At 33.9% G+C, this 72,089-nt stretch overlaps 1 long non-coding RNA gene across 1 annotated transcript; it reads right to left on the minus strand.

Annotated features, from left to right (window-relative positions):
- Positions 1-32,342: 32,342 nt before the first annotated feature.
- On the minus strand, positions 32,343-46,956 carry LOC116668492. The gene is made up of 3 exons (XR_004325705.1): positions 46,862-46,956; positions 40,727-40,730; positions 32,343-32,353 (listed from the first exon to the last, which is right to left on the minus strand). It is a non-coding gene; the product is annotated as an uncharacterized LOC116668492 (long non-coding RNA).
- Positions 46,957-72,089: the final 25,133 nt, after the last annotated feature.

A 72,089-nucleotide genomic window follows, 5' to 3' on the forward strand; every position in this document is an offset into this window, starting at 1 on the left:
TTTCACAAGACATAGGCCTCCTCATATGTCTGCTCAACCTGACAGCTTATTTCTGCCAGAGAGTAACAGGAGGAAGAGAGGAAAGGGAGAGATGGAGGAAAGACAGGAGAGAGACAAAGAGGGAGAGACAGAGAGAACAATATTCTGCCCTATGGTATTTGTACATTGACAAACCCCAGTCATATGGGAGGAGTCCATACAAATGTGTGAGACCGACCAATGGGGAACACTGGTGGCCATCCTGGAAGCTGGCAACCCCAGCCTTGTGTGGCTATCAATAATTCATATTCCTCCTACAAGCAAAACACACCCACCTTCTCCTTAGGCCTCCCTAAAGTCTTATCTATTACAAAATCAGCTCAAATCCAGATCCTGCTTCTAAATCAGGTCCAGGGGGAATGAAACTCCTTGAATCTGATTCCTTAAGTATAGTCGTTCAAGTATAGTCCTTCTTGACTTGTAAAACTAAAATGACAAGTTATCTGCCCCCGAAACACCCAGCTGATAACAGTGAAGTTAGCACAGACAACATCTTCAAAAAGGGGAGAAAATAGAAGGAAAAAGTAGACACTGGTTCAAAACAATTCTAAAATTCAGCCAGGCAAGAGCTGTACATTCTACGCTTAGGTCTCAAGGCCAGCAAATAATTGATGGAGGGTCTCGGTTCCACTCTGAGTTGTGCTTCTTTTTTCATGAAAGGTAGCACATGTTGCTTCTCAGTCTGCTTACTGTTACTAGGATTTTGTGAGTCAAAGGTTCTCTTTTCATTTTATACTTTCTCTGACCTTTTCAGTCAAAGTTGGTAATGTTTCTGAATACAGAATTCCTTTTAAAAGTTGTGACTCTTACTGAGTTTCCTACCATTAGATAAAAGCCACATTTGTAATCTCTTGGAGATAAGCCTTCTCCACCTTGCATTTCATCTGGGAAGGTTGAGGGGCAATGACCTTCAGGTTTTTAAAAGTTGTAATGTTTGACGGAAAGGATATCTGAGGCACATGTTTTATCTATTTGGAGAGTCTTTTGTCTGAAGTAACCTTTGATCTTTCTGAGGTCTCAACAGAAGATTTTCAGTTATACCTTCAGTTTTATCTTTGGTCTATTTCATTTTTTAGCAGTCATGTATTTGATCTTTCCTTAGAACACTAGCATCCTTTGCCATCTGAAAAACTTGAGAGCTTTCAAAGCCATCAAGTGTTAATATTTTAACAACCTTCCCTTTGTTTTCTCTCACTTCTCTCACTTATTACTATAAGCAATAAGAGGAAACCATGCAGTACTTTCCACACTATGATTGGAATTTTCCTCATTGAGAAACAATTCTCCATGGGTCTATGGTGCTTCTGCATAGCAGAACGTCTGCATAGCAAACAGACTTGGAAGACAGAGATTGTATCTCCAGGATTTGTTGCCTGGGATGATAAAGATTGTGTCTCCTTCTGTGGCAGTTATTTTGTAGGTTTATGTATTAGCCTTTTATTGCTGCTGTAACAAACTTGATTGCTTAAATCACAAGTGTGTGTGTGTATACACACACACACACACACACACATACACACACACACACACATACATACATTTCTCCTTGGCTCACAGCTCCATCCATCTTCAGAGTCATAAATGGCTAGTCCAGTCTGTCTCATGTTGTATCACGCCTACATTGACTCTTCTGCCCTAGGAGAAGCTGGACATGGTCAGAAGAGCCGGCTCACTGCTGCTTAGTCCCATGCCTGAGTGTCCAATAGGCCTCTGGGGAAGAGTGGCCCATAGGCCCAAGAGACCCACAGACTGACACAGGATGTCAGTTTCTTATGTCAGTGGCCCAAGGGCGGAGGCCTCTTGGGAAATGATTTCTGGGGATGGTCAAGGATGGGTTTCTGGCCAAAGAGGTTTGTAGTGGAGGGATCCTGAGGGGCCTTGGCCATGATGATTAAAGCTGCCATCCTGAAAAAGAAAACAAACAAACAAACAAACAAACCTTGTGATTACATTGAGCCCACCTAGACAATCTGGAAAATTCTGGGATGTCTCCCCATCTCAAGATTCTCAACTTAGTCGCCGCTGCAAACTTGCTTTCACATATTCACAAATTCTGAGGATTAAGACACGGCACCTTTGTAGGGCCATTATCCTGCCAACCGTAGGGTATATTTTGGACCCCAAAGATTTAATTCCATCTCACACACAAAATGAAATCATACCATAGCAACATCTCCAGAAGTTTCAACCAATTATGGCCTTGACTCAAGTCCAAATCATGTCTCATCGGCTCAACACTCCCAAATCTCAGCATTTAAATCAGGTTTGAGTAAAGCTTTGGTTGTAATTCATCTTAGGGCAAAATTCCACTCTGTCTGTAGGTCTGTGGAACAAGAATACAAGTTATATGCCTCCAAAATGCAATGGCGGGGCAGATGGTAGTTACTGATATTCCTACTCAAAATAGGAGAAAACAGAAGCAAAAAAGGAGTTGACAGTTCACACGGTTTTGAAACCCAGCTGGGCACACAGCATTAGCTTTCAAAGCACTAGCTTTCTTTGGCTCTCAGCTCTACTCCCTGAGTCAGGGCTCCTGTACCCTCACAGTTAACCTTTATCTTTTAGGAGTGTAGCTCATGTCTGCAGCTTAGTAATTTTACCTGTCTGTTTTCTGCTACAGAATTTTGAGAGCTCAACAGCCGTCTTTCAATCATTTCATCCTCTCTCTGTCCCTTTTGGTCAAGCTAGCAGATTGTCTGTTGGTAAAAAATTTTTAGGACCCTTGTGAGTTCCCCATGTATGTCATGGGGATTTGCTCTATCAGACAAGAGGCTTTACAACAGATCTCTCCTGAATAATACATACTTACTCCTGGCTTCTTTCCAGATGCCTGAGGTGATGCATGAGTTGAAACACCTTCAAAGAATCTTTTTGGGAGTGAACACTATGTATGACCTTTTGTTCCTTCCTCGGCACTAGCGACTTTTTCCAGTCATACCCATGGCATTCTTTCTAGAGCATATTGTCCTGACGGTGAACCTCCTAATTTAGCATCTTTTGCAGTCTGGATAGGCTGATTTTGTTTTCAAATAATTAAATTCTGTTTCCTTTTACTTCATAGTTCTTCCCTCAGTGTATTCCTTTCCTCCTGCATTTTACTCTGGGCAGCAAGAAGCAACCATGTCACATCTTCAGCATTTTGCTTGGAAATTTTCCTCAGTTAAATTTCCAAGTTTATCACATACAAAATTTTCTTTGCACAGAGCTGCAAGACACAATTCAGCCAAACTTCCTGCCACTGAATAAGAAGGATATCTCTCCTCCAGTTTCCAATAACATGTTTTTCATTTCTGTTTGAGTCCTCACCAGAAATACCTTTAATGTCCATATACATCTGTCACCAGTCAGCTTACAATGAGTTAGGGATTCTCTAAGGTGATATGTTTTCTCTACCATGCTCATCACTTTCTTCTAAGCCTTCACCAGTGGAGTCTTAAATATCCATATTTCTACTAAAAGTCTGTTCAAGGCAATCTAAGTTGTTTCTAGAATGCTCCTCAATTTTTTTCCAGTTTCTGACCAACCCCCAATTTCAAAATCATTTATTGTTTTTTAGGTAATTGTTAGAGCAACACACTACTTCCAGGCATTATCTGTAATAATTTCCTTAGGCTGCTGTAATAAATTCCCATAAATGTGGTAGTTTAAGACCACATAAAAATAATAGCTTATAGTTCTAGAGATCAGAAGTCTGAAATGAGTCTTACTGGGCTGAAATCAAGATGTTGGCAAGGCTGCACTTGTTCTGGAGGCTCCCAGGGAGAATCTGTTTTCTTGCCATTCTTGGCTCCATGGACCACTTCCATCTTCAAAGCCAGCAATGATTGGTCCAAGCTTTTTCATGCTGCATTACTCTGACACTGACTTTTCTATTTCCCTCTTTCGCTTATGAGGACATTTCTAATTATTTTGGGCCCATCAGGGTATTCTCCCAATCTCAAGATTCTTATTGTAGCCTCCACCTGCAGAGGGACTTTGATATATACCATGTTATATTCACAGGCTCTGGAATTCTTGGAGGAAGAATTCTGCCTACCATAGTTTTCATACAGTTCCCTCCTAAGATGGGGAGTCTCTAAAGTTTGTGGTTCCTCATTGATGACACAAATTCAACATCACCCAAAGCTGCTTTGCATCACCTTTGGGACATGGGAAGGAAAATTAACTGGAGCAAATCTGGATCTTGTGGCATATGCAGTGATTTGAGGCATGTACAGTTCTTTGTCTCTGAGGACTCTGATGTCCTCTGTTAGCATCAGTGGGATTGTGGCAGGCCAATTTGCTAGCTTTCAAACAGGATAAAAATCTCAAACTTTTCTCAGTATTTGACTACCTTAGCCTCATTAAATCTAACTTTATATCTAACTCTAAAGACTACATTGTTGACTATAGTGTTGCTAAACATTCTGTTACTATATTACAATAAACCCCTTTCTCTAATTTTTAATAACATTTCCTTCTCTTCTGGTAAGTTCTCTCTGGTAGATCTATCAAAGACCATAAAATTCTATTAAATGCTTCAAAAAACGCTTTAGACTTTTACTATCATTCTTAAGTTTTACTGTCTGGTTTCAAAGCCATTCCCACATTTCAAGTTTGTTTCTTTAGGATGCAGATTCTGATACCAAAATATGCACGGTGTTATTTTGCTTTGTAACAAATTGTCTTAAAATACAGCAGCTTGACACGATAAGCACTTACTTCTTATGCAGTGTCTGAGGGTCGAGATTCTGGGAGGGGCTTTGCTGAAAATGCCTGTCTCTGGATCTCCCACAGGATGGCAGCCGTACTGTTGGTTGGTGATTCAAGGCTCTGAGACTCAAGACTCCAAGTCCTGTGAACATATCTCCAAGCTCCTTCACTGTGGTTATTGTCGGGCTTCATCCTTCTTGGCTCTTGGCGAGGGGTTTTGTTTCCTCATCATGTAGTTTTCTCCATAAGGCTGCTCACAACATAAAAGCTTGTTTCCCAAGAGTGATTGATGAGAGCAGGAGCAATTATAATTTAATCTTAGGAGTGACAAACCATTAATTCTGTCATAATGCTGCTTGACATACAGACCAACCCAGTATCACATGGAGGAAACTACACCAGGGGATCAAGATTAGTTGCTGAGATCATTGAGGGCTTTGCTGGTGGCTTGGTACCACAAATTCTATTGTTTGATACTTATTGTACCAAAATTAGTCCTAACTAGTCATATATCAAAATTTTTGATAATTTTGATAATATTAATGCAAAACTTCTATATACAGTAAATACTTTTGTTATGTATCTGAAATAAGAAATCATTGTTTTATGCCTAGATTAGGTAATTTTTTAAAATTTTGCAATCATGAAGAAAATAATGTTTTCTAGAATACTTATTTTCTGTATAAGTGTATTTGTATATGGAATTATCTGAAAATAAATACATTCATAATATTAAGTGGAAAACAGATGCCTGAGTAGCATAATTCATGGCACCCCAGAGTATTCAGAATTTGTCATTGTCTGGATGAGCATGAACACAGCTTCATCTCCATGACTTGGCCCCTTTGTCATCTCTCTGATCCCATCTACTGTCATCTCCCCTCCACCATAGAAATACTCCGTTCTGGCCACTCAGGGCTTCTATTCTGGTGAGTACAGTCATGCCTCATTTTATTGTGTTTCACTTTACTGCCCTTTGCAGATGCTGCCATTTTTGTAAATTGAATGTTTGTGGGAATCCTGCACAGAGCAAGTGTATCAGTGCTATTTTTCCAACAGCATTATTTTTAATTAAAGTATATACATTGGTTTTATCAGACATTATGCTATTGCACACTTACTAGACTGCAGCATAGCATAAACATGTCTTTAACATGCATTGGTAAACCAAAAAATTCATGTGACTCACTTTATTGTGATATTAGCTTTCTTGAGTGGTCTGGAACCAAACCCCTAGTATCTCCAAGGTATACCTGTTCCTCTACCTGTAATGCTCTTCCATAGATACTCCCATGGCTCATTCTTTCACCTCTTTCAAAGCTTTGATCAAATATCACCTTCTCAGTGAGAACTTCTCTTGTTGGAATTTGAATTAACCCATGCTGTGCAACCAATTTCCAATTCCAGATTCAATTTTTAAAATGCATTTACAAGCTTCCATAACGCTATGCAGTTTATGCTTTGCTTTTATTGTCTTCCCCTAATACCAAAATGTAGTTTCTGTGAGGCAGAGATTTTTGACTGTCTTCTTCATTCATGGTTCCTTCACAACCTTAAGAGATGTCCAGGCATAATCTGAAACCAGGCAGAGGACAGGGAGACAGAAGAAAGTGGTGGATCATTACAGATTGGCAAGTGGTAGGTTTAAGGAGCAAAGGAACTTATTTAAGAGGCTTGTGGTGGGCATAATAAGGTATGTCCACCATATCTTAAAAGTTTATTTAGAAGAATTACTGGTTTCAGTCAGAACCCAGTCCAGATAGCCTCAACACCACAATTCTGTTTCAGAGTGGTATCCTTGGAGCAGTTTCTGAAAAGTGGGTAAAACAAGCAGAATGCACATTACAAGGACCAAGGAGGTGGGGGAGCCTCCAGTTGCCCCAGTTGCGCAGGTCCAGCTTGAGGGACATCTCAGCGGTCATGTCTTTTTGATGGACTCTTCCAACACTCAGGAATCTCTGGCAGTTAGAATACTGACTAGAACCTTGTAGGAACTCAAAGACTATGTGCTGAACAAAGGAATTGTGGAGCTTTGTGAAATAGCAGGCGAACAAGTTCATCTGCAGTTTGAATACAACATATTAGATGCTTCCTTTGCTTTAATGAATAAATTGTTGTTTTGAAATATAAGAAAATGGACTTACTTAGAGACTAAGATCATCACTGCACGTTTATTTGGAAATACTTCTTATCTTCTTGGCTATTGTCACATTGGGAGCTATTAAGGAATGTAGGACTGTTTTTGATTAACATTGTTGCTCCAATATTCTTATGATCAGTTAATGTCAGTTAATAACTGTTGCTGAAGTACACAAAACATTATTGATTACTTCAATTAAGAAAAAGTTATTTCATAAATTTTTTAGCACAACTTTAAAGCAATAGACAGAAGTTATCTTCTGCAGTGACTTGAAAGGCTGAATAATCCAGCTGATTTTTAGTTTTCCTATAGAGCTTGAATTGTTATTAAGGTTATATGATAATAAACTTTATTTTTTCTATTGAGCATCATGCCAATATATGATTTTTTTTCAGTTAATGGGATTGCTATTATACTTTATAATAACATTTGCCAATTTGATATCTCTTTTACTCAAAGGAAGATCAAAGGGCTTTTTGCTCTCTGATCTCTAGTTCTTCAAACATCCTTGAATGACATTTCTTATTACTTTCTGAAAATACCCAAGATAAGGCAGAATGTCTGCAATATAACATAGGATAACTTCATACCAAAAAGACAGAATAGCAAAAAGTATTAATTTTATGTTAGCCAGAGCTGTTGGCAGCACTTTCATTACCACTTTAAAAGAAAATCTCAATTGATACAATATTTTGGAAGTTACTTACTCTTCTTCCTTCAGATTCTGCTTAATATTAATGCAATTAACAATCCACTGAGTTTCAAGTATCTTACATCTTTCTGTGTCTTATAACTTCTTCCTTCTCTCTTTTATCTTTTGTAAAGGCTTTCAAGTTGAGGGAGAACTATGATGATATTGTGAGTGAGAACTTCAGATCATTAACCCTGTTCAATCAGATCAGTGTTGACCATTTCCACTTTAATCACTATTTTTCCATATTAGCATTTCTTTGACGAAATAACAACTGCTTTGGATGGAAAAATATTTTAAAAATCATGGTTATAAACTATATTATTGTGTGGTTCTTTTGCCCCCAAAAGACGTAATAACCAAGTGCACTGGATGAAGTGTCCTCCCAAAATTCATGTCGACCCAGAATCTCATGTGACCATATTTGGAAACATGATCTTTTCAGATGCAATTAATTAAGTGAAGATGAGGTTCTACTGAATTAGAGTGGGCCATACTTCCAATAACTTATAAGGAAGCCAGGTGATAATGCAGACAGATATAGAGGGAGAACACCACATGACAGCAGAAGCAGAGATTGGAGCGAAGCACCTAAAAGCCAAAGAATGCCAAGAAGTGGGACCAGTAACCACCAGAAGCTGGGAAGAGGCCAGGGAAATTCTTCCCTGACTTTCGGAGTGAGCATGGCTCTGTCTGCACCTTGATTTCAGGTTTCTACCTTTCACAACTGTGAGAGAATAAATCTCTGTTGGTTTAAGTCCCTCAGTTTGTGGTGCTGTGTTACAGCAGCCCTAGGAAACTAATACACTAATATTAAATCTATGAGATGTCTCTCTAGAAAGACTTATTTCACAATATTTTGAAAATCTTTGTATTTTCCATATGTTATAAATGTCTGACCTATACATTATCTTGAGCACCTTTTATGTGAATGTCACTGTAAGCTGCAATTATTCAGAAGTCAACCACTCACATTAACCATACACATTAAAATTGGTAACAATTTTTTCTTGATTTACCATGAATATGCATTCTAAGGCTCAAATTATGTGTTTCTTTTTCAAAAGAAAAATCTAGTCATCAGATTATAAGAAATGAGGCAATGTGATACGTCTTAAAAGAACATACACAATTGGCATATGATTCCATCACATGGAGGAAACAACAGTGAAGATGCTCTGGAGACCATAGAGATATGCCTGATGCTCCCTGTCCTAACTTACCTTCCTCTTTAAACTGGATAAATCTTTTATTTTAAAGGCCCTCAGGACACACATATTAAAAACATGGATACTAGGTTTGAGGTTTCCTAAGTTATTATCCAGTTCTAAAATTCTGATTTCAGTTTTCTTCTCTCATATTTGGACATTTTAATTAATAATTATCAAATATTAAGCAGCAATGGAAAGTGTTTCTTGAAAGGTAGTAAGGACTGAATTGTGTTCCTAAATTCATATGTTGGAGCCCTCACACCTAGTACGTCCGAAAGTGACTGTATTTAAAGACAACGTCTTTAAATACGTAAATAAGTTGAAAAGCTCTTGTTACGGTGAGCCCAGATCCAATCTGGCTGGTGTCTTTATAAGGATTTGGACCTGTACAGAATCACCAGAAGAAAGACCTGTTTGAGACACAGAGAGACCTAGGCTATTTACAAGCCAAAAGCTAGGCCTCCGGAGACACCAGCTCCACCAACACCTCGACACCTTGACAGCTCTGTCTCAGACGTCTAGCCTCCAGAACTGTGAAACTATTTAGAATAGCACTGAAATATGGAAATTAAGGAACAGTAACAAACCAATAGAAGACATTACATTAAAGTGGAGATATATTAATGAAAGAGTGAAGATATATATGATGTTCATTGATTGGAAATGATATTGTTGCTATTAATTACTTATTAATAATGTCTGGATATCACAAAGCCTGAATTAAAACCCAGCAGATAATTTTTGTTTAATTGATGAGATGATTTAAGATTTACATAGAAATTAAAAGTATCTGATTTAGTTATAGAAATTTTGAAAAATAATAAAGTTGGAGAAATTATACTATGTATTTGAGATATTCTTAAGCTCAGAGATTCTTTCCTCAGCCGTGTTCAGTTTACTAATAAGCCCATCATCAAAGGAACTCTTCATTTCTGTTACAATTTTTGATCTCTAGCCATGCTTTTTGGTTGTTTCTAAGAACGTCCATGTCTTTGTTAATGTTTAATTTTTTTTTTCCGGGGGGGCAGGGAAGGTAACTAAGTTTATTTATGCATTTTAATTAATTTTTTAAATTTTGTTAATTCCAACATCCCTGCCTCATATAGCTGAGTCTTGTTCTCTCTCCTCCAGATTCTGGTTTTTTGTCCTTTAATATGTCTTGCAATTTTTTCTTGACAGCCAAGCATCATGTATAGTCATTCTTCGTTTTTTATTCTTTACTTTACAGTGAAGTGCTTTATAAATATTGCCTTTTCTACAAATTGAAGTTTTGGGGCAGGCCTGCATTGAACAAGTCTACCCCCTGCCATTTTTCCAACAGCATTTGCTTACTGTGTGTCTGTCACAATTTGGTATTTTTTCAACATTTCAAACTTTTAAATTATTATTTTGTTTGTTATGATGGGCTGTGATCAGCGATCTTTGACGTTACCACTATGACTCTCTAAAGGCTCAGGTTGATGGTCAAAATTTTAACAATAAAGTATATTTCTAGCAATCAAGTTCGTACTTACTTTAGGTGTTATGTTATTGCACACTTAATAGACTATAGTATAGTGTAATCCCAACTTTGTATGCACTGGGAAACCAAAAAATTTGTGTGACTCACTTTATTGCAATATTTGCTTTATTCTGGTGGTCTAGGGCTGAACCTGCAAAATCTCCATGGCATGTCTGTGCTGGGTAAAAGGAATTGCTGCAAATAGTAATGTGGTGGTGAGGTTTGAGGGCAGGGGAGTGCTCTACAGCCCTATGATTAGGTCTCAGATTTTTTAGGTTGTCTGTGCCTCTGGGCTAAATACCACAAGTGTTTCCCAGTTTCTTTCCTCTTCCTTAGGTGGGACGGAATGGCTCAAGCAGCTGGTCTTGGGTATTTCCCTTCCCTTAGGTCAATTAGGCTCTGATAATACCCCCAGGAGTCTAGGCTCTGATTAACTAGTTCCCTCTGAGGGCGAGCCTTGTTAAGAAGAACAGAGAGCCCTGGGGTATTTCAAGATGGTTTCTTTTCCCTTCCTCCTTCAGGAAGGTAGACGGGATTTTTCTCTAATAATTATTCTGGGAACCTGGTTGAACTCCTGGAAGTAAATCTCAGAATATCGCGAGGCCTCCCACAACTCAGTCCCCCTGGAGATTGTAACTCTCAGACTTGTCTCCACTGGCTCTCCAGGGATTCATTAGTTCCAGCCCAGGTTTTCCTGCCACAGCACTGGTTCCCTCAGCAGTTCCACTCCCGAGTCCTGCTCTGGTAAGTCGTGACTCCCTGTATTCTCCTGTCCTCTCTTCAATCCTGGGGGCAGAGGGTTGTCCTATGTCCTCCCCTTTCTTATGGATCCAAGAAAATCAATGTTTTTTTTTATGTCTATTCAGCTTTTTCACTTGTTAAGTCAGTGTGGCACCTTCTGAACTTTTTACCTGGGGACCAGAAACTGGAGGTCTATACCACCAATTTGAAGACTTAGACTAAAGCTATAATAAAAAGTGTGATTTTTGACCTAAGAATTGACATATAGGTCAGTGAAATGGAAGAGAGCATTAAAAAATACAGACATAAATATAATCAATTTTTTTGACAAATGAGATGAGGTAATCCAATGGGAAAATAATAACTTTTTCAGAAAATGATTCTGAAACAATAATATATATATTCAGTGGAATAATATATCTGTACAAAAAGTCTTACACCATAAACAAAAATTAACTCAAAAAGTATCTTAGATACACTTTATTTAAAAAAAAAATGCTAGGGGAAAGAAATTAAAGACGCTATTCTTCCCTGATAAATTCTCAAAGTGTACATTGAGAGGTCACATCAATTTACGTGAGGAAATTAATCAAGAATAGCTAATACTGAGGCATATTTCAGTATAGGTGTTTGACTTTGTTTCTGTTTGTTTTGCTGCTGCTGTAGCAAATTACCACAGACTTGGTGACTTACAACAAATAAGTTGTTATCCTATAGTTTTGAGGGTCAACAGTCTAAAATGAGTTAACAAGAATGTGTTCCTTCTGGAGGCTCTACAGGAAACTCTAAAGGAGAATTGGTTTCCTTATCTTTCCCAGCTTCTAAGAATCTGCCCTTATTTCTTGTCTTGGGGCCCCACATTTTCCAATTTGTGCTTCCATTATAATAGCTGCTTCTCTGACTTGAACCCTCCTGCCACCCTCTTATAAGGACCTTGTGATCACATTGGCCCCCACCTAGATAATCCAGGATAATCTCCACGTATCAGAAGCCTTAACTCAATCACACCTCCTGCTAAGTCCCATTTGCCCTGTTAACATTTTCACAGGTTCTGGGGATTAGGAAATGGACATCTTTGGGGGGCACTATACTGTCCACCACTGATTTTAAGAAAAAGAAATAAAATTGTCGTCCAGACAAGAAAAACAAGGGAAATATACCCAGATTATCCTCATACTTTCCAAGAGCAATACTAATGCCAAAGGGAAAGGGAAAATATATATTTAAGAAATATCATGAAAGAAAATATGAGCCAAGTATTCATTTTCTAATTAAACTGACTTCAAATATACAGGCCTTAGGAAAAACTGTGATCAACATACAATTGCCTTTGAGGGTTCATAGAATAAGTTTCAGACAATTAGAATGACTAAACAGACATCAAGATAAACAATTGTGTATAAGAGTAAAATATATATTCACATGTAAAACTGACAAAAAATGTTTGATATAAGGTGTAGAAAGACTAATTATTATTTAAGAGGGCTACATACCTAGCAATGTACTTACAACTGTAAAAATGGGTAGAGAATGGGGCAAACACATGCAAAAATAATTTAAATATTCATATTACTGGTCATAGCATTGGTATCCAAATTTAAGAATATGTGTATGAAATGGGATAAAGCAACTGTGTAATTATGTAGTATTTTAATTCTTTCTTAATGTCCTTGAGGAATTTTTTTTCATGTGCTAAAAGAATATTCATATATAAGATAGGAGAGATTAAGTAAAGAATCTCCAGCTCCTGAATTGGATTCGAAGTATCAGAAATCAATGTATATTTTACCATATATTGCACTGTCAACTGAAAATGGCTAAAAATAATAACAAAATAGTGGGAATAAGTATCTCTAGTGCCTAGATTGCAGCCTTAAAATGACACTTCTTTAAGTATTATTTATTCCAAGTCCAGGGCAGAAAATGTCCAATGTGTCTTTGGAACATATTGTCATTCTCGGTAACTAGGAGGCAATCACTGCCTTTTAGGATCATGTCAGGAGGACTCAGGAACTACAGTTTCCACTGCCAAAAAGAAGTAATTTGAGGATAATTAAGGAAAATTGCTATTATAGATTGAAACGCATCACCTTTGTTCAATTTCATAGCTTCTACATTACACAAAAATAAGTAGTAACCTTTGGAAAATACTAGGGACTCCATTCATTATTTTGAAAATTAGTATTAAAGAACAACAACAAGAAAAAAGACAGAAGCATTTCCGTATAAGAACTAAACTACTTAGTAAAATGGCAGGACACAAATATTCTTTTTTTTATGGCAGATAGCTGAAATGATAGAATTGTAATATTACTGTTTTCAATTCCTATTGGAAAAAAAAACTTCCAATGATAAAAGCCTTCTGCTAAAGAACCCATCTGTGAAATAAATTTGCTAAAAACAGTGAACCTGATTTTGATTAAGCTTTTTAAGTCAATTTTCAATCCATAGAGAATCATATTAAAGTTTGTAATGCAGATAAAAATCTACAGAATCTAGAATGTAAAGAACTCTGTGTAGAAAAAACATAATGTTTTTTCAATAAGTTAATTGCCAAGAAATCTAGACAGTATCTTTAGATATAAAGAATAAATGGAAAAAAAAAAAAAACAGAGTTAAACCATAGTCATAAGGGGTACACACTTGGATGGTAAAACTGTTTTTAAAAGGAAGTATTTACTCTCAAATTAGATCTGTGACTGATCATAGTGGGAATAGGCCTGTGATTGGGAAGAGCACATGTAAGGTTTCCAGGAGGCACTCAAGGCTCTCTCTCCTATCCTAGGTTTTTATAGTATTATTATTTATTATTTTTTATAGTTCATCAAACTACACATTTGTGTTATGGATTTGTTGTGTAGCAATGACACTAGTAAAAAGTTTAAAATAAGAAAAAAGTTCAGCATGTAAAATCAACTAAATTGTTCTTTATTTTATTAAGTCATTTCATGTACCATCTATTGCTTACTATTGAGGGTGAGAAAACAGAAACGTACATGTTCTGCTGGTAATGGTGAAATTAAAATTTATTTTCTTTGAATCAACTTAGAAATATGTATCAAAATATTAAAATGATCATGTCTTGACCCATTCATATTACTTGAACTATTTGTTAATAATTAGAAATTTATACAGTTTAAAAAATTCTTAACCATACACTGTTGATTATAAATTGTTACAGATACAGCATAACTATATTATGTATTCAGATTAAAAAATATAATTAGAGACAATATAGTTACTTAGAACTTGAAAATTGATTGCATATTTTATTATTTATTTATTTATTGATCCAGAGACTGGATATATTTATATATTTATTTTAAAATTTTTAAATATATTTTTATTGAAGTATAGTCAGTTTACAATGTTGTGTCAATTCCTGGTGTACAAGACAATACTTCAGTCATATAGGAACATACGTATATTCATTTTCATATTCTTTTTCACCATAGGTTACTGCAAGATATTGAATATAGTTCCCTGTGCTATACAGTATAAACTTGTTGTTATCTATTTAATGTATATTAGTCAGTATTTTTAAATTGATTCATATTATTCAACAAAATCTTTAAATGTGAGTTTAAAAAATGAAATGAAATGTTAAAAATACTGTTTTCAATGAAATATTCCAAAAAATGCCACGTGTAGGTATGATTTTTCATTTTGTAACTGTTGCATGTCTGAAAGTATGCATACTGAAAATCAATTATTTAAGAGAGTCGATCAAAATATACACAAGCTGACCACGAATAAAAGTTAATAGGAGATTTTGAAAGACTTCTTACTTACCATTTCTATATATTCTAAACTACTTACTATGGAACTACGTAATCACCTATCCAACCACTTCTTGCCCAGTTCTGATCTATCATATTCCCTTACTTCTTTCATTTCTTTTCTTTAGCTCTTACCATTACTATCGTAGTGATGCTCAATTTGCTTATTTCTCTCTCTTACAGTCTCTTTTCAAGTTCTATAAGAGCAGAGACGTTTTATTTTATCCACTGATAAATCTGCAAGACCTCTGAAACTCCCTGCCACACAGTAGATCCTAACAAATGTTTGTTGAAGTGATAAATACATGATTGAGCCTGAATTATTTTTGTAGCAAGACAATAGTAAGTATTATTTCTAAATGTTTATCCAAATCCCAGAGTGACGGAAAACTTAGAGACATTACAAATACACTTATGCTGACATTAAACATTACTAAGTTGGTGATAGAAATGATTGTGTTTTGCTCTTCTCTCAACTTTTTAAGTCTTCACTTTTTTCTTAGTTCAACTTAGAAAAGTTAGAGTGAAGTTTGTTCCTATGTATTGTCCTTTCCTAACCGAGTTTAATTTCTCACATAAACTTCACTTTCTGGCTGCATGATTTCAAATATTATCCTCATATGGAAAAATTGCCACTGACATAGGCTTTGCATGTATTTTCACCTGGAGCTGAATTGTATCAGAAAAGCTCTCGTTTCCCATTTACAGCAGCATTGTAATAGGCTAAATACCAGTTGTCTAAAATGCTTTCTGGTTGTGTCATTTCACTATATACATTTAAGTTGAAGTCATAACAGTTTTTAACAGAAAAAATAAGAAATGTGCATTTTGTATTATCTGACAAGGACGTGGCTTTGTGTGTTCAGTGTAAGTTCGTGAACTGTATATTCTAAAAGGGGTTTATTTTATAATGATTAAGTTTTCCTTTCAAACATATCATTGCTGTTTGAATAATGTAACTACTAATAGAGGAAATCACAGTTATTTCAGTAACGAAAACTCAGCTATTGTCCAAGTGCAGAGAAGCACAGTCCATTAACCTTTCTGTCCTTGGAAATCGGACTGACTTACTGTGCAATTTCAATTAGCTTGTCAAATAAATGCACTGCCACTTCAATTCTTTCCTTTAGTTCAGTCTTAGGAAATGGGGTGCCAAAAACTGAAAAAGCATTAAAATTTTCTTCTCTGGGATTAATATCAGGTGATACATATTGAAGTAATATTTAAAACTGAGTATAGATTTTCATGAATGCAACATGAATGCTAATAGGCATGGCCTCTGGTTTGATGTTTTATTCCATTTTTCTTTTAATTATAGAGATCCTGCAGCCTGCTTACAGTTGAATGGGCATAAGGTTGCCTAATGTTGCCTGTATATATGAAATAAAAACTGACTGGCTTTTGTTTCATGTTGCTAAATCACATGTATTGTTGGCCATGTGTATATAGCACACTGCTCAACGTTAGGGATATATTTGACAGAGTTAGGAAGAAAAAACAAGACTGGGTTAATAAATATCTCTCAAAATATGTAACTTGCTTAAGCCATAAACCACTTCCCCCCAAAATTGTTCATATGTTTTATTCCAATACCCAGATATGACAGTGAAGAATAGTTATTCCAATTGAAAATGTGTGGGAATGAGCAATACTGTTTAAAATTGGTTTCAACCAATACTGTTTAATATTTATTAAAATATTAATAAAATATTTATTAATAAATAAAGAATGTGCAGGACCAGATTTTAAGATGCAACTACCACTTCTACATTTTTTATTTTCTCTAAATGCACATGTCTTTTCAAATTCAAAGATTTAGGCCCCTTCATCTGATAGAATTAAGTGGTTTATTTTCCAGCGTTCATTATATGTCAATAATTTAAGTTAACTTTCCACCTTGAATCTTTCCAACATTACACTCTACTCATATATTTTTACATAGTCCAATACTTTTATATACTTTTCAACTTTTATTTTTTTAACATTTTTTATTGATTTATAATCATTTTACAATGTTGTGTCAAATTCCAGTGTAGAGCACAATTTTTCAGTTATACATGAACATACATATATTCATTGTCACATTTTTTCCTCTGGGAGCTACCATAAGATCTTGTATATATTTCCCTGTGCTATACAGTATAATCTTGTTTATCTAGTCTACATATACTTTTCAACTTTTAGTTTGATCTGATCTTATATAATGCCTTTCTGGTTTACTTCCTATTCTGCAGAACAAAAAAGTATTCAGATTGACATTGAAATCAACCTGCAACACGTTAGGAAAAATAGTAGGATATAGGATTGTTATCAATACAGGTAAATTAATTTATGCTTATAAGGTTATATCTATATTTTGATATTTTTAATGTTTCTGCTCACACTTCTATTGGTTACAAGTATAAATTGGGGCACTGGTGTGGTTAGATATATCTTTGCCTAAAGAATGTGACTATGATAGAAATAGATGTTTTTTATTATAGACTTCTAAGTTATCTTGAGAAAATCTGGACAACCAACAAATAAACCAAAAACTCAACTTTCCTTTGACTTCACTTCTGAAGATACTGTTAGAAAAAAAAAAAAGGCAAATTATGTTTTTAACTTACTAATTTATGTTTGAACAAATACGTGTCATAAACTGTGTTATCCACAAACCAGAACCTCAGACAGTGGCTCATAAGCTATTCTTTTAAAAAGGAGTATAATTTCCAAGCCAGTAGTGAGGGACAAGGAGAATGAAGTAGGGAAAGTGAGAGAGTCATTATCATTCTAGAATCCTGGGCAGTAATATAAATTGTACAACCCCTGGAGACAAACCAAAAAAACAAATAAACAGAATGTGTAAATTGTCCATGGGTGAGGGAAGGAGGAAGATTTTATATTTTGGCTAAAAGCTCCCATTAATCAAAGTTTTGCATTAATTTCCCAACATTTTCAAATTGTGTATGTGGGCACTGAGTAGGGTCCTGTTATGATATCAAAGATAAGCTTTGAGAAAAAAGAAAAAGAAAGATTCACAAGGTACTTGCATATAATGGGAGTCTATCAGGTTGTGCTCCCATGAAACCAGCTGGAGCAAATGCACTGTGGTAGCCAGGATAAGAGAAAGGTGAGGTCAAGTATCCTGTGGTAGTGAGGGACTGTCTGATACAGCAAGTTACTACAGCACAGATTCATAATATTCAGTCACTGTCAGTGTACTATTATGGTTTTCCATTAAAAAGGACTAAAAAATATAATTTCTATAATTAAGGTTACGGATAGTTCTTTTGTTCATGCAAGACCTAGGCTATGTTTGAAAATGCCAAAAACTAAGAAATAATTTTATATATATAAAATTTGGCTTTACTTTGATTATCGAACATGGAGACACAAAAAGATCAGTACTTCTCTGTGTGTTATTTAAATTGTAGTTTTAGTCCTTATTTTCTGACTTTTTTGCTGAACAGGTAAGGACAAGAAACATTTTAACTAAATATCAGAATAAAATGCACTTTTAGAGTTAGATGAAAACATCCGATCACGTCACTGGAAGAGGGGTGGTGGTGGTGTTCAAAAGAAGAAAGGAAGAAAACTGACTTCCTTGTCGATATATTGGCAAACTGTAGAAAAGTTGTCTATGTTCATTTGGAAAATGCATCAGAGTGCATATTTCTTTGGAAAAACAGGGATCAGATGTAAGTGCCTTCACTACCAGACTAGTTTTGCTAGAACACAATGACTTTGTCTGGAAGTATCACACTAGGATGTGTTTTACATTGTCAAGTAAAGATGTCAAGCATAATATGAGAGATCTTAGTGAAACATGTTTGAAAACTACCAAGCCTTCAACTGAAAGAAAGCCTGCGCTCTTGGCGAACAAATACAGCATATTCTGTGCATAGCAATGCAACTGCCTTTCCCACGTCAGAAAAGGATCTCTTTCTCACTGTTTTCTTACCACGACTTCTGTATTGTATTATATCGTCAACAAGCACTCTGCAAACAATACTAAAAGAGAAAAAGAAAGCTTTGTCTTTTCTCATGAAAGGTATTCATCATGTTTTAGTAAAGTTAGGACTTGACTCATTTGCAATCATTTAGAAGCTTGAAGATTTTTTAAAGATGTAGAATGGAATAGTAAGTAGTTTTATTCCTTTACACAGAAGTAGGGGAGTTTCCTAAAGACACACAGAAGTATTTGATTAAAAAGGAATTCTCATTCATTAAAAAAAAAAGTTCTAGTAGATTTGTGAGTGCAGTGATAGTTGTACATTTAATAATATAATTCAGTAAACATTTTAGAGATTCACAGTTACTGCTATGTATGATACTAGAGAATGCTTTCGTGAAACTATAGCTCTAAAAATAAGACTTGATCAAAGGAGCAGTTTTTTCAATTTTGAGAGAAATGCGTCTTTAGACATAGAAAGCATTTTTTTTTTCTTTTTTACATTAAGCAGAAATCCCAAGAGGCTGGAAATTCTGCTTCATTATTTAATTAAATACTTTTGTAAAAAGAGCATCACACTTAAAATACGAATTTGTAATACTTTTTCTTACACTTATTGATAATAACATATAGTTGAAGATTATTTATTTAAAGGCCAAGAAAATATGTAACAATTCAAAAACAAGTTTTGAAATAACCAAGTGTTACAAAACAGTTATTTTCTCATGTGGTGAAACAAACTCACACTTTGTATTACAAAGGGTTTCTAAGACTTCTAAAATTTTTGTGTCTGAGGAAGTATTTATTTCTCCTTCCCTTTTTTCAATAGACTTTTTTCAGTTATATATATATTTTTAGATTATTTCCATTATTACAAGATATTGAATATATTTCCCTGTGTTGTACAGTAAATCCTTGATGCTTACCTATTTTATGTACAGTAGTTTGTATCTGTTAATCCTATACTCCTAAATTATCCTTCCCCTCCTCCCTTTTCCCTTTGGTTCCCATAAATTTGCTTTCTGTGTCTGTGAATCTGTTTCTGTTTTGTATATAGATTCATTTGTATTATTTTTTATATTCCACATATAAGTGATATCATAAAATATTTGAACATTTTTTTGGAAGGGAGCAGTTTTAGGTTCAAAGAAAAACTAGGCTGAAAATACAGAGATTTCCCATATAACCCCTGCCCATACACATGTATAGCCTTCATCATCATCAACAACCCCCTCCCCAGCAGCACATGTGTTACAATAATGAACCTACATTGACACATCATTATCACCCAAAGTCTGTAGTGTACATTAGGGTTCACTCTTTATGCTGTACATTCCATGGGTTTGGACAAATTTATAACAACATATATCCATTATTGCAGTATCATATAGAATAGTTTCACTGGCTTATAAATCAGTGTTCCATTTATTTACCTGTCCCTTCCTCCCCATGCCAGCAACCACTAAGTTTTTCCATGGTTTTGCCTTTTCTAGAATGTTGTATATATGGAATTATACAGCATTAATCTTTTCAGATTGGCTTCTTTCACTTACTAACAATGCATTTAATTTTACTCCATGTCTTTTGATGAATTGATAGATCATTTTTTAGTGCTGAATAATATTGTATTGTCTGAATATACAGTTTAGTTATCCATTCATCTACTGAAAGATATCTTGGTTGTTCCAAACTTGGACAATTATAAATAAGCTGCTATAAACCTCTGCATGCAAGTTTTTGTGTAGACATAAATTTTCACCTATGTGGGTAAATACCAAAGGAGCATGATTTCTACATTATGTGGTAAGACTATGTTTAATTTTGTAAGAAACCAGTCTTCCAAAGTGGCTGTACCATTTAGCACTTCCACCAACAATGAGTAAGAGTTCTTATTGTTCCACATCCTCACCAGCATTTGGTGTTGTCGGTGTTCCGAAATTTGACCATTCTAAAAGGTATGTAGTGGTATCTCATTTTGTTTTAATGTGCATTTCCCAAATGGAATATGATGTAAAACATCTTTTCATATTTTTGTTTGCCACCTGTATATCTTTTTTGGTGAAGTGTCTGTTAATGGGGTTGCTTGTTTTCTTATTATTGAGTTTTAAGGGTTCATTGTACATTTCACATGACAGTCCTTTAGCAGATATATCTTTTGCAAATATTTTCTCTTGATCTGTGACTTATCTTCTCATCTTCTTGACCCCAAACTTTTGTTTTTCCTTTTGCCATCAGTATAAAGATTAAAAATATATTGGATGCAAATGATAACATCATTGTATTTCTTGTATCAAAGATCATTTCAAACTTTGGCATTTACAAAAGACGGAAAAATTACATTCTCATTAAAACTTTCCCTTGAAGAACATTAAGGGGATTAGTTAGGACTAGATTCATTTTTTTCCCCTGAATTTTCTATAACATTTTGCTGCATAATGTGGTAAAAGCATATGTTTGTTTTTATATTTGATAATAAGAAAGACTAAACATGAATGCCATAAAATGCATTTCATGAAAAACTTGCTTACATGAGTTAACATCAACTTTATTAGGGAAATCATTATCAGAGGCTTAAAACGATTCATATAAGATGAGGAATATATAGGCAAGGAATATAACAATATAATATAATGTAACATAATGTAACATAGCATAACTTAACGTAACGTAACGTAACGTAACATATATGATGAGCATGTAACTTGTCTCTGTATGGAGTTTTGGAAGGACAGAAACTTGACAGTTTGACTGAGGAACTTTCAGTGCAAACAATCACCAGGAATTAGGAATTGAGTAAACGTGGGCTTTCCCAATGTTAGATGTCTGTTTTCTATTTTTCTGACTTTGAAAAGTATAATATGTTTATACTGATGTAGTTACTGTTAAGCCATGGCGTCAGCTGCAACTACAGCAAACAATACAAGTTGGTTTGAGGGCAGGAGAGAATTGTCCCACAATTTCTGTCTAGATAGCAAGTGTCAGAAATGAACACACTCTGTACTATGCATGTGGCTCTCAGTTATGATATTTGTAATTTTTATTGGATTTTACCTTTAATTTTTAGAAAGTTGGATAAAACCATAAACTTACTAACCTTTAGTAATAGTGTTAGATATGACACTACCTATATTGAACTATATGTACTTATCTAGCTGTCTGTAACCATTATCTCTTTACTACTGTATCTCCCCATCTGAGGTCTCCTTCATCTATGCCTGATATTTCCTTCATCATAAGGAGTATTTCAAGATCACGTCTTTCAACCTATAAAACAAAATATCATGACTCACTTTTCATAATAACATTTGGTTTTTAAAATATTGTTGAAATATATTCTGGACCAATTAAAAAGAATGCATTAACTCTGTATTTTAATATTTAGCATGAATATTTTATAAATCTAAAAGTAAATCAGGTCCAGAATAGAACAGTTTCATAAATAAAAATGTATTCAGCAAATGCTAATTGTTATATAACCAAAAACAAGTCAAAGGTGTTTATGTTCTACCAGGGACAATGACATATTTTACACTAAATACAGTGCTGATTCTTTTAATTATTTTCTTTAGTTTTGTTATTATTCTGAGGCAATATCTATTGCATAGACTTTTATGACTTTTAATTAAATGGAAGATTAATCTTACACTAAATATACATAATATGTTCATCGTAATTTTTGTTTACAATATTTTTGTTATTTGAAAAAATACCCTGAACACTCTCTCATGCACACCAAGTGTATTTCTACCTGAAGACATTTTCACTTCTGTTAGCTGGACGTGGAAGCTTCTTCTCTTAATATATTAGAGCTCATTTTCAAACTTCATTCAAACCTTTTGAAATACTGCCTTCTTACACTAAACTGAAGCATCTAGAAACATGAGTATTTTCAAGTCTAACCTGTCCTGACCACTCTATTCAAAATTGCAGCTCCCATCACTTTCTTTTTCTTGATTTATTTTCAGAGTGCATATAAACACCTAATAATACATTAAGCAGTTATTGTTTACTGTTTATTTCTCTTGTATTCTCAGGGTTTTAATAGTAGCCAAAGGCAGTGACTCTGCAAATTAAGGGAAAAAAAAAAAAAAAAAAAAAAGAAAAGCAACTGTTTATAGGGCCAGAGAACCAGTCCCAAAGCACTACCCAGGTAGGAAGCATCCCAGCTGCCGCTACCTCACTCAGCACTAGTGCAAGCACTGCGATGGCTGACGCTGTGGGCCTCACCAATGCCTCTTCAGTGTCCCTGACTCAGACCACAGCTGCTCCTGAAATTTAGATTCCTCTTGAATCAGCCAAAAATATTCCCTTCTCCTTGGAGATCACTTCCAGATCAGAATCTCAGATAAACAAGTCTGAATGTAGGAGGTCTGGATCACTGTGGAGGTTTGCCTCAATAAAGGTTGAATGTATTTGACAGGTTGTGAGGTTTTTGAGTACCTTTTTTGGGAAAGAAGCTCTTTTGACGATTTCATATTTTTAAATGTTTTTAAGTGAATTTTATAGGATGACTCTTATCTTTAAAGCATTCAAACTCATCACTGCTAAAATTCTATCTGGCTCCACTTTTTTTTTTTTTCCAAAAGGAAGAATCTTACCTAAATCTTTAAAATAATTGATTCAAGTCTCCAAATAATTTCTTTACAGAAGTCCGGAATTTATATGTGTGTGTATATATATGTATATATGTTATTACAAAAATAAACATTTTCTCTCTCTCATTATACATATGTACTATATATGTATAGTAATGGAGGGAAAATGTTTCTTTTAATAACATATTACATTAATACATCACTGAAATTTGTGCTATTAAGAACGCCACCACAAAGACTGAATCAATCTGTGATTTAAGAAGTGTGTATTTTTTGTTACAGTAGATAACTGGGACAGATGTTGGTAGATAACGAAACAGATGCTAAATGATTCTCTTTTTACAAGACATTTATAAAAGAGAAACAAAATTAAATGTCAAAACGATAGAACAACTCTCAGTTCAGAGATATAAACGTCCCCAGACTCATTAAACTGGAAACAACAGCCAGAACAGGTGTTTATGTAAACGGGAACTTAAAACTTGTATGTGGAAAAATACATTCTTACTAAAATAAGATATACTGAGAAATGCCAATTTTCCACTTATATTTAAAATGCATTACAGGGACATTTTGACAGAGTCTACTTTATGATCTCTCTGTAGGTGAATTTACATGAAAGCAATTTCAGCCTCACACAATGTAAAACTAAAGAAAGGATGTGCCTATGCATATAACAAATATAGAAAAATAGTTGTGGAAAGAGAAAAAAAAGTGCATTATCATCTCAAAAATTAACACTGCTTTCCTCAAATTAGCAAAACACGTAATTTAATTATGACATTTAGAAACCAGCTTAAAGGAAATTACATACACATATATTTTAATGCAGCTGACATTCAAATAATACATAAATTGTCACCATAAATGATGATGAATAAATGCCTGTGTCTAGTTCTATATCAGTTTCTTTCTCTCTCTGGAAATTCTCAAATTCTGTAACTAAAGTGGATAGTAGATCAACTTTTTCCTATGTGTGGAATGATGCACAAAGAGAGAGATATGAATTCTCTTTGGACCAACAAATGTGGAAGGCTCTCTGATAATTATCTGATTCATGATCATTGCTTTATTTTAGCTGTTGAATTGATGTGGCTTCCAATCAGGGATCTGGCAATACAATAAAAGACGAGTATATTTTAAGATGCTTGGGATATGATGTTTAATTACAGCCTAGATTGCATGATACAAATTATGCTGATAATGCCTCAGGTCAATTGTTTCTGTCCAAGGATGTTAGCTACATAAAAAGACATAAATATGTACCACATTGATCATACACCTATATTTATCATCATTTAAATTTAATAATGCATTTTATATAAGGAAAATTTTATAAGAAAAGTAATTTTTATTTTAGCCATTTTAAATTTAAGTGTTGGTATAAAATGGTAAAAAGAACTATCTCAAGCTCTTGATTTAAAAGTCTCTATGTATGTTTCCGAAAGAATCATTAACCTTTGGACTGCATTTTGCATCAGTGTCAGTCTGGTCAGTTTTTTGACGAATCAATCCGTTAGTAAAATGTCTCTCTCACTCATTATCAATTATCACAAATCCGTATTGACTACTGAGAGTTATGGAAATATTATTCTAATAACTCTGCTAGTCAGTACAGTAAGTTGCTTGGAGTCCTCAATATGTAACAGGCTGAATATAGATAAACTAAGTAGAATGTGGTTTTTCTTGACTTTCAATTGATCATTCTTCATTAGCAGATTGGAGATAGGGAGTGCTATTTTAATATGCTAATTGAAGAAATTAATGTCATTAAATATTTATCAAATTGATGATTATGTGTAAGGCAGTGCCCTAGGAGCTAGAGATATACCGGGCAGCAAAGTAATGATTACTCCTGGATACCTAGAATTTAGAGTATAAGAGGGAAAAAGATATGAAATCAATACTCACAAAAAGCACACTACAGTTGCTTGTTAAACTGTGTTTTAAATTATACCTCCCAAGAAATTTTGTTTTCTTTTAATGATTTATTTCACATACAGAGTTATTGTGAAAATATTCTGAAAAAAATTTAGGGCGCTGTTTATATGTTTATTATAGAGAGGCTGCAGGCCTGGACAAGTTGTCCCTGAAGACATGACATTAAACCAAATATATAAAATGGGATCTGAACGATGAGTGTAAAGAACGCAAAGAGAAAAGATGGCTCTTCTTAGTTAAGGTAACATCATGGTCAGATCCTGACACTGGTAGGAATGTGTCAAGCTCAAATTAAGTGTTGATCAGTGAAGCTCTGGTTTAGCAAATTAAAACAGGAGGCCAAGAGGGTTCTAAACGTATTATCCAGGACCTTATAAGTTGTGTTCAGACATTTAGAGTTTAGTCTTGGAATAATGGAAAAATCATTGAAAGGGAAGGTGATATTTCTTTTGTTCACATGATTGAAATTCTCTGTTTATAATTTAAAATAAAGTCTCATTACACACAGTTTGATTTGCTTGACATTAATTTGACTGTTGAGAAAACAATTCCCCAGAGCACAGAGTGAGGCATACTATTATGAGATAAGGTGATTATTAGGTCAGTTAAAAACTAAAATGAAAGACCATTTCACTTGCAGGGACTTTTCTTAGCTGGAATAATTAGGCTAGGTTGAAAGCAGCAGTTTGGTTTGCAATTGCCTTCTAGAAAGCTCAATTTCTTAGCTCAATTTTCTGCTGAGTCATTGCATGACAGGAAAGCCTAGTGACTTGAGTACCACAATTTCTTCATCAAATGCCAATAAAATTAAGATATTTTTAAAGAAACCCCAGTGGATTTAGGTTCTATGTACAGTCCTTGTAGACAAACACAGACTCACCATCAATTCTCGTCACCATCAACTATCCTGATTCTAGTGATGAGTATTGATGCTTTTGAGCCTCCAAGAAGTTAATCTGTCTCAGCTGACTCTCTGGGGGTACTCAGTGGGAGCATAGCAGTGTGCCTCTGTGGAGCCTCACCTGTCTACAAGGTGCATTAATTTATAAATGACTTACATACTTCTAGAAATTGATTCTCAAAGACCCTGTAGAATAAACAGAGATCAGTGACCAGCAGAGGTTATAGACCTGCTAAAAATGGGCCTTTATATATCTTCTATGATATTTTCATGTTTCCACATTACTTTCACATTTTTTCACAACTTCTATATCCTTTTGACCCCCAAGCACATTTATTTTTAGGACTACATAATACCCTCTTACTAGTGAGATGGATTAAGGCCAATGGTTTTATAGCTCAAGCACAGGGGAGAGAATATTTTTTTGTTCCTAAAACTTTATCCTTAAAGTCTCTTGCTCACTTTCCTGACATAGTAACAACCAATGAAGCATGTTTCTTCTTAATCTAGCCTCCAAATTAAATGTCCTTCTTGGTGGTTTAGCACTTATAGATAATGAAAAATTACTCAGCATAACCCATGTAATTGTTCTGGTTTAAACATGATACTTCAGGTAGAAAATAAATTTAAAATGCAGTAATTGAGACTTGATATTCATAACATCTCTGTAAAGCAAAAGCCTTTAAGTAAATAAATCAATAGCTGCATTTAAAATAATTTGTGTTAGGGTGAAATGGACATTCTTATTCACCTCATTATAGTAGAAACAGCCTGTCTGCACACATACATTCACTGGAGGGCAGGTGCAGTGTCAATCTGATTTTAAAATGTAAGGTATAGCTCAAAACATGACAAATGATATGGATTAAAGCATGAAAGTATGAAATGTTTGACCTGTTGGATATCAATAAACTATTAAAAATTCAAAAAAGTTTAGAATATAAAAGTCAAGTTTACTTTAAAGCAAATGACAGAAAACCGTTATCTCATAACATGTATTTAAATAACAGTTATTTAAAAAATAGTGAAATTAAGGGCAAGATTCCATGCGTAAATAAAATATAATTCCAAACAACCTCCAAAGGAGTTATCACAAACCAAAACTTATTCCCAGCAAATGAAAACATTAAAAAAAAAATTCTATAAACAAACATTTTTCTAGCTTTCTCAAGCAAAATTCAATTAAAATTAGCCTTTCACAGGTTTAAGCTTTTCCCTTATTTCATTGGATGTTTAGAACTGCCCAAATGGGCACTAGAAGGCCTGCCATGAAATGACTCTACCCTATCTGCAGACTACCACCCAAAAGCCATCTCTAGTCTCACCTCTGGAGTCATGGGGACTGGAGCATAAGCCACCATCCCCAAACTCTGATGGAGCCCTTGACATTGTACTGACATTGTACTGCAGTATCCTAGCACCTTGTGATGATTTCTCTCTTAAATATCCATAGTCATGCACTGTTTCCACTCACATGTAAATAGGAGTGAAGACAGCAAAAAATAGGTAAAGCCCACATACTCTATTCAGCTTTTCTGTGTTTCTTTCAAATTCCTGTTCACCATAGACAGGTGTGTGTGTGTGTGTGTGTGTGTGTCTGTGTGTGTCTGTGTCTGTGTAGAAAAAAAAACTTCCTGTTGTGGAAAAGCTGTCAACTTCCATATTGTTTTCCAGATCTATCGTATATGTCAAGTCCTGGACCCACCAGACAATATAAGCTTCTCTGTTGTCTCTTTCCTTTCTAGCTGACAGTGGTCTGTTGTCTCTTTCATTGTGAAAATGTAAGTTAAGGGTGGAGAAGGAAGGCTGTAAATGGAGAGGCTGTTAAAAGGAAAAAAATAACATACACATACATATCAAATAATCTTTAATATCATCATACCACATGTTAAATATAAAACTAGGTATTAACTCCTCATGTTTAGAAGTCTTATTTGATAACATGAATAAATTAACATTAAAATTCTAAAAATCAATATTAGCCATTCTAATTTCATTGAAGAACATACCATGGATTATATTTCATCAACAAAAACACATCAGCTATGTTTTGTTTTAGTAACTTTTCTATTTTACTTATTCTTAACTTCTTTTGATTTTGAGCATAACAGATATTTTTGAGTAATTATTATTGCTATTTTCATTTACTTTTCCTGGGAAAAATAAATTAACTTTAAACAGAAACTTATTTTTGGATCAATCGCTTTGGAGGAAATCAACATAATTGTACATACAAAAATAGCACTAAAAATCCTACTTAACAACAAAAATGGTAACTTACTTATGGTCCAATATATTCACCATTATATTAAAATAAGACTTTCATTTTAATGATTATTTGGCACAAACATGATGTGATGATGTGTACTCACAAGCGAAAATATGAAAGCAGAATTTATACTGTGTTTCTACAAATATATCTATAAACATGGTACATATTCACACATAGAAATATGTCCAACATAAGAAAACAATTTTTATTTTGCATGAAGAAATTATTGATCCTCAAAATGGCTAATCCTCATTCGCTTTGATGATATTGTACCAAATTGATGTAAAATATCAAAACAAGCCCTGAATTTTTGTAAGGAGATGACTGACTGCCTAGGAGCAAGCCCATAACTTGTACTCAGAAATAGTGCTGATTTCTTTTCTTAACTAAACAAATAGGTCTTTACTATGTCCTTCCTCCCTACTTCTCCCTTCCTCTTTTTCTCCTGTCTTCCTTTCTTCCTTCTGTCCTTCCTTCCTTCCAACAAAGACCTATTAACTACTTTTCTTTGCAGATACTCCCCTTATCATTGGGAAAAACATTGATGTATACAACCGAATTCTCTTCCTGCTCTGTTAACAATCATTTATCTAAAACTTTTCACTAGGCACAGAGAGGAATGAAAATCCTACAGTCTCTTTCTAATTGTATCATCATGGTAGTCTAGAAACCAAGTCACAGAAATCATATATATATGATTATATATGGGGATAAATGATATGTTTATGTTTATCTACAAGCCTAATACCTGAATACATGTATATACCCATCTTTTTTGTTTGTTGTGATCCTTGATTTTGACTATCACATTCTCACTCTTCATATTCTGGGAGTTGGGTTTATGGAAGCTGTACTTTTCAATCCAGGCCCAGCTCCACTTCAGTTAGGTTAAATTTTTTCATGTCTTAGCAAAGAGTTGCCTTAGTTTTTATAGTTACCAATAAATTGGTATATTTCCATCGCTTTTGTGGTGATGACCTCATGGAAGGAAATGACCTTAGATTATCAATTAACTTCAGAAATATGCTCATTTCCCTAGAATTTTAGTTCATCAACTCTTGTTTCTTTCATGGCTCTCTGGTGCATTAAAATTGTGATACTAGTAACTTATCTATATTCCTAGCCAGGATGGAAAGTCCCTGATAATCAATAAGGAATTAATGGTGTATAAATATTAGAGTTAGATATGCAGAGGGAGCTGCTTTTATGAAGAAAGTTATTCAATACTGTTCAATTCCTAAGAGCTGAAGGGTAGAATGAGAGGAATGGAGAATCTATCTAGATTACCGTTAATATTTCATGACTATGGGGAGCATAAGAAGCATGTGATTATGCCACTTCAATGGCCTCCTTTGGGTCATTTTCACCAACTGCCTGTTTGTAAAGCTTTCTTGTCTAAGAAAAAATAAAAAACTGTACTCAAATCCCCATTATATTCCAAACTAGTTCTATGATATTGAGAAAATAATTTAATGTATCAGACCCTCAGTTTAGTCATCTGAAAAAATCGGCATGATCAGCTCATTTCTACCTGGATTCTTTTCCCATAGCTGTGTAATAAATTGCCTAAACACTTAGTGTTTAAGACAATTAATAAAGATGATATTTCAGAGTTTCTATTGACAAACACTAGGGTGCAGTTTAGCTGACTGGTTGTGAATCAGGTTTTCTGCTGGGACTACAGAGTAGGTTTTTGACTGGGGCTTCTATCATCTGAGTGCTTATCTAGGATCAGAAGATCCGCTATCAAGGTGGCTCATTCACATGCCTGGCAAACTGATGAGCTTGTGGCCAGGAGAACTCAGTTATTGACTAGTAATCTGGATTTCTTCACAGCTGCATGTGTCCTCGTAACATGGTAGATGACTTCCCCCAGAGTGAGTGATTCAGGAGAATTTAAAGTGAAGCCTTGATATCTTTTACAACTTGGCCTTGGGAGTCAGAGGACACCATTTCTGCCATATCCTACTGCATATATGGGCCAGTCACAGTCCTTCAGGGCCTAAAAGAGAATAACCAGAGTCAGGGATCATTTAGGACTACACTGTCAAACTCAGGGAAAGTTTGTGAGACTCCAATATGATAAGGGATATGGAATTCTCTGAAAGGATAAATTTTCCATGATGAAAATGACTAGGGTACCAGAGAAGAATGTGTATATTCATATATATATGAATATACATAGTACAAAGTATATACACAAATATATTATTGTGATAAAATAAATGCTATTCTTAAACCATCTTCTCACATTTTTAAAATACAGAGAACAATTAAAAGTATAGATTGAGTTGAACTGAAAGTATCTGGATGTGAAAATCTGAAGTGATATGAATCAGAACAATTAAAAGAATATATTTAAGGTCAGTTCTCCAGCGAAACATATTTTTGGTTCAGTTGTTGACCTTTATTTTTAATTTTATTTTCCAATTCATTTCTGCTATATTAAAGTTGAGGCACTTGGCACATAATTATTTTTTTTTTCCAGAAGCACACATATAAAAATATGCATATTATATATAGTTGTATGAAGAGACGTACATGAGTATACTGTGGCTTATAAAAGATCACAGGATAGCTGGTCTTGTACAATGTAACAAAACAACCCCTTTTCTGATGGAAGTCAATACATAAACAAACAAGACCTAGAAAGTTAATACGTAATTTGATGAAAAGTGCACATCATATAATAAAACTACAATTGCAACAATAACAGCAGTTACTTAAAGTCATTGAATGCTGCATGAGAGAAAACTTGCTTTGAGTTTTATTTTTAAACCCATAAATTTATTTTATTAATACTCATAAATCTAAGAGGCAAGCTTTAACTCTTCATTCTTGAACAGAATATAATTTTCTTTAGAAAGTTGAAATTATTTGCCTGTGGGTTCATAACTATTTAGTACCAACAGTAGAAGTTAATGCATGAGTGCATTGGTATCACAATACAAAGCTTTTTAAACTTTTTTCTTTATTCCAAGGCTTTGTTCTAGGTTGTTGGAAAGAAATAGTTATTCTTGTAAATAAACTGTTGAAAAATGTTAATCATTTATGGACTTAATATATGTGAATTTTAATTTCTAAAATATCAAACTGTAAGCTACTTGTAGTAACAGGACATCTAAAAACTGGGAGCAGAGAGGTCCAATGGAAAATTATTACACACCTTTAATAAGACATGATGAAGGCCTGACTTAGAGCAGTGAGATACAGTTAACAATAATAAAAACACTTACATATTACTTGCAATATTACAAGCACTGTTCTAAATGCTTTGTACATATTGTTTTGTCTATTCCTCATAATAGTACAATAAAATAAGTATTATCATTATTCTGATTTTTTTCTTATAAAGAAACAAAAGCACAGAATGGTTGAACTTAACCTAAGTTCCACAGGCATGGATTCAAGCTGTTCCACCTGTAGACTGTGAAATCTGTCTGTTAAAAAACACAAAAGTGACTTTTTAGATGCATGAAAAGAGACAAGATTAAGACACTGAATACAGTCTGGTAATGACTTGAGGCCTGTTATCAAAATTTCCTAAAAGGGTTTATTCCCCCTAAAATAAGGAACAGCCAGAATGTAACCGTAGATTTTTATTTTGACACAGGAAAAAAAAAAAAACCTATTCATTTATAACATATATTTATCTTGCAAATGCTAAAACTGTGGGCTTCAACAAATCGTATTTTCTCTGATTCAATTAAAAAATCAAACTCTGGGGAATCGATACATTAATTGATATCTTCCTATTTTGAAGGGTTTAATTGATGGTGTGATATTTAGCGTAAAATTAGTAGGCTACGAAAATTTGGCAGCCATATTCAAACCTGTCCTACTGACATATTACAGATGCTGACAATTGCAAATTCAACAAAAACAATACAAACATTTTTTTGTGACATCTGTTTAGCTTTACAAAACATTTTTTACCAATGTACCTAAATGTAGTCTATAATGAATGACTCTTCAAACAAATGTATAATTCGCTAAATATTGAGATTTTACTTAAACATTTGAAAAAATTATATACAAGAAAGCAAATGCATTTTCAGGGGAATAAAAAACCTTTCCATTATGTAGTTTCCTATATTACACATGAAGCATCCAAACTATTATCAAAATGTAGTTTCAACCTAATCCAAGACAATTTAATTTAATTGGACACATATTTATCCTGCTGACATGGTGTATGCTTCACTATAATCTGCTCATCTGACATAAATGAAGATAGTAGTTATGGAATAAAACACTGAGGCTCTAATTGTGGGGATCTAGAAGAATACAGTCTAACAGCTTAAAAATATCACTAAAAAAGGAAATAAAGGCAATCTCAATGTTTGAGGAAACATTTTTTATATATTGAGTTTTCTTTCTTTCTTTTACAATTATTATCTTTTCATTCATTCCCTTATTTACAACTCTTTTTGAGTATCAATTATATTTCTGAAATGTGCCTGATGCTAGTAATTTAGTGTAATCAAAGAGACTTTGTCTAGGCCTCCACAACTTTTAATGTCCAGGAGTCATTCAATATTATGTCCTGGTAATTTATAATGGTTAATTTCAAGTTTAAACTTCTCTTTAAATCAACGGATAACATGTATTTATATCATATTATACATATATATATATATATATATACACACTCATATATACGTGTGTGTGTATGTATAAGATATTATATATTATATAATAAAGGCAAACAGATGCTTTTACTCATAAGAATAAATTGATAACATTCCTCAAAATAAGGTATGGGTTTTGATTGATGGGTCAATATTCCCAAAGAACCTAGCTACAGATCCAATCACTTTGTTGGTAAAGAAATAAGACAAAATTATTGGTGTTGGAAGAATAAAAATAAAAAGCAAAATACAAGGCTCTGGTTTTATACTTCTTCCTTTGCTAAATCCTTAAGTATGATTTGTAGGTTTCCATACAACTTAGAAGCTGTCACATGGTGAGGATATAACTGAATGTGACTTTCCACACCGGAGAGACGAATGCCCCCAGGGTGAGGCCTTTGGTCCTCGGGGCCCAGAGAGACCAGGAAGAGAGTGACAAGAGAGTGTCCCTGCCACTCAAGCCAAAAGTGAAGGAGGGAAAGCAGATCCAAACTGAGTTTTTGACAATGTCACATATTACAACTTTCTTTTTTTAATACATTTATATTTTTGAATCCTTGCATTAAAAGAGTTAACAGAAGGATTATGATCATCTAGTGCATCCCATAGTTTAGATATCCTCAGGAATAATGGGACAGGAGGTTATTCCAATAAGGACAATAGTCTACATCTATTACCTGGGACACATGTGTGGGTGCAATGAATTGAGTATTATACCAAATAAGATCTTTAAAAATAATTTTTCTTAATGGAAAAATTATAAGAAAAAAGAAAAACAATTTGAAGAACAGAAATTTGTCTTCTGCAATTCCCTAACCCTTGGAAATCTATAATTCCAAATTGCTTTCAAAGAGATCAAAATCCTGAATAATCGAATAAAAACAGTTGTCTACTTTTTCAGAAGATAAGGAAGAAAAAATATTTCATAAGCACATCTGAAATATATGCTAGAATGCAAAACCCCCTAACTGTGCTTTTAGTTCTAAAAATTTATCCAGTTCTGAAGCCTGTTATGTTTTTCATTTTCTAATAACCCCTCTAACTACAGAATGTCATTAATTTTAGATATACTATACGTTTTGAAAATTCCATTAAGCTGATACTTCTGTTTACCATTAATATATTGTCCACTGTAGATATCATTATATGAATTGCATATTAATTTTCCATTTTAATTAAGTAATTTAAAATAACTCTCCATAATAATTCTCTATTTTAATCATGTAAATCATTCAATGAATACATCATTTCAAGTTTGATAAAGTTATGCTTATTATTTTTAAATAGAATTATTTTATTCTAGTTATAAATTGAATATATGAGCAATGTTGAAGATTCTGCAAATACAGAAAAACAAATGAATGAAAATCTCTTATAGTACTATTACTCTTCATAGATTAGTGTACCCAATTTCTGTTGAGGTAATTATGAGATTCAAATAAAATTGGCTTTAACTCCTTCAGTATCTTTTGTTATTTCTCCTTTTTAGTGCCAAAACCTTGAGTGTTACCTCTACAATGCATCCCAGTGTGCAGCAAAGTTTTTTGAAAGCAATTATGTAAATGAGAGCTTACTCTAGTGGGTTCATGCAGAAAACAACCAAATTAAATGTCACATCCAGGTACTTGAGTTATTTGGCATATTCAAAATGGCACTAATTCTCCTTTTAGTAGATCGGCCATTTTTTCCATACTTGGTGCTTTTACAGGAACACGTAATTGTCAGAGATATTGAAGTTCCAATCTTTCCTTCTTTTTTTCATACCTTTTAGCATTGAGAATGGAAGGTGACAGATTAGCTTTTCATTACATCACTAATTTACTATATCACAAAATAGTTTACTATATTACTAATTAGACATATATGCATAGATTTTATTTCTGGGCTCTTTATTCTGTTCCACTGATCTATGTGTCTGTTTTTATGCCAATACCAAGCTATTTTTATTTTTATAGCTTGTAATATAGGTTGAAATCAAGCAGTGCTATACCTCCAGGTTTATTGTTCTTCCTGAAGAGTACATTAGCTATTCTGTTTTTTTTGAGTTTCCATAAAAATTTTAGGATTGTTCTGTTTCTGTGAAAAATGCCTTTAGAATTTTGATAGGGATTGCATTGACTCTGTAGATTGCTTTGGCTCTTATGGACATTTTAAATGTTAATTGCTCTAATCCATGAACATGGAATGTCTTTCCATTTATTTGCATCTTCTTCAATTTCTTTCATCAAACATCTATCTTATAACTTTTATTGTACAGGTCTTTCACCTTCCTTGGTTAAATTTATTTATTTATTTATCTCTTAATATTTTTAGTGGTGCATTTAAGCATACAAAATCATTTTGATAGGTTTTACTATAGAATGTATAGATTTAAATTTTTTTCTATTTTTAAAATTTCACGCTTATAAAATAATTCTGTATTTTTTGAATCTGATGATTCAATACTTACATGACTTATCCTTCATTGCTTAATAACTTACTCCATTTGAAATAATTTTACTACATGCTGTAAAAATAATGAATGTCAGGTAGGGTTAAGGACAAACACCATAAAATGATATGCTCCAGGTTCAGAAAAGAAAACAATGGAACCAATAAAAAAAAAAAAAAGAAGAAATAGATTCACAGTTACAACTAGTAGTCAACAGAAAGGTGGGAGTGGGAGGTTGGGTAGGTGAAGAGGATTAAAAGGTACAGTCTACCAATTATGTTAAAAAATAAGTCACAGGGATGTAATGTACAGCACAGGGATTATAGTTAATATTATAATAATTTTGTATCATACATAATCTATGAAAATATCAAATCACTATGTTGTATACCTGAAACTAACAAGTCAATGGTACTCCAATTAGGAAAAAAAGGAGAGAAAATAAATGGAAAGATGAAAAGAAAAAGATAAAAATTTACAGGCATAGGTCTGTCAGGATTCTAGACTCTTGGTGATTCCCAAGACTCTTGACTTCTCATAAATAGGTAACCTTGGACCTGGGAGATTGATTGGGCTATGCATTAGGAGGGGGGCATCAAATACACTTGGAAAGAGAGGGAAAGTAGGAACATAGACTAAGCCAGAAGATGCTGAACTTTGCAATCAAGTTTACAGTCTTGGTGTGAAAATCATACAGTTTCTAGATGCTAAATACTTGACAAATTTGCACATCAGGCTTGGTTTTAGGTCATTAGGTCAAAGGAGACTTAGCTGGTCATTGCTAGGCTACTTGAGGGGCAACATCCAGAGACACCATGGACAAATACTGCTTTTTTTTCATGACAGTGGTTCTATTATGATGTTTCTTCCAAGATCTTCACCAATATCCCCATGCCATTTATGTATTTTTAAAATCAGTTCCTTTTCTTGAAATGTGATTTAAAATCATTCACGAAAAGTGCATATGCCTATCCTTATGTGTATTAAAATATTTGGTGGTGGTGGAGAAGACTGCTAATCTGTTCTATCCGATCCATACCAGTGTAATATGGTGTTAAGCAGTGTATGTTCATAGTAAGTGTCACTATCTGATGGGACATGCCCTCACTTTAAGCTCTCATTATTCAGATTTTCTGAAATTATCAATACTTTTATATTTAATCAGATAAAATTACTTCCTGACAGAGCATTCTAAGTCACTTGAATATATTTTAGCAATAAAAGCTCAGGACCAATTTGGATAACACAATGCTAATTGCAGACAAGGTACTGAAGTTCTGTTCTTGTAAGTAATGCACCTTTCACATATATCTAGAGCTTTTCATCCTAAGGCATTGTGGCAGTTCAACAGGAGAGTCTGGCCTAGTGGTTAAAACATAGGAAAGGGTGGTTTAAAGGATGTATGAGTTTGGAAGAGAGAGCTAAAATCCCTAAGTCATAGGGAACACAGCTTAGAATGCCAGACTGAATAAATGTACTTACATTAGTTCCCTAGAGGAACCTCATTGAAATTCTAAAAACAGGGAATGGTATTAACTGGACAAAAAAAAAAAAAAAAAAAAAAAAACTAACTTTTTTTTTTAATATGAATGTTAAAATAAGATTGGTAGAAAAAGTTGGTATCAACTTAATGTAGACTAAAGAGGGACTGCTTATAGAAATGATGATGATGATGATGATGATGATGATGATGATGATGATATTTCAAATTGAATCCTAGAAAAATCTATAAACTCATTGAACAGACTGATATCAAAGAGACCATGGTTAAACTAGTGGGATTATTTATGGAAGCATAAAATGATGTGGATCATTCCCTTAATTAGTGCACAAAGGGCGATTAAAAGAAGAATCTTGCCTGCAGATAAGCTGATGGGCTGGGGATGGGAGGTTCTCTGCTCAAATAAAGAATGTGCTATGGGATTTTGCTAAGAAGGATTCAGGGAGACTTTTGTCTCCTCCCCTACAATGCAGAAAGCTACATGCTCCCAACTGGCTGTGCTCCTGGGTGTGTCCTGAGAGCAGAGAGGTCTGTGCCCAGCATGGTGCCTAAGAGAACCAGTTTTCTGGCACTGCTGAATCTGTGGAATGTACATGTGCTCTCAAAGTACCCACTTGGGAGGCAGAAAATACCACCAAGGTGGGCAGGGCACTGGGTAGAAATGATTCTGTAGATGTTTACTGCAAGATCAGCACTGCCCAATTAAAATACAATGACAAAGAGCCAGACTAACTACAAATACACAAATTTGTTTTGAACCCATTGAAAATTGGAGGTGAGCCTGTAAATAACTTGATCAAAATCTAAGGAGAGTTGGTGCCAATGGGAAGAAAAGAGGCGCGAGCACATGTGTGGGTTTGTCACCAGTTGTGGGTTCTGGCCGGCAGAAGTCCTACCAAGATGGAATGAATTACTCAAGACTCTGGAAAAAGTCAAGAGAGTGAGAGGGAGTCGGGAGCCAACTCCACGAACCTCTCAGATGCTCCCGCATTTATTGTGTACAATCAAAGGAGAAGTCACTGACAGTTGTGTGATGGAATTCAGGAATTTAGGGAAAGACAAGGTGGGACTGAGATTGTAGAGTCTGGCTCAAGGTCAGAAGACCTTTCATGTTTTGGTAAATCATGTTTGTGTTGGCACCAGCGAGCCTACAGCTTATCAGGGAGGGACGTATAAGAAGCAGCTGCTTAACAACATTTTCCTTGGACTCAGGTGTCTGAGTCTGTCTTAGGTTGCACCCCTCTGGGGATCTTACCCATCATTGTCTAACCAGCCTTCTCACCTCTGAGTCTGCAGCTTTTTATAACTTGTTTACCATTCCAGCCCAAGACTCGTTCCTTTGTTCCCACAATTGGGGGCCTACAGTTTATCTTTAGGGAAGTCAAGGGAAGAGGGGAACAAGATACATTCTTATAGATATGTTAAAGCAGACCACCAGAACAGCCAGTTCTTTGTTTTGGGGATAGAAGACTATCTAACAGCAGGCACACCCAGCATTTATAGCCGAGGGCCTGGGTGCTTGCTTTGCAAAGAGCAGAGTGCTATCTAAAATCTCAACTATGCAAGCAAGGCAGTTACTAAGCACATTTGCTCTTCTTTAAGGAGACAAGGCGGCTGGAGTCTGTTACAATTTGTTAACCCAATCATGGGCTCCCACACACATGCTCACCTGAGGTCAACATAACTGAACATCTGTAGAAAGAGTTTATCTTGAATATGCGAAAAGTTGGTGAGGTCCAATGCAAATGGATAAGACAGTGTGAAACCGTCAAGGGCTGCGGAGATTGGAGGTGTACACATCTTCTTGCAAAGGAGTCCCAGCAAGCACTCACAAGGTGGGAAAGAATCCAAAAGCATCCAATCTGATGAAGAATTTGGGGGAGGGAAGGAGCTAGCAGCAGTTCAGGAGAGGTAAGAAACCAGGTCTAGATCCTTCTTTCATTCTTCCTCTACAGAATACATACACCACAGCTCCTAAGGCATCACTGAGAACGGATTGCAGCTGGGAGAAGACAGGAGGTAAAGTTGTGGGGAGCTCAGAGTTAGTACTGAATCCACTCTAGAGCCAGGAAACCATAGGGAAACAGAGATCACACCTCCAAGAGCCAGGGACACACATACACCCAACACCAAGTCATTAACAGGAGAACAGAGATACCCACCAACCTCACAGACAAGCAAACATGCTTGGGAGAGAAATTAATGGGAGGATTCAGCTGGGAACTGGCTAGAGCAAAACAAGCAGATTCACATCCTTTGGGACCAGATTCACATCCAAGTTCCTGACAGTGTAAAGACTTTGGAAGATCCTCAGCTCAGGTCTCCAAGGTTCTTTGCTCCAGGTAGTTTAATCCCTCTAGATATACTTTTAAATATTTTGGTTGCTTTTTATAAATGTCACTTTTTAGAGGGATTGTGGAGTTTCCTCTAGTTATTTTTTAAGGAAATTGTTGTTCTGCTATGAATTATTCCAGCGTGTTTGCAAGCAGGGATCTTGATCATGATTTAAAAATCTAGCATGATTTACATTTCCCTTGCCATTATTTTGCATATCATTTGTTTCATTTTGTGTAATTTATTTTGTCTTCTGTTTTACTTTTGGGTTATCTGGCTTGTCTTTTTCTTTCATTTTATTTTTAATATAGTGACCTTGCTTTTTTTTCCCCCATTTTTTTTATTTCATTCAAAAATTATACATGAGGATTTCCTATTTTATTAGAGGCAATGTTAAATAAAATAGTGTTCTTTCACTAATAAAGTTTCATTCCAGGGGCAAAGAACAGGCAATGCAAAAATAAATTTTTATATGTTCCCACACAACATTTTGGGGATAAATACCTGTTTAAAATGCATGAGTTTACTTGAAGACCACTTTTGCAGATACCAGGAAAACAAATTTTAAATTTGTAAATCTTTATTCTAAAACATTAAGGAAGTTTTTCATAACCTACACAAGGTCATTAAAAATGAGCATGCTATAGTCTTTAAAAGTTGGTTTCAAAATGAGAATAGCAAAAACATATAATTGTCTTTCTTCCTTGAAAAAATATTTGTTAAAGGTCATTTCTAATCAGTTCAAGATAAAAAAATTGCAAGACCTAGAGTTTATATATAAAGATGATGTACTATTTCTTCAAACCGTGTGACACATCCAAGGATTCTGTAAAATCCCAATTACACATAGGAAAAGTCTATAAAATATATGTAAAACATATACATATATATAGCGAGAGAGAGAGAGAGTTTCATCAGTTTGCTATGAACGAGGACATCTTGTGGTAACATAAGCATAAAGATGTTATCATAAATTAATAATTTACTGTGGCCTGGTTATTTTTTCCACAGTTATTTAAATCAATTCAAATAGTGATAAATTAAAAGCAGAAAATCCAACAAGATGGGATGACAGCAGCAGAGACAGGCCCCGTTAGGAAGTAAGGTCCGGCACAGCCACAGTTAGGGACAGTTTGAGCTGAGACTTGAGTGACAAGAAGCAGCCATTCCAGGACTTGAAGAAGGGGGCTTGTTGGGACTGGCAACAGCAAGTGTCTACTCAGGGGCAAGAATAAGCTTGGAAAGTTCAAATTTACTGAAGAAAACTAATGACTGGCTTAGGATCAGACGGATTAGTTGTTGGTGGAGAGAAAAAAGAGTGGATTCAAAGTCCTTCATTAACTGTGCTCTGATCTGGGCCCTGCTAACTTCTCCAGCTGTGCATCCAGCCACTCTCCTCCTTGCTCATGGCTTATGTCTGTCATCTCCCTTAATGTGACTCAAGCAAAAAGTGCCAGGCACCTTGAAACTTTTACATTCCCCTCTTCCGTCCCAGCTCTCTCAAGTAGTGAGTCATTTTCTCCATTGCGTCCTCTTACTTGCATCTACACAGATACTTCCCAATTTCCGTCTTATTTCTAGAGGTGGAACATGACTATTGTGTGGGAGACCTATCCCATTTCCTAGCAGAGTTCCACTCAACTGAAAAGGAAGCTGCTTCTCTTTTAACGTCTTTTACATTTGAAACATAAACACCCAGTGAGAGCTTATGAATTAGTTAGAAACTGTGCAAGGTACTTCACCCTTGTTAAAATCTTCAACCTTCTTGATATCTCATTTACATCTTGTTAAATGTAATTATTATATATGTATCACAGATAAGGAATCTGAAGTGCAGATATGCACTTATTTTGCAAAATTTATACAGCAAGAAAAGAATGGAGCAAAGATTTAGAACAAGATTTCTTACTCCAGACCCTGTGCTTTTGACCAATATACTTTGACCCCTTTCCTATACTGCAGGCTTCTACTCCACCCCCAAGCAACTTTTCACCATAAAATAAAGGAAATATAAGAAAAAAAGATGTTTCACTTCTAATGGTGATTCTGATTAGCTTTACTTTGCTTAGATCAGTTAAAATATAAATATGTAATTAATCATAATTTAGTATGCAACATATTTAGTCTGTAGGGTCACAGTGATTTTGATGACTGTCCTTCTTAAGCATGATTATTTGGCTCACCTTGCTCAACACCAAGGCCATACTTACATCACCAAATATAAAACTTACCATTCAGCATAGAGCTACACAATTTTTGTTACCAATACCAGAGATGCGAGAACCATTACAAAGCAATTTGTCATAGGAAGTGAGCTCAACATATTCTAGCTACTTCAGAAAGAAGCTCCTATGTATCTGAGTGTTGGCCATATAATTCTTTTCTGAAGGCTGCAGACCCAACCTTCTAATTCAAAGGTAGAGAGCTGTGGAGAGACAATGAGGTTTTCTACATCCTGCAAGTCTGTTGATTTGTTCTGTTTTTAAAAGCTTAGCTGTGGTGACAGTGAATATATGTATGGTCATGTATGACTGAAAAATTGTGCTCTACACTGGAAATTGACACAACATTGTAAACTGACTATACCAATAAAATAAAATTTAAAAAAAAAGGAAAAAAGCCTAGCTATGTTGAACTTAAAATTGTTCTATACAGGTACACATGTCACTGTCCTCTTGTGTGTGATGCTATGATGGATGGGGGCACTGAGTACTGTCTGGAAGCATCAGGGACAATGGGGATTAAGTGTGGCTGCATTCATGAGCAGACAGAGGATAACTAACCCCTTATCTTAGTCACTCCCTGGATGTTGGTAGCTACAAAAAGAAGAAGGCAACAGGGATCTTAGGGTGAAGACCCAGGAAAAAAAAAAGAAACAGAAGCCCATGCCCTTCTAGAGTTTATTATACACAAGTATAATAAGAAAAGTCACAAGTAATGTGTGTGTATGTGTGTGTGTGTATAGAGAAATAAAATATGATAGAGCGAAAGTTAATGCTGAGTGGTCATAATCTTTAATATGATCATCATGATTTTTGAGCAAAGTTCTGAAAGAAATGAGGAAAAAGAAGAGCACTTCAAGGTATTAGATAAAATTGTTGTAAGGCGTTTATTTTGATCTTCCAAGAAGGCACAAACAGTATTCATGGTTGTGAATTACTGTCTTACCCTACAAGATAATTCACATCAATGAAAAGAATAGATTTATAGGAACTGTCATATAATCATTTGATAAGAAAAGTGATTGTTTGGTTATCATCACAGTTTTAGAGAGGATGAACAGATCCTTCACTTTTCCCACAAGCTTTCTTTTTTAATCTGATTCTATGCCTGAGGCAAAGCAGTGCATTGATTTCCCCAAGCAAATTGCTTATACAGAGCTATGATGACAACTCTACTGGTCCTTAGATCAATGATAACTAATAAACCGTGTCTGTGTCTTTCTGAATTATTTGTTTACAAGCTATAGAAGCAGATCAGGCTAGCTTTAGGAAAATAATTTATGGGAAAGATATGGGATAAACCATAGACTCAAAGCAAAGGCTACAGTAAGCAATTCTTGAACAAGACTGAAATTGGAGAAATCCTGTAGTTTTTTACGAACCAATGGACAGTCTCCCTAGAAAACAAAGATAGGAGGATTTATCTAAATGAACGACCCAACCCACCCATCCTTTTGTAAAACTGTAAAATAGTGGAGTTCTTTCTCATTCTTCTTTTTCCAATTTCGGCCACTGTACCCTAACACCTTATTAGCTCAAATGTTGTGGAAATTCAAAGCAGTGAAAATTGTCTTGAGATTAAAGCTGACATTAAGTTGCACCTTTTTAGTTTTATACATATTATACATTATGATGAAGCCATTGGTGGTAGATTATGATGAGGATAATCAGTGAATTGTATTGTTTTTAATGTTTCATTTATCTACATCCTACTTCTATTATGTTCTTTATTTAATGATAATATTCTCAGTAGCTTGCAGTTAACTCACTCTTTCAAAACAACTGATCAAAAATAGATTTTCCTTTTTTGTCATCTCTCTTCCCTCAATCTACTTATCACATTTATCAGACAGGGCTTATTATAATCTTTTCAATCCTCATGGACAAACCCAAATTCTTAAACATGACAATGTCAAGAATTGGGTCTCTGCCAACAGAATTTCAATATCTATCCACTTGCAAATATTTATGGCATGTAGTTGAATATGCTGAAGTGTATTTGTGTGTGTATTTGATGCATACCATTTTCTCATTTTAGTATCAGTAATTGAACAATTCCTATTTATTGATATATTTCATTACACCACTCAGATTTTACAGTACAATGCTGTAATTAGATTATAACTTCCCTAACTTTTGTTTTGGATTATGTCATCCTAATCTTCCAATCTATTAATTCATCCTATCAGCATACAGTAGGACAGTCTTGTCTAGTCTGTGTGTTTGACATGATTGGTCCTTACAACCTCAGTGTGCCATTGTTCTAGGTTTTCTCATTGACCGTGTTTGATGCTGGTTCTTCGGTTTATTGGGAAAGAGAACAATTTAATCAAAGCAGAACTAAAATGATAGAAAGAGAGCTAGAACACAGTTAAGAACTAGACAGAGAATAACAAAAAAGCAGGAGGGAGAGAATGTTTCCCTTGTTTAAAGTAGCAACAGAATGAGAATGATCAGGGCTATTTCTTTTAGGAATCAAGGTCTCTTTCTTGGGAAAGTCAGAAATCTCTGGCCAATTGACTGTTAATTCCAGGACTGATAAAACTAAGAATTTTATCAGTCTAATTGAGTTTTATATGGAAATTTATTTTCCATCATGTTTGTTTCTTTTGGCTTTTCTTCAACTTGCAGATTTTTTTAGCCCACTACATCTACCACTTTACTGCTCAACATTGTATCACTTAAAAATATTATTTAACATCATTTAATAGTGTTTAGAAATATGATCTATCCACAAAAATTTATTATTTTTTCTATATATGCACTTATTTCTAGATACTTCAGTTCTCTGCCTTTTCATTCGCTCTTTAGTTTTTCTCTCAAAATCTTGGTTTCTCGTCTCCCTCTCCTTTTCCCTTTCTCTCTTCCTTCCTCTCCCCTACTCTCTTTTTCTCCAGCTCTGTTCCTGTCTCTGTTTCTCTCACTTATTATTTTAAAAAGACTCTAAATGTGTGTGAGAGAGACATCTTTCCAATTCATTCCTCCCGAAGTGATGAACTATGCCTACGGGTGACACTAAATTGTTGCCGCAAAATAATCTGGCAAGAAGATGAAGAGTCACATTTCCTGCCATCACTGTTTATGATGATGGCCTTGACAGAGTAGTTTACTGGAGCTGGTGTCTACAGCAAACACACAGACAAGGCCATTTTTATTTTAACATCATTCTGTAGGAAAGGGAGGACTTCAATCTTCAGGTTTGCTTTGGAAATATATATTTTTTTCAAGTTTCACCCACTCTTCTTTGATTAATGGTTAGAAAAGTAAATTCACTCTTCCCTTTAAAAATAAGTGCCTCAGGGTCAATAATTTAATTTCTCCCATGGGACTTTTTATAGGTACAAAATGGTCAAATGCTTTCTTGCTGAAAATAAATTGTGTGTCACATACAGCCTGATTTTTTTTTTATTATTATATGTAGAACTTCAGTTTCTATAGTTTTGTTTGTTTTAGCAAAGTGAGTTTGCTGCATGAGGAGGAGATGTGTCCTTCACACACGGACAGAATGTTGGACTCCATGATTCACTGGTTAAATGCAGGATTTAATTTACTTACTAAAATTGCTATAAATTTCTGCAAGATATGGTGGCCTATATGTAGTAGACATGAAATAGTAAAGTTAACAGATCCCTTGGAGAGCAGAATTTTGAAGCAACAGAAATTCAGATCTTTTTCAAAGAGAAAAAAAAATTGCTAATTTACCTGTGCCTAGTCTTGTCAGTTACTTTTACTGTTTAATTTTTTTTTGGAACATCTAATGTACTGTATTAAAAACATTTAATTATACTGTAACTTAATGATAGCAATCAAATTACATAGATGAGGTGACTACTCATAAGATCTTACTTTACTCTGTTCCTTTTCTGAGCCCTACTATCCTGATAAGATTGTCTATCTGTCCCTGCTCCTTAGACTCCTGGATTCAGATACCATGTTTCTGTCTTTTCCAATCCTAGGAAAATAGGATTTTTAAGTGTGGAAGGATAGAAGCAGCCATCTTGCTACTTATATTAGAGTGAAACCAAATCTAAGAATGGCACAATTAAGATATTTGAAGAACCTAAATCCTTGAAAATATTGTTAAATTGTTGAATAAACCCACCTGAAACTTACCTCAACCTTAGAGTTCCTGGGGAAAACGATACATTTTCTTCATTTCTGAAAATAGTTGAATCTGATTTTTGTTATTTACAATAGATAGTTTCCTAAGAGTTTGACAGATGTTTGTGTTATTCTTGTGGTGACAGTTTTGTTTTATTTATTTACTATTGTTATTTCAATTCAATAGCAAGAATAGTTGTCACCTAACACAAAAGCACACAATGAATAGAATTTAAAATAAGGCTAAATAAGAGTGAGGAGAAATAAGGGTATTATTTACACATTGAACACAAAGTAAAGTGAATTCACTGGTGGGAACATCACCATCTTTCATGTAGTTGGCAGAGATATGTTGTAAATTTGGTTATGAGATTCTTATCAGCTAACGTGAAGAGAAAAACCCTATCGGTTCAAAATTTACATTCAGTTAGGTGAAGGGAAAGCAGTTGTTCAGGAAAGGAACATCTAAGTCACTTTTGGTCTTGTTTGTTTTGCTTTGATTTTTGACATGGCCTATGAGTGTAAGACTTCATAAAAATAATGCTTTAAGATGAAGTTTCTCTCTACCTATAAATTGTATCACTTTCCACTCAACATGAGAACGTAGCTCTAGAGGGAAAAGTGAGAGACCAAGACAATGCGATTCTGTGCTTATCTGTCTGTGACAGAAATCTGTGTTCCCAGTGACAAAAAATCAACTCAAACTGGGACCACACAGACTGACTTCCTTACATTATTGCTCTTCCAAGGAAGAGAGGGCCGCTCTCCCTGAGCAGCTAAGCTGAAGTCTTGAATCCAGTTTTCTGTGGTTCAAAATTTGTGACTCTTTCCTGAACCAAAGGGTTTATGATTAAGCTAATTGAATTAAGTCAGTTACAAAGTCTGTATAGAGGTAAGGTCTATCTTACCAAACTTTATTGAGGGTTTTCCAAAATTAATTGCCAAAATAAATATGCAAGAATTCTAGATTAGTACAAGCAACAGAAGTCCAAAACGGTCTATGATTATTTACTTAGATTGTGTATATAATTTTTCTCCTTGTTTCAGAGAGCTGCCTAGACAGGAAACAAACAAAAATAGTATGCAAATAAATTAGGAGGAACGGAAAATAGAGGCATAGGAAAAACTGGTGAAGTAGATTCATGTACCAAGGTCTCATGAGCTTTGTTGTTTCTTTTTTAAAAAAATAAGATAAAGTTAATACTTAATGGATTAATTACTTATAACTTTATTCTTATTTTTAATTCTTTTCATTTACAGGACAATCAGTCATAGTAATGAGTTAATTATGCACTTCCAATCAAAACGTACACTTTAACATAAAAACATATATATAATAAAAATTCTCTCCTATTCTCATTATAAAATATGACTACATTTAAGAAAGGATAAAACAATTACTAAAATAATGACTTTGGTTTGCCTCTTCTATACATTACATTAAGTAGTGTATGAGAGTGAGTCTCTTTCATAATATTGTCATTAAAAGCATATCTAATTTATTAAATGGTGTAGCAAAGTGGCACATGTAGACCATCTAATACTACTTTTTCATTATCTTCAGAAAATGAAGGCAAAGGTTAAGGTAGTATTGTAGAATTTAATTGAATATTTCTTTTTTTTAAGTTTTGTGTGGCAAATTTTATAAGCTCAAGAGAGTAAACAGATGTACTTAAAAAAAAACAATTGTGACAATAGATGTTTGGCTGATTGTGACAATGGATGTTTGACAAAACTCAGAGGGATAGTTGCATGAATAAGCTTTGATACAGTTTCAAGTCATCTGAATCTGGGTAGCCTTAACTTTTTAGATATTATTGACATTATATTTGAAAGAACCAAGCAAAGGTCCCAATGTTCTTTCCTAGTACATTTTTTTTCAAGCTATCTGACACAGGAAATAGGTTTATCCAATTGTATAAAAAAGCAACAGCACAGTTAAATCATACCTAATTCTAGTTCCAATCATGTTTGGAAAGCTGGATTTTTTTACATCAACTTGCTACAGGAAGCAATATTACAAACTTGGAAGAATTATATGGACTAGTAAATTGTACAGGCATTTTTTCAAATTATATCATTTTCTTTTTGATAGAAAGCAAGTTTAAAGAATTCTGTGCAATTTTTCACTATAAACCCGCTAAACTATCTACAATTGATGGATCAAGGAAGCTATAAAATATATTAAATTTATAACCAGCAAAAACTCAGAGATCTAGAAAAATTACCAGTCTGATACAAATTCATATAAAATTTTCTAAACTTGAGAACATATTAAAATAGCTCAAGGCTTTAATATGAATTTCAACAAATAGCTATGTAGGACTTGGGAATGAGGAGGTGATTTTATATTCCTTGTCATGTTTCCTATTTTGGGGTTTTCTTAATTTGTGAATTGTATGATGCTTATTCCTGTCTGAAAATTCTTCATTCCGAACAGGAATAAGAAGTGAATCCAAGTGTCATTTTGTTTACCTGGCTTTGTCTAGCATTTGTTTTTTTTAATCATACTGGATGCCTTTCTCATGAGGCAGACAGGATAGTCAATTTTTGGTGTTAGCACAATAATTTCCACTTCAATAAACATATATGCACTTAGAATTCTTCCTTCAGGGGTCAGTCATCTGAGTGCAACATATATGTAAACACATTTAAAAAAAAATCACCTTTTTCTCTGAGTTAGTGAAGAATGCCCTGCATCCTAATCAAAGTAAAGCTGGAGAGTGTTTGGTATACAAAATTAATATCAAAGAACTGAAGACTTAGTTAAAATAATTAAGGAAGTTACAGAAAGAAATCATACACAATAATATAAACTTATCTCAAGCATTTGATTTTACTTATTTTAGTTTCATCTAAAATTTGCATACAGGGTATTTTGCCTAGTAATACTTGATGCTCATTCTTGAACATAAAATTTTTTATGTATATTTACTGAGTACTACAAAGTTATTTTTAAAAGTTAACATTTTTCTAGTACAGAGATATTTATTTAATTATCTAAAGAATCCTTTTTTAAAATTTGGATTCAATTGATTGGGGTTCAAACTCATACTGTTCCTACAGTCTTCACCAATAACACATTTTCTATAAATCCACAAGTTTCTGTTTCTTTAAAGTACACCGGAAACTTTGTTAGTGGCACAATAGTTTGAAGGCAAGATTCTTTCAAACATTTAAAAATTATTTGCAAACTTTACATTTTTATTGCCTATGCCTCTTTTTAAAACTTTAAAATTTTAATCTACCTGCATTCTTCTAGTCTTTCTTGGCTATTCAACTTAGTTTCCATCGAGAAAATAACATTCACATTCATTTTTCATTTAATGATGTGTTATTGGCAAAATTATGTAATTAAAATACCAATTGAAAATGACATAGTGAAGTTTGGGGACCAATGCAGAAGAATCTTGGTAAGTCTAAAATGCACATATGAGGGGAAGTACCAGGCCTAATGGAATGAGAGCTGGGCAGGAGCGGTGGCAGGGCAAACAGAGGGAACAGAGTCCCTGGCTATCTTGGTACTAGCTTATATGCAGGCTCCCGATGGGATCTTCTGCTGTATGTTTGCCAGTCAAAAAAGTGTCTACCCCTCATTTGCACTCATTTCATATTTTACCCCACACTTAATGTTGCTGTTCTAAGTAGTATCATGCTCCTATCAAATAACCCTATTTCATAGATATTGGTTTTGAGGACACACTGTAGTTCCATTGAACCAAAAGAAAAAAAAAAAAAGAGTAGAAATGGAGCTTCTATCTGGTCTCTAGGACCATTTTGAATAGTATAGCAGAATCTGTGTGCTTGTTGAGACAAATGTCAAGACGTCAAAAGGATAAGGAAATACTGACCATGGTTAGAAAACTGCAAAGAAAACTGTAGCAAATAGAAATGCTTTCTAGGAATACATATCAATCAGTGAGTATTGTAACCCATCTTTCCTGAACACACTTCAAGGAGTACAGCCATTCTGGAAAAAAAATTTTTTTTATACAAAGCTATTTTTTTTCTTACTATTCAAAATGAACACAGATTTACTAAGATCATAAGGGAAGATATATTTCTTGAGTTTATATTACCAAGTATTATGTTATTGGAAACTGTCCCCAGATTCTACAATGATGTTTTAACAACTCTGATTAATTTAATCTTGTTGACATTCAAATATCTACCTTTCTTTAATTCTCATCTTAGTGATGATAAAGACAGTTGATTCCATTCAACATTCAATAATTTTTTTCCTTACCTATATACCTGCTACTTTCATCTGTCACTCTCCTTTCATCCGAGTGAGGCTGTGAAAGGCACCATAGTGAGCAATAGGGCACAGCTGGATAGTGTGGAGACTCTGGAACCAGAGCGCCTGGGGATAAATTCTGCATCTATCACCTAGCAGTGATGTAACTTTTGTCCAGGCAGTTAAACTCTCTATACCTAAGTTCTTATCTGCAAATTGAGATAATAACATTACTTACTTCAACAGAGTGTTGAAAAGATTAAATAAGTAAATATACATAAAACATTTAAGATAGTGTCTGTATCAATAAATGTTATGTGTTGGTTAATATTTTTATCCATTTTTATTTTATTAGATACTTGAATAATTATTTAATTTACTCTATAACTATTGACACTATGATAAACCAGAACATAATTATGTGAAATGTTTACTTTTATGTATGCATAGTCAAACTAGTACTATTTTCCAAAATTTCAAACTCTTTCAATTATCAATACACAGACACTTAAGTGTTTCACTACAAATACAGTCCAGTAAAGACAGAAACCTACAACTTCAGGCAGTTGAGAACTAAATTTTGCAATCTCAAAAATGTCAAATAATTTTGATTATCTATAATAATGAATTTTAATGAGTTATTTAATTCTCAATGATAATTTTGTGTCCCTGATCCCTAATTAAGCAGATGCAAAGAAACTAAAATGCGGAAAATTCTAGAAAAAATAAATGTTCAATTTCCTGTAGGTTTAACTCTACGTTTTCTTCATCCAAGAGAGTAAGGAGAGACTCCACAAAATCTTCCTTTAGAAGTGACTTAATGAGCCCTTTCTCAATAGAATATTAAATAATGCAAAAGCTTGAAGGAGCCAAATTTATATACATTCTATGAAGTCACTAGATTCCTAGACAAACACAGGTGCTAAATAATTATTACTAGCTGTCACAGTTTGATTGAACACTTTTTTTGAAAGGAGCTGTCATGCACTAGTATAAAATAACCTCTCAGGGAAAGTACAGATGGCTGTGTCATTTAAAACAGAGCAAAATGGCTTAACACACAGAGAAAGAAGCCTCTTAAAGACAGAAAGAAAAAAGGAGACAAAATGAGAGTTTAAAGAGAAGAACCATCTATTAGAAAGGATACGAGATTCTGATTTTTACAGTTGTGTCTTTCCCTGGCTTTTCCATGTTCTATCTCATGAGCTTTGTGAAAGTCATTAATCAACCCAAGCCTCTTACTTATAAACTAGATCTAATAGTGTAGCCGCCCTCCAGTTGTTGCAAAAAGCAAACACAATAATAGCCATTTGTGAAATGGGTTATACAATATTTTTTGTATTCAAGATTCTTTATCAATTGACATAAAATATTACACATAAACATTACCAACACACTTAAAAATTAATCAGAATACCTTCTCCACATATCACAGTGCTATGCTTGCTAATAATGGCGGCCATCTGTGGATGAAATGCAATTTTTCATGATAAAAAAGTGTTTGATAATAGGCATATCCACCAAGCAAGCAAACCAAGCAGTGCTGAAAGATTTAAATGTTTTGAAGAGATCCCAGATGTTCAACCCAGGATTTACACTAGACAATCAGGCTGATTCCATTATGAGCACTCCCATTAATTCTTGAAAACTAATAGACTTTAAAAATCGTTATATATCATTAAACTTGAAAAAGATTAGTTACTAATTTTCAGCCAAATTCATCAGAGGCCTCTCATCTACATAAGAAAATTGATTAAAAAATTTAAACATTACTCAACTCTGCTTTATAAGCTTGAGGAGCTGCAAATATGTATATTTACGTTTATAATTAATGCATCTTTCTTGAGCCTTTTAAAAACTTTGCTGTGGTGCACAGTTTTCCATCTCATTCTTCCAATCCTTAGTTTTGTTATTATTACTCTTTTCCTCCTTCTCCTTCCCATTTTCTCCCTCTACTATTGTTATTGTCATAATTTTTCCTGAGGCAGATCCGAATTTTGTGGCCTGAAACTTACACATGTTTGAGGAGCCCCTTAAGAAAATTCATACAAATTTGCAAGCATTAAGAGTGCCTTACAACTGACCTTCATTGGTGAGGAGTTCTGAAGCATATGCTTCATTAACTTCACCATCAATCCCCTATTATTACTTACCACTGCTTACCAATATTCATTAATTTCTTGTTATTTGCCAAGCACTGTGCTAAATACTCCAAGCATATTATTTTATTTGATATGCATAAGAACTCTGTTAGACACTGTTATCATCTCATTAATCCCTTTCAGAATGTCCAGAGTCCTTCCCGCCTCCACTGACTCTACCAGCCTGGCCCATGTCACCTGGAATCACTGTAATATCTGTCTAATTGATCTCCCTGCTTTCGTCCATGGGTCTCTTCAGTCCGTCTTTAATCCAGTGTCCAGAGGTCTTGTGTAAGTCAGATATGACCAAGCTTCTGATCAAAGTGTTCCCGTAGGTTGTTTTTTTTCTGCAAGGAAACCAGTTGTTGCAATAGCAAACCACATTCTTAGTTTCACATGGTCTCTCAGTCTCTTCCCGACTTCAGCACCTGCTACCGTCCTTAGAAACCTGCTCCAGCCATACTGTTCACCATTCTCGCTCAGTTACTCACATGAGGGTCTAGGCACATTCCCACAACAGGACCCCTACGACTCTTACGTCCTCTGCCTGGGAGGCCCTTCCTCAGGTATTTCCTTGGTTTGCTCCCTTGTTTCAGAAAGATCATTCCTAACTCCCTCATTAAAATGTCCACTCTTGAGCCCCCCAAACTTCCAACTCCAATTCTTGGCTTTATTTTCCTCCTTAACATTAACATATGAATTAGTATCTATTTTTATTTTTAATGTACAGTAAGCCCACTATAATATAAACTCCAAAGGAGCAGGGAGTTTTGTACAGTATCTAGAACAGTGACTAGAACGGGCTCATATGTTGAACATGTGAGCTAGAGAGAATGCTAATCCAAAACATGACAGTGAGTTTTGGCATTGAAATCTTACCTCCAACTCGAAACGTTAAACTCTCACTTTGGTGGTTGTCGCTGTTTGGATGTTTTAGACGTGCCAACATATGCATGCATATATACATAACTTTGTATATTTTAATGATGTATTTAAGGATAAGTGATGGAACTGAAAGCACATGATAATAGTAGAAGTGTGTTATAAACATGAATGAAAAACAAATAACAACTACATTTGTTGTATACATTCTGTCTATAGATGATTAACAGTAATTTTAAAAATCACTTATATATCTTTATTTCCTAATTGCTTTTGGAAATTAAAAAAAAAAAAGTTTCTACACAGCTAGGAATGCTTGAAGAATTTTAGACCAATTTTTTATGTAAAGTCCCAAAATGAAATTTCAGTTTACTAACAGTATTTAATTTAACTTGTAACTATTTGTTAAATCTCAATTGATCTGTTCAGATCTGTGCTGGGTTTTGAAACACTTCTTCTAGTGATGAGAGTCTAGGATGACCACATAATTTATTGTCCAAAGAAGACATTTTTCTTCTGGAAAAATGTTAACCTGAAAGGGATGCTGGGACAATAGATATGATCTAGAATAGCTCTGGGCAACTGGATACATAGTTTCACTAGTGAGTATCCCTAATACTTGTATTTTAGTGGATTGGATGAATCTTGTTTAAAACACATTATTCTAGACTATTCTGGATAACAACTTGGAGATACATTAATATTTATGCATGTAAGTTGGAGTCGTTTAAAACTTGTAAATATGTATTTAGTACAGGTGTTTAAATATTCATGTTACTATCTATTTGAATAATTATAATAATATTAAGTTGAGTGAATATTTAGTCACTGCTTTTAAATAAGATTTTTTTTACTCCCAAAGTCATATAGTTATTAAATGGGAAAGACAGAACTTGAACCATGGTCCTTCTGATAAAGACTGAATTCTTTTTCATAGCCACCGTGACCCTTCTTGAGAGCAAATCATTCCCAATCAGAACTTAACACTTTATATGGTTAATACTCAAAATAAACTCACGCTTGTGGACTTTTATGATTTTTGTGGAATAAATTATTGGTCATAGTATAATGGAGACTTACATTAAGTTTTGCTTCTTAAAAAAACTCTAAGCGTACAATCTCAGTAATAAACACATTTAATCTTTGTAAATTAATGTGGGGATGTGAAATCGTTTTTATGTGTCTGCATGCCTACTCATGGAGGACTGAATAAGCTCTAATCAAATAGTGGGATAGTTTCTTCCTAGTCAGCGTCAGGAATCTACTGACTTCCCTTTGAAAGACAGTATCTTCACTTTGTTCGTTGCTTCTTTCATTCATTCATTTCATTTTTATTTGATTTGGGGGCTAAATAATACATTGCCACTGTGGACAATAAGATGATAAAACAGTGAGGCACCCGAGTCAGGAGAGCTTATGGAAGGTGGATGAAGGGCTGGAACAGGAGGAGTTCTCAGGCTTTGTCATCCAGAGTCAGCAAAGGGGACCTCCTAAAAGGTGACAAGCAATGCGTGACATGACCAGGTTTTGAAAATACCCTCTTTCAATTGTTAGAAATAAAAATTATCCTAGCAATTTATCAAGACTGTCATCCAACAACTAATAACAGAGTATATTCTAGCCACCGAGAATAAAATACTACTTTTTATCTATTATTTGGGGTACTATGTGTCAGTTTCCCATCTGTAAAGCAAAAACATGCTAACAATACTTATAACACTGAGTGGTGATAAGAATTAAATGATGTTAGATTTGTAAAGAGCTTAACAGTCACATTGATACAGAATTAATATTGCAAAATTTGTTTTACTAACTAAATATCATTTAATGTGTTCTCACTTCTACAGTTTTGATTTATTATATTTATTTAAAAAATCTCTCACCATCTCCTAAATTTGGATCTTTGTCTCTGTGTTGCAGTCTTACCTAGTTTTGATAAAATCTTATTTTATTATCATATCTTATTTTACTATCATATGTTTAGCTATTATTAGTCACTTGTGAAATGAATAAGTAAACTGGTAGTAAGATAGCATGAAAATAGTCTTCTTTTACAAAATGAGAGCAGCAGATATGAAATCATATGCATTTATAACATTTCCCCTCAATTTATTTGTGTAACATTCCTCAAGGTAGAAATCTGAAAAAACTAATGCCACTTTGTTTTCAATAGTAAAAATCAATTTTAGTCTATTACAGCTTACCACCAACAACAAAAATAACAGTTCCACAGTAATAGGAATGAAATATTTTTTTCAATTTGTGTAAGGATGGATTTTATTTCCCTTAAGACGATTAAAACATGACTACTTTTCTTCATGACTGTAAAAATACACTTATTATAACTTATTTTTTGAGAAATTTCATTTTTCCTTCCAGAATTATAAAATTTTACTATATGACTATATTAGGATTATCCAGAGAAAACAGAGCCACCAGGCGATCTATCTATCTGTCTATCTAGAGAACAAAAGAAAAAGAGAAAGAGAGAGATTTATTATAAAGAATTTTCTCAAAAAATTACAAAGGCTGAGAAGTCCCAAGACCTGCAGTCAGCAAGCAGGGGACCCAGGAGAGCTGATGGTTGAGTTCCAGTCTGAGTTGGAAGGCCAGAAAACCAGGAGCATCTACAATGTGAGGTTTTGTCCAAGATCAAGAGAAGACAGGTGTATCAGCTCAGCCCAAACAAATTTCTCTCTTGCTTGGCCTCTTTGTTCTCTTCTGGTTTTCAAATGATAGGATGAGGCCCACCCATGTTAGAGAAAGCAATCTACTCTACAAATTCTGCCAATTTGTGGTGTCAGAAGCACCATGCCATACATAGGGCTTGACCAAATGTCTGGACAATCCATGGCCCAGTCAAGTTAACACATAAAGTTAACCATCCTCTCTATGAGACCAAGGGACTCTTACTTTGATCAAAAGTATTAAGAGCATTATTAATTTAGAAATTAACACTGAAAATGCACCTGCTGCTTGGCACTCTACATGGTATAATATTGATTGTGCTTTGTACCTTTGTAACTTCTGATCAATTATAGACAACAGCAATTTAATGCTACAAAACAAATAAAATATTCTAACTAGTACACATATTCAGTATGCAATAATTTCTGCTACCTTTTGCTTAAATGATACAATCTCTGTGAAAAGATTTTGAGCTGGGCAGGCATGGCCAACTTTATGTTCCATAGATGTCCATAAAAATAACTCCCATGTAAGGCTCTTCTTATGATGTCACCTTGACATTCTTCCAATCAAAAAATGAGGGTTGATTTTCATTCCTTGGAATCTGAGTGATGGCTTTTTGATTATAGCAGAAAATACATTAAATGACATCTGAGGCTGGTTCATATAAGGACACTGGAGAACTTTGGAAATCTGAGTGATAATGTAACACATCCAAGGCTATAAGGAAGTCCAGCATATGTGAAGTAGTGTTCTGGTTGACACAGCCAGCAGGAATCCCTAATTACTGCCTAGCATCAGACATGAATGAAAATGCCTTCACATGATTCTTTTGCCCAGAAACTGAGGCCTCTCAGGTATAGCCTCTGATATCGTTGAACAGATGGAAATTCCTTCTGTTTTTCTTCTAAATTCAGCAATTTCCAAAGTATCCGTAATCATAATAAGTGATTGTTTTAAGATGAAAAATTTGGGGTAATGTTGTATGCACTTGTAAATGAATGGAACAAAACTGCAAGTAGTAGCTGCCATAACCAAAACCTAACCCATGTGAAATTGTCTTTGAGTCATAATGTTATTGTTAATAAAAGCCTAAAAGGTTTTTAGAACAGTATTACAATAGTGCTAATGAACCTAAGTGGCTTGGAGAAGCCTGTCGGTAAAAGCTTAAAGGAGATTAAGGGCAATGGCATTGGGAAATAGAGGAAAGGGGGGATTGCCATAGAGTGCCAAGAAATTTGGCAATGCTCTTGCCTAAATTAAGGTGCAAAATAGGAATCATATCTAATGAACTTAATTGCTAACTAGAAGACCTCCAGGCAAAGTGTTGAAGATGCCATCTGGCCTTTTCTCTCTGCTTTTAAATAAAATTTAAATAAAATAAAGAATGAGCTGTTAAATATTTAAAAGTCAGAGTTTGTAGAATTCTAAATTAAAACTGCACCTTGTTGCCAAATTTTCCAGATGGCAAATTATTCTGAAATTAAAAAATAGCTTTGAGGCAAAGATTAAATCCATGGTAGAACCGTAAGTTCCTATGTTAGGACCTTAAATTATATAGGGTAATATTTCACATAACCTTTTGGGCAAAACTCCCTCTAAAAATCATGCAGGGGTGTCATACAGGTCTAAACAAAGAGGGTTCTAATAATCGTAAGGATTTTTTTCTCACAGTAGTACCATTGGGAGACTAAATCAATAGAGGATTATATTTATTAGATTTGGGCATATTTTTAAATTTGGATTTGGGCTCAGTTGTAGTGTCTTGGAGTTGCTCCCTGTGGCTTTTGAACCTGACTTCTAGTTACAGCATCTGAGTAATCCTTCCTTTTTGACAAAAAGTAGCATGTATGTATATATCCAGGTAGTTTTTTTGGTTTTTTTTTAGCATTTTGTTTGCCCAAATTGATTTCAGGAGCTTTATTGACTAGTGGCTTCTGAGTGCCTCCTGACTTTCTCATTTGAAATTGGGAATGTTTATAGTGGTTACCCGTGCCTATTCCACAGTTGTGTGATGAGTGTGTGGTAGTGTTACCAGAAAGCAGGTTCTTGTCTCACACAGGAAAGAATTCAAGAGGGGGCCATAGTAAAGTGAAAGCAAGTTTATTTAGAGAGAAACACATTCCATAGAAAGAGTGAGGTTTTTTCCTCAAAAGTGAGAGTGGCCCCGGGATGCAGGGTTGGTTAGTTTTTGTGGGCTAGGTAATTTCATAATGCTAACAAGTGGGAGGGTTATTACAACTGTTTTGGGGAAAGAGAGGGAATGCCAGGAATTGGTGTCCCCCCCCCCCCCCGCTTCTTGGCCTTTTATGATCGGTGTGGGAACTGTCATGTTGCATATGGGTGTGTCATTTAGGATTTTAATACATTACAATAAGCCTATAGTGAAGCTCAAGGTTTACTGGAAGTTGAATCTTCTGCCATCTTGGGGCTAGTTGGCTCTAACCAGTTTATATCGTATCCTCAAAGGCTATGTCATTCTTTTAATGGTTGTGCCCTGCCCCCTTCCCTCCAGTCCCAATAGAGCAGAGAAATACTTTTTCTCTTTATTTTACAAGTCTACAGACTAAAAGAAATAGTAAACAAAGAGCTGTACCCAGTATCCTTTACCTGAGCAGCTTCCTCTATACCTGGGAACTTAAATTCTCAAATTTGAATTAATACTAGAATGGCCAAATGAAGGAGGAGATGTATGCATTGTTCATGTGGGAGAGATGTGAAATTATGTGGCTGAGGGTACACTGTGGAAGATTATATTTTTCAAGGATGGCTGCCACATCTCTCATTGCTCATGCTCTTATTATAATGTGATTTTGATAGTCTTTTCATGAAGAAATAAGGCCTATGTTTTCAACCATTGAATCTGGAAGGGCTTGTCACTAAGGTAGAAGTGAGCCCTGCATGATTTCTGAGGCTAGGTCATAAAAGGCAATACAGCCGCCACCTGGCTCTCTTGCAACACTTGCACTAGGAGCTTAATCCAACATGTAATATGTTTTGTACATAGTGCTGCAATAAAGCTTAGGCCAATGGAAATACCATATTTTGACCAGAGCTCTAATTGAGTTCCTAGACAACTACAAGTGTCAGAGGGTAGGCAAGTGAATGAATATATATTCAGATAATTCTTGACCCAAATGATGAGTTACTTATTATTTTAAAGGAATCCAAGTAAGGTCCCTTCATGGAACAGGGACAAACAGTCCTCACTTTGCCTCTTCCCAATCCCCAACACATAGAATCTGTGAGCATATTAAAATGACTGTTTTAAGATGCTAAATTTGGGGATGCTCTGTTACACAGCAATAAATAATAGGAATGCCAGGTAAGTTATAGAGAAAATATTGTATGCTAGTTAATCTTTATCCAATAAGGAAAATGAAAATATATAAGTGCAGATAAACAGAACTTGGTGGCGAAAACTTTAAAGGCAATGGATAGTATCAAATATCTGTTTTATCTTTAAAATTGACTCTATAGAAGGATGAAAAGTTAGAAGCCACCATTGTAGAAAATGGGCATTGGGGAAAAGATAGCTTGCATCAGCATGTAGGCTATTATAGTAATTCATTAATTCATGTGAATTTATATAAATAAATAGTAATGAAAGTGGTAGAGATTAAGTGATAAGACCAAATATATTTTTTAAATGGTTATGATACATTTACATATTAACTAAGTAATAGTTCCCACTCACTCTCATTTGAAAATAGAGGTGCATTTCCAGTAAAACAATTCTAGATTTATAAGGACTAATGCTGAAAAGCTTACAAATATCATGTGTAAATAAGCAGACATGAAATTAAATTACGGTATTAACACAGCAATCAGCATTAGAAATTGTTTTGTGGCACTTTGAATGATAAAATATGCATGTCATACATTATGTAGAACTTGTAATAGACTGCTTACTTCTCACTATTTTCCTAGGTGAATTCTAAGGTCCAAAACTTGAAACTAAATATTTCTAAGTTATTGCATAAAATATGTTTTTAATGTTTAACAGCCGTTCACAAATGTCTTTTTGTAGAACCTCATAATCTTCCCAATATCTAAGTTTTGGGGTATTTCAGATCCCTCTGTGGACTCAGACTTCATTACTTCTATACTTAAATTTACTACTTAGATGATCTCATAGTATATCATAGATTTGATGATCACCTAATACTAATAATTCCCTAATTAGATCTCTAGCCCAGACCCCTTTTCCAAAATCCAAACTCAAGAAATCCAGCTCTCTTTTAGCATCTTTGTTTGAGTGTCTAATAATGGTCTCAATTCAAATAAAAGTTATATGTCTTTACCCAGATATAACATGTAGCTAATTTCCCCTTAGTCTTCTTCGTGTCATCAAATAGTGACATTAACTTTCCAGTATTTTGGAAGAAAAGAGCTGGTGTCATTATTAATCCCTTTCCTTAAACATCTCATCTGATTTTTTTTCAGAAAATCTTATCACTGCTACTTTTATTTCAGAGTGCATCCAGAATTTAACCACATCTCACCATTCCCACTGTTACTATTCTAGTAGAAGCATCTTAACTCTCTGTATTTTGTATATGTGTATTTTGTATATATACCTTCCAAATTTTTTACTTTTGCTAGTTGACTCAAACCACCACCAATCTCCTTCTCTTTTATTCTACCTTTTTATTCCCCAAATAGCACCTGGATATCCCGTCTAGAGAAAAATCTTCCATGATTTCTTATCTCATACAGAGAAAAGGCTAATGTGCTTGTGATGGTTAATATTATGTCAGCTTGCTTGGACCCCAGGGTGCCCAGACATTTGGCTAAACAGTATTCCAGGTGTGTTTGTGAACGTGTTTCTGCATGAAATTAGCATTTAAATCAGTAGACTAAATAAAACAACTGCCTCCAAGCATGGGTGGTGATCAAACAGTCAATTCAGGGCCTGAATAGAATAAAGAGAGAATTTGCTTTCTCTGCCTGACCTTTCATTTGGGACATTGGTCTTCCCCTGCTTTTGACCTGTAACTTAGGCCATTGACACTCCTTGATTGCTCAGGCCTTCCAACTCAGATTGGAATTTATACCACTGACTCTCCAGCGTCTTCTCAGCCTCCATAATCATGTGATCCAATTCCTTATAATAAATCTTCATTTATATTCTACTGGTTCTGTTTTGTTGGACAACCCCAATACAGTGCTTATCAGGACCTGCATGGCCATCCTAGATTTGGATTATGATAACTCTTGATCTCTTTCAGGCGTTTCCGTTTTTTCACTACACACTAGTCTCATTGGGGTCTTTTTGTTTTTCTGCCCTGGAACACAGTAGTATGTAGGATCCAGGCCGAGGATTTTTACACTTGCCTGGATACTAGTTATCCAGGTATCTATAACTAGTTCTGTATTAAAAAGTCAGCTTCTCAGTGAAGTCTCCATTATGTCCCGCCCTACATAACTTCATCTGTATCCAACTTTTCCTAAAATAAAAGTTTTATATTTTTTTCCATGATTTATTTTCCTACTTAGTACTTATCACCGCCTAAAATACTGTATCTTTCCTCATTTACATTGTCTCTTACTATCTTCACCAGAATGCTCTATGTTATTGGTAATTACCATTTGTTTTGTCAATTAATGTATCCCACAAGCTTTGGATAGTGGCACATAGCTCTCAGTAAATATTTGTTGAATGGATAATTGATGAAATTTTATTATTTTTACCTTCAAAATATATCCTGAATCTCAGTTTTCACTAATTTTCATTATTTTTTTTTAAAAATTACCCCTGGTCTTAGATTTGGCCAGTTCTCACCTGGGTTATTATAAGATCCCAATTTCTTCCCTTCCTCCATGACATGACTCTTCAAAAGATAACCAGAATAGTTTTTTTCAGGACAAAAGTCAGATAATAGGTGTTTTTGCTCCCAATTCTATCACAGCTTCGTGTCTCACTCAGAATGAAAAAGTCTTAACCATGGTCAGGACATCTTGCACTTTCTGAATGGCAGAGGACTGAATGATTAGTCATCATTTTTTTTCTTTTGTATAATATGCTTCTATAGTCTGACTTCCTATCATTTGCCCTGAGGGAAACCTACCTCAGCTGAAGGTCCAAAGAGGAACTAATGGAGCAGATCTAGCTAGAAGCCAAATCTATCTAGCCCTCAGTGTACATCTGCAAAATGTTGAACTAGATAAAGTAGAATTTTAGGGGTCTAAAATATTGATGTTTTATTCTCATATGATGTGATTTCTAAGGGTGTTGAAATATCAATAGTGTTAACTTGCAATGCAATAGAGAGAATATTTCTGTATAAGGTCAATTTATCTTATGGCTCTCCAGAGAGAATTAGCTCCAGAAATTATCTAGGGCCTCATTATAGTTTATCTTCATCTATGTGTTATGCCCATGAAATGAACTCTAGAGAAAGGATTTTAATAAGGGTCTAGTTTATAAAATATTGTTTTCATTACATTCTATAATAAATATTAAAATAAGTAAATATAGTTTTAAACATTTTAAAGAATTATTGATTCAGTAAAAATAAAAATTATATATATAACTATTAAATAGAAACATCATTACATTGTAATTCTTTTTTTAACATTTTTTATTGATTTATAATCATTTTACAATGTATCAAATTCCAGTGTAGAGCACAATTTTTCAGTTATACATGAACATATATATATTCATTGTCACATGTAATTCTTTATCATATCATGCCCCACAAAGTTTTATTAGCTTTGTTAAATAATTTTTTCTATTATCTGAGATTCTTATCTTTCTAGCCAGCAAAATTTTAAAGGTAAAATATTATTTTAACGATTTCTCCATCTTATAACACCACTTTCCAAACATATCTCTGCTGTATGAGTATTGTAAATTTGGTACCTTAGGGAATTTGAGGTATGTCAGAAGAACTTTCTCAAATAATGACTGTCACATGAGGTGTTTGCTGATGAGCAATGTATGAAAACTAAAGCCACTTATTTCTTTCTGGTTTAATATTAGAGACAATTTTGTTTTAATAATAATAATACTTTTGTTATAACAATACTTTTGAATGTGATTAAGTAATAATTATGCTTTACTAGTTAGAAGTTTTATAAGTTTTATAATCTGTTAATTATCTGGTTTTGTAAATAAATTTTAAATTATTTTATAATAATATTTTAATAGAATCTCATTGGAGTATCATGGATGGATTGCTCTCTTTTAAGTAATGTCATTCAAAGGAAAAGTGACTTTGAGCTTTAACATATGTTAAATTAACTTTATACGATGAGATAACAAAGTATTTACTTTAAAAACATGCCCCACCTCCCTACACACCTTAGAATTAATTATTTCATTGAATTTTAATTTGTATAAAGAAAAATAAAAAAATAATTAAGTGTATAGTGTGATGAGATTTGAGGAATATATAAAACTGTGTAATCTACTTTATATCGAGACATACAGCATTTCACCCTAAAAATTTATTTTTGTCTTTCCAAAAAGAGTATCAGCAAGAAAGTTACCTTGATGTGGCAATAATCTTGATATGGGAATTTAGATCTCAGCATGAGAATCACAATGGTATCTTCCCCTGTGCTACGGTGAAGTATCAGACTAGGATGGAGAATCAGACTGGGCATGTGGGCATGTTTATTATCCTAACTTCCTCAGAAGAGGAGATGAAAATTAGAACTTTATTATAAAACTGATTAGTTATGAATGTATTATATAAAATTTTACTTTAGTTTTACTTTGAACGTTTTATAATACCCTTACTTTACATTAAAATCACTTAATTCTATATTTTGCAATGTTTCATGTGATAAAGACTGATTGTACTGTGTTTTAGTCATTTTTTTAATTATCAGTTTACAGAAAGTTGTCATCACTGAGAATCTTTCATAATGCATCATTCTGCCACCCTGAATAATCAGATTAACTGAATTTTTCAACTTTATGTTATATAAAATCTTCTCCTTCTACATCTTCTGATCCTCTGAGCCACGTTATATTTACTATTATAAGATTTTTCAGAGTATTTGTAATTCCAAAGATAACAGCATGATAGGATTATTTTCAGTGTTTAAATATTAAAATCAGTTGATTGGCTGTTTTTTGACTGAAAAAAAAAACATTGGTGCCTAAATAGTTTGAGTCACTACACTGTATTAAACTAATCCTGATGAATTTTCATATGAAATACAAGTAATTGTTTCAGTATTCTCTCTACTTGTTTTGATTGTCCCAAAGATTGCGAATTTTCCCTCAATTTTAGTTTTTTTTTCTCCTTTCCCTCTTTGTATTAAAAGACTGAGTTTGAGGGGTAGTTGTGTGTGTGCGTGTGTGTTTTATTTGTTTTTGTTTCTGGATGTTTATTTTGTTTTGCTTTCTTTTGTATTATGGTGGATTTATTTAAATTTGGTATTGGGAGGCACTGGCCATACTATTTTCTAGAAAAATAAGCTCCTGTTCTGTACTTGCATTAAATGGCAGGTATGGCAATGTGACTAGGAGTGGCCAATTGTATAGAAGGGATAGTTCTTCTGTTCACTTGCTGGTATTTCCCTTAAGGAGGAATGACTTCCCTTCTGTTCCTCTTTCTTATGACACGAGACATGCAAATGAGATAGCACTGACCTCACAGAAAAGGTAACATGCTAGGGATGGCAGAGCAAAACCATTAGCAGGGGAGTGGGTCCCTGGACACACTCATGATGTGTAACCTTCATACAAGTCTAGATTGCTAAGCGAGATAGAACACAAATATTGTGTGTAAGTCATTTCTTATTTTGAGCTGTTTCAACCAGCAATAACTATGTCATAATACAATGATTTAATCAACCCCAAACGATTTCATTCAGTAATTTGTTTCTGAAGAGAAGAACGTGTAATTAAATATTTCCTACTTTTATGAGGTGTCATTATTTATGGTCCCCTTGGTAAATTTAATTGATTTAATTAATTTTAATTATTACTATTTATTAGGTTTATCACCTATATAATCAGTTCATTATTTTGTCAGAATTGATTTATTGCAAAATTCTTTTGCTCACCATATTGTAAAAGTTCACAAACTCAAATTTAGAAATGCATTCCTGGCATGTGTAGTTTTGTCAAATAAAAATTAACATCGATTTGTTCGTGAACATTAGTGACCAACAAAATGTAGACATCAATAGAAGGCATGTCTTAGGAGATAAATATATTTACTAAATAAATCTTCTTTAAAACCTTTTTATAGAGCCATATTTAACTATATCAACAATATAAAAAACAACTTTAAATGACTGTGAGGAGAAATACCCACTGAAAACTTTCTCCTTGAATCTCGATAACTGCTTCGATGAACATGTTTAAAGATAAAGGAAGTCATCTGGAGGGAGGGAACTAAGCTTAAACGTCTTTCCTACAATATCCAGTTATTTTTACAGAGCAAAGAATGGGATTAATTTTGGTAGTATTAGCATTCTAGCTATTAATAACATGAAAACATGCTTTTCACTCATAACAAACATTTTTCTCATGCATAGAAAATAATATTGGTCCTTTGCACATATTTTATGAACTATGTGCAAGAGTCTGAAGCATGACTTGTATAACTAAGGAGTATTTTTTTAATCCATGCAGTTCTAATCATGCAATTACCAAATTCTTAAGTCTATGATGATAGCAAAATGTTTTTAGTCTTAACATTTAATTAATATCCAGAGTTCTGTGACTTCAATCTTCTTTTTTTTCCGTTTTAAAGAACTCTATTCATTATTGTCTTTATGGTTCCTAGCCCTTTGTCTGCAAATATTAATTTTAAACACCATATTATCTTAAATATGATGAAAAATGACAAATGATGACAATGGAAAGTCATGTCTCAAATGATTTCACCTCGTCTTTTACAGGACATCACACCTGCTGTCTTGGTTAGCTGTACACAACGATTATTAATAATGACACAAAAATAGAATACCAGAGAAAAATGTAACAAATCACTATTGTCTAGGTAAATGCAATGATCTCTTTTCCAATAAAATGACATCTATTTTTTGAAAACTACTGCAATTCTACTGAGTATCATGTCAATGAACGTTCTGATGGTAAAAAGAAGTGGATTGAAGGATGAGAGAACAGAGAGTAAGGCCATTATACCTGTCAATTAATGATAACCATAAACATAAATAATATTTTGTTTTAAGTCCTGTTAATTATTACATTTTTGCCATCATTTCATTTTTTTTTTCTTCTAGGATACTGCCTTATGTTTCCATGAACCAATGTAATTTAAAAAATTAAAAATGAAAACAAACTTACTTAAGATGATGCTTATACAAATTCTGATCGTTTAAAATTTACAGCTCATATTTTAGAAACATTTGAGGCTTTGGAGGTTTCCATAAAAAGCAAATCAGGAAATTAAAAAAAATTACCTCACCATTATTATGTCATAATGCAAACAGCTGAAATGAATTAGCAGTTGGAAGTGTTGTGGAAAATATAATTAAAATCAAAATCTCCTCCCAAATCAGAATGCCTCTCCACAAATATAGATGAGAAATAAAATAGTTCCATTATTGAATAAGCATTCAATAATAGAATGGGATGAGCTTCACAGGCAACCTGTAAGAAGTTGCAAAAGCAGGAAAACCCTCATGGTTTTCATAGCTAAATAGATACAACCCATTCCATGCATGCTGTCAAGATAAGCAATCACTGGTTCTCAAGTAGAGAACCTGATGGCACCGTTTGTCACACATAATTCATTCTAAACTCACTTGGTATTTAGAGAAACCACCTGTGCTGGCAATTGACTTTGTTTAAAAGAAAAAAATAACTTCTCATATTTTTATGACAGGAAGTACTTTTCACATCAGAGCAAATCCCCTGCGGAAGTCAGGCTCCTAACCTCCTACAGAAACTGGGACTTGGGGCCTCTATCTTCCTTGATGATTACATTTCAAGAGGTGGCTCCCAGTTTTTTGAGAAAGACATTCCTGGACTATAAGTGAGCACTAGGTCAAAAGTGAGCATTTTAGCTTTAAAAAAATTTTACATGCATTTCAAATAAACAGAGAAATAATTTAAAATTATTATAAAGTAAATGCTCAAGGAAAGGGAATAAATAGGGCAAATCTTATCCTTTATTTTTAAAAGGGAAATTTTTTTTTTCTTGTTCAATTTGTACTGACCCTTGTAGAAGCAGGGTGAAAAATTTCTATTGATTTCACAGGTTAAATTTCAATTAATCAAGGTAGTTTTAAATTGTATAATGTTAGAATTAGGCATGTAAATGGAGTAAATGAACAATTTCTCCCAGTGTTGAGATCTGTGCATTGCATTTTGTTTCTGACACTATCACTTGGTCCCCGTATGTCTCTGTCTCTGTCTTTCAGTTTCTCTTTCTCCCCCATTCTAAAATCAATCTCTAATACCTGATGAATGGATCTTAATAAATCATATATATTAAAATTTAGTCCCCTCCACCATCATCTGGTCACAGCCTCCATCTTCACCTGTATTGGTCTTTGAAAATGATATTTAGCAAAACAACAAAGAACATTTTGAGTGATGAAAACAGTACACAATTACTGTAGAAAATTTAGAAAAATTAGGCAGGTATAAGGAAGACCATAACATTTACTTGAAATTTCACTTTACAAAAATAAACACCTTAAAGCGGTGAATTTATTTAAGATACAAATATCTACAACTATATGTATTATTTTATACACTATATATATACTAAAATATACATTAATTATAGGTTTATTTACCCATATGGTCATATAAATACATAAACTGCAAATATATAGTTATAATTATTGTATAGCCATTGATAAAGATTATGTTTATAAATATAGACATATAGATAAAGATATATATTTGAATATACAAATACTCATACATGTGGTTACTTTTGTGAAAGATATGTAAATCTATGTATTTGTTACTATTTGAATCATATTGCACATAGTTTTGATATAGTACTTTTAAAGTGAATGTTCAACTTTTTGATCAATTTAATTTAGGCTAAAATGATTAACTTTCCCCCTCTCTCTCACACACACACACACACAAAGGATGTTCATAAAATTTCATTACCTATAATATGCATAGATCAACTTATATAAAAATAAAATTAGTTTGGTCTTTAATATTTTATGCAAGATCATGATAACGGGTTTTCATTTGCTTATGATTACTTTGCAATTATTTTTGGTATTAAAAACCTATATCAAAATTATTAGAAAAATCCAGAAATTATGTTATATTAAAACATTTTAACATAATTTATTTTCTTAAATCTGAACATATCTCCCAATAGTCATAGATTCCTAAAAAAAAATAAAAATTTGAATTTGAAAAAATTATAATTCACACAATAGTTATGCACGTTTGTTTATCCTTAGATTTTTCTAACTTTAGAAAGACAAATAAAAGTACTTTGAAAACCTCAATGATGTTGCATAAAATCTAGTATTATCTCAGTTTAAACACATTATAATTTATGTTTCATTAAAATATTGATAGTACTTTCAAAATTACAAGAAAATAGTGACTCATAATCTTCAATTATTTATTGAGTTTTAGAATATTTGGACTATTTTTATGTATGCCTCACTTGTTTTAAAGACTTTGTTTGGAGAACTTTTAAGACAGCAAAAGTGAGCTGAAGGCAGAAAGATTTCCCAAAAAATCCTGCCTCTACAAATGCATAGCCTCCCCCATTATCAATATCCCCCACCAAAGTGGTACATGTGTTAACAACTGATGAGACTACATTGACATGTCATAATCCCTCCAAATTTATAGTTTACATTACAGCTCACTGGACAAAAGTTTAAACAAATATGTAATGACACGGATCCAACATTAAATGATCATACTGACTAGTTTTACTGCCTGAAAATCTTCTGTGCCCTTATCTATTTCTGTTATCCCCCTCGACATTTGACAATCACTCGTCTTTTTACTGTCTCCATAGTTTTGCCTTGCCCAAAATATCACATAATGAAAGCAAATAGTCCGCAGCTCTCTCAGACTGGCTTCATCCTCTTAGCCATATGCATTTAAGTTTACTCCACGTCGTTTGGCTTGATAAAAGAGTTGATAACTCAGTTTCATAGCTCATTTCTTTTAGGAGATGAATAATTTTTCATTGTCTGGATGTACCACAGGCCAATTATCCATTCGCCTACTGAAAGAAATCATAGTTGGTTCCAGGTTTTGACAATTGTGAATAAATTGTCCATAAATCGATGGATTTTTCTGGAGACATAAGTTTTCAACTCTTTTGGATAATACTTGGAAGAACACTATTAATGGATCCTCCTAGTATTGGCATAAAAACATGGTTAGTTTTGTAAGCTTCCAAACTCTTCTAAAGTAGCCACACCCTTTTTCATTTCCACCAGCAAAGAATGAGAGTTCCTGCTGTTCCACATTTTTGCCAATATTTGGTGTTGCCAGTGTTCTAGACTTTGGTCATTCTAATAGGTAGATACTGGTATTTCATTGTTATTAATTTGCATTTCCTAGTGATCTATGGTGTGGAATATTTTTTTACATGCTTATTTGTCTGCTGTATTTCTTCTTCGGTGAGGTGTCTGTAAAGGTTTTTGGCCCATTTTTCAGTTGGGGTGCTTGTTTTCTCATTATTGTGTTTTAAGAGCCCTTTTTATATTTTGGATAATCGTTCTTTATTAGATGTTCTTTATTAGATTCTTTATTAGATATTTTATCCCTATCTATGGCTTGTCTTCTCATTGTCTTGACATTGTTTTCTCAGAGTAAAAGTTTTTAATTTTAATGAAGTTCAGTTTAACAATTCTTTCTTTCATGGATTATGCCTTTGGTGATGTATTTAAAAAGTCATCACCATAATTCAGGTTAACTAGTTTTTCCCTTAAATTGTCTTCTACAAGTTTTACAGTTTTATGCTTTACATATAGGTTCCCTCACTTAAAAAAGAAAAAAGAAAAAGGAAAAAAGCTTGCAGTGATTTTTATTCCTACCATATTTTCATTCTGAGTACAAGTGAAGTTTCATTCTTTGCACACTCAATGCCATAGATTTGCCTTTAAGTGTTGTCTTTAATTTTGCAAAGCATTTAGAGTATAGTGTTTAGGCATGCAGATTCTGATATCAAACTACCTGGATTCAAATTTCAGGTGGTCTGATGATGATAAGTCTGAGCTTCAACAAGTCACTCTCTCCTTCTAAATTGCTGATAATAGCATTACCTACCTTGCGGGCTTGAGAGGATTGACTGGTTAATATTACCTATTAAAACGGTCTCACTTTTACCAAAAGTGAATTTGAATAGGCTGATGTAAACATATATTCTGGTATATCATTAAATGGCCTTAAGAATCATTTTTTATTTTTAGAGAATACTTTTGAAATATTTTTACACTTACAAAAGGAAATAGAAAATTGGTAAATTCACCTAACATCAACTAAAGAAATGAATGCATGCTAATTTGAAACAAGAAATATACATTTTATGTTCACTCTTACATAAACTGTATTCAAAACGTTGTAGGTAGTTTTTTAGAAAACATCTTGGATCCTACTCAGAGATTGGCTTTCTGTTTTCTAAAATTACACTGAAGCATTGTATTTTAATGAATAAAAAGTAAAATAACCATGAATATGATGACTCATAATCCTATTTCCCAATTGGATCGAATTGTCCTCTAGAATTGTCTAATTATGTAAGTAAAGTTACATCATTAACATTTAGATAATAACTATAATGCTTCTGGTGATGATGAGATCAGTTCATGTAAGAAATAAGCTCAATTAACACTTCATTCTTCAGCAATTGTAAGCTATTCTCACAATGAGTCTTATAAATAGTACTTTTAAACTTCTTAACCCAATAGTTCAAATATGTCATCTATAAAATTATCTGGGGATCGTTAAACATGTAGATTGCTTGCCTATATCCAAAGATACAGATTCACTAGAGGCTTGAGTAAATCCTGTGTATCTCTGTTTCTAGCAAGCTCCACATCCCAAGGGTTTATGCTGGTTACCTACATTACGTCCTCACTGCTTTTATCATTTTTCTATTGAATTCTCTTATAATGATTTATTCACTTGTGAGAACTTTTGTACTTTATTTTATATATTAAATATAAAATATATATAAGTATATAGTATACAATAGTTTAAAATCAATATAGAAATATGGAAATATGTTTCAATGGTCTGCAAATAATCATGAGTATGATCTTTCTCCTTTTTGATTTTTTATACTTTTTTTAGTATCCTTCATAAATTTAATTTTTTAGAAGTCTACCTCCCTTCACCTTTTCTTTATGGTTTTGAATTTTTAGTTTCATTTTTTACTTTTTAAAGTTTATTATCCAGAGACAGAAACTTTGTGAAGAAGGCTACCTAGTGTTTTACTCAGAATTTCAATTTCTCAGCTTTTCTTGTGCTAAGTATCTGTTGGGCACAAAGACAGACAGTTGCTGTTAGAGCTCTCCCAGCTCCTTCCTGAGTGCCTCCTCCTCGTGCCTCCCAGACATACTTTATTGTATCCACAAGAATTTATAGTCTTTCTTCAGAAAAATCTCTTATGTACTTACTCTATCTCTTCTCTCCACCTTGTGTTCCCTTTCTTGCTCTAATTGAAACCTTGTTTCACCTGATGACACTATTTTGTCTTCTGTTTCTCAAATAAAGCATGATCTCTACCCAAATATTTTTTCCTACTATAAAAGATGACCAATTCCCGCTCACAACCAAGGCTTATCTTTCCATTTGTACACCAGACCCTTTTACATCTCAAGTAATAAAAAAAAGTGCTTTTGTACAGATTACTGCTCTCTCTTGTCTCTGATTTCTTTCTTCCTATTTGACAATTTTGATTAGCATACAAATATAGTAGAATGACACCTTTCTTTAAAGACAAACGAAAGTCCTCCCAGGACTCTATTCTGTCTTCAGCTGCCACCACAATTCTGTGATCCTTTCACAGAAGAAAAATCCTCAAAGGGATTGTTTCTATTGGTTGTCAACAATTTCTCATCACAAATATCTAACACACTCTTGTCTTTACTATTTCATTGATGCAACATTTGTCTAATTACCAACAAACTTGATTTCTTTTTTCAAATCCAGTTACATAAATTTTCTTCCTGAAATTTGCAATGCTACTTGACAAAGATGAACACTCTCTGATTTAAAAAAAAAAAACAACAAAAAAACTTTGTCAGTGTTTTTTTGGAGGCTATACTCTCCTGGTTTTCCTGCTATGTCACTTGTTATTCCTTAACTCTTTTCTGCCTCTCATCTTCTTCTTGTCCTCTAAATGTTGGAGTGCCTTAAAATTAATCCTTGTTCTTCTTTACTTACATTATCATTTTTTTATGAACTCTTGGTTTCATTCCACGGCTTTAGATATTCTTTATAAGCTGATGATTCCAAATTACATGTAATAATCTCACTCTGGATGCCATGTCCAATAAGAAGCAAAGGATGGAATCCGGAGGATCAGTTACCAGAC

This window comes from Camelus ferus, chromosome 1 (genome assembly GCF_009834535.1).
Source record: "Camelus ferus isolate YT-003-E chromosome 1, BCGSAC_Cfer_1.0, whole genome shotgun sequence".
In the NCBI taxonomy this organism is placed as follows: Eukaryota; Metazoa; Chordata; class Mammalia; order Artiodactyla; family Camelidae; genus Camelus; species Camelus ferus.